Genomic DNA, 72089 nt, shown 5'->3' on the forward strand with positions numbered 1-72089 from the left:
TGAAAGAAGGGGCAGCTCAAGAGCACAAGGCACAGTACACGGGGACCATCTGAGGAGACATGGGGCACAGCATTGGGGACCACCTGCAGAGACACTCTGAACAACTGGAGGCCCATGAAGAAGCAAAGCCTTTCTTCATGCAAGGTGAGCAAGCAGACATAGGATTGGATCCTTTATGTGGGAATTAGTTGTTAAGGTATGGTGCTATTCTTTATTGTCAAGACTTACTCGGTTCTAGCATTCTGATGATGACCATGTTTGGATGCAGGATGTGAATTTGTCAGTGAGGTTGACAGATGCACTCAGAACAAGAACTATTTCTAGGCCCTGGCGGGGCGGTCCCTCCTCAGTCAGCAAAGGCCCAGGCATCAAAACCCAGAAAAGTAAAAGAAACGGCTATTAGAGAAACAGCAATTAATTCCACAGTTTACCACTATAATATACACCAAGCGACAAAAGGATGGGAGAATGTACAAAGATGTCTCCCAACCTTGGGTAGACATTACCCGGGGATTCCAAGGGTCTCGGATTCTGAGTTCATTTGTGTAGGGTTGAAGAGTCTTCAGCTCTTCCTGGGTGATTCTGAACTGTATCCCAGGTTACTATCCACTGACACGGTGTGAGGATAAATGGGATGGGTCTGAGCAGGCAGTTTTGAAAGCTGGATACCCTAATGCTGGCCCATTTGTATTAATAGCAGTTCATTTGCAGGAAGACGGAAGGAAGAGCGGAGAGAGAAGAGAGTGGGGAGTGATGGCCCTGAGGTTTATTGCGCCCGTTACATGTCAGACCCCTTCACACGCTTCCAAGAGACAAATCTTCTTCCTAGAACTCCAAAATTAATGCAGTATCATTCGTGTTTTGCTAACAAAAAATTGAACCTCAGAAAAGGCAAATGACATGCTTATCATCCACAGCTAATATGTCAGTAAATCCGCGTCTTCCAAACTAGAATCTGCAGACTTTGAAAAGAAATCAAAACCACAGTGTCTCCTCCAAATAAACAACATTTTCTCTGATAAACCAAACATAACATTTTCCTTCTGCATGCAAATTTAACTTTGGTTGACTAAACACTGGTCGAATATATTTGCAGAGAAATCTGTGATGCCTAACATAGCTGACATTTATTCTCTTTTTCCCATCCAACACCAGAGTTTCTGTCGGGGTTTGTGCCCAGTCCCCAGTCCGTGCACTTAGGGCTAGTCTAGAAACAATGGGAGTGGCTGCAGGACTCGAGGTTGGTCTTCGTTTGTTTTTGTTGCTGTGATAAACCCCATGACTGTAAGCAATTCGAGGAGGAAAGGGCTTTTTTTGGCTTACAGCTGTAGTCCGGCGAGAAGGGAAGTCAGGGCTGCAACCTTGGAGGCAGAAGCAGAAGGCACCGAAGCAGAGGCCATGGAGGAACATTGCTGACTGGCTTGCTCCCCTGGCTCATTCAGTCTGCCTTCTTATCCCACCCAGGATCACCTGACTGGAGGTGGCACCTTCTCCCAGAGGCCTGGGCCTTCCCACATCAGTCATTAATCAAGAAAATGTACCACCAACTTTCCCATGGGCCAAATGATACAGGCAGTTTCTCAATTGAGGTTCCCTGTTCCCATATAGCTCTAGTCAAGCAGACAAAAACCAACCAGGATAGGGACTCTCTGGCTATTGAGATTCACGCGTTTTCTTTTTTTAATGGTTAGTATGAAAGAGAATTGCCTGACGTAAGCTGTGCCAATCAGAATGCCTCCATGGACGTTTCAAATGTTAATCCTGAAAGCACATAGTATCTCTGTCTTGTAGATTGTAATTTTTTTTTTTTGGGGGGGGGGTTCTGTCTAAGGCATGAGAGAGTGGGGCCAACAGGAAGAGGGATATAAATATGAAACCAAGAGATGAACAAGCTGATATCATTGTTTAAATGTCTGGATTTAGTCAAGCTTAAATGCAAACATTTCCATCCACGGATTCTGCAATTGTATGAGCCAATAAATTTTGCTTTTACTTAAGCTGTTTTGAATTGAATTTCTTTCTCTTTCGACTATCCCTTATGTATTCAGATGTTTCCAAAAAGTACACATCATTTAGGGGCCCATCCTCTTCAGTTTGGTTTATTCTTGGACCTACTCTGAATAAGTAGGATGTGAATTTTGCTTTATCTTATTTTTTGCATAGATTGATTACACTAAATAATGTGTTTAATTATGCCTTTTTTTCTACATGTATATAGTGTTTTGATCACACTCACTCCCCATTACTCTCTTGTCCCAACCCATCCTTCTACTTTCCTGTCTTTTATTATTAATCAATGAGTTTGAGTAGGATACATACATGTACATATATGTGTAAGAGGTCATCTATAGGAGGATGGGCAGGTAACCTCTTCAATGGCTACACCTCTAAGGAAAATGTTTCTTCTGTTCTGAACAACAATTAACTGCCTGTAGATCTTCAGGGATGGATGGACCTCATGAATCCATCACTTTCCATGAAGGGACATTGGGAGGCCCAAATCTCATGCAGGTAATTGTAGTAGAATATTATTTTAAGGTGTACTACTTTTGTTTATGTTGCATTTGTTTGTGAAGCTGTGTTACTGTGTCTGTGTGAAACACCATTGGTTTAACAAAACAAAACAAAACAAAAACCACTGGGCAATAGCAAGGTGGGAGAAAGGATAGGTGGGGCTGGCAGGCAGAGAGAATTAACAGGAGAAAACTCAGAGGAGGGATAGAGATGGAGCCAGAGAACGGGAGGACATCAGGGGCCAGCCACCCAGCTACACAACCAGCAATGGAGTAAGATTTATAGAAGTAAGAGAACAGGAAAATTCCAGAGGCAAAAGATAGATGGGATAAAATAAGTTAAGGAAAGCTGGCTAGAAACTAAGCCAAGCTAAGGCCGGGCATTCATGATTAAAAATAAGCCTCTGTGCCAGGCGGCTATGGCACACAACTTTAATCCCAGCACTTGGGAGGCAGAGCCAGCCGGATCTCTGTGAGTTCAAAGCCAGCCTGGTCTACAGAGCAAGATCCAGGACAGGGGCAAAACTACACATAGAAACCCTGTCTCGAAAAAAATTTTAAATAATAATAAAACAAAAACAAACAAACAAAAACATTAAGTCTCTGTGTGTGCTTTATTTGGGAGCTGGGTGGTGGACCCCCAAAAGAACAAAAACCCACAGCAAAAGGTAACCGCAGCTGCTCAGTGTTCAAGGGTATGAATGCTGTGCCCGGAAGACAGTTCCACAGTGTCCCACCTCCTCCTCTGGCCCCCTTCCACTTCTGCCATGTTCCCTAAACCTTGGAGACAGTCATACAGATGCTCCATTCAGGGCCGAGTGTTCAACAGTTACTTATTCTCAACTCTGAGTCTCTTCTAAAACTGTAGTCCACTGAAAGGAGAAGCTTTTCTGAGCGAAACTGGAGGCATCGTGGAAGCATAGTGATCTGACAAGCATGTCATGTCCATTCATAATAACAAGAGCAAGAGCTTCCCCACTGTTGCTTACAATCTGCCCTGCCACAGCATTTTTACAACCCATTAATTGTGTCCCATAGAACAGGCTTGAGATCCAATCATAAAGCAGTTGCCCACTAGATAACAGCCAAGCTGCTATTGCACCAGCAAGAACATCTTGACGGGTAGGTATGGTAGTTTACAAAGTCTACAGATGAACTGGAAAGTTGATGACCATTTTTCCCTCAGAAGCCACCTTAGTGTGTTCCAGCACAAGCTAGCCAGCGGGATGGGAGCTTCCAGCTTTTTTTTTTTAATTATTTATTTTTATTTTATGTGCATGGGTGTTTTGCCTACATGTATATCTGTGTGAGGGTGTCAGATCTTGGAGTTACAGAAAGTTGTGAGCTGCCATGTAGGTGCTGGGAATTGAACCTGGGGTCCTCTGGAAGAGCAGGCAGTGCTTTTAACCACTGAGCCATCTCTCCAGCCCCCTCTGTTTTCAATGTGTAGCCCAAGCTGGCCTTGAACTCGTGTTCCTCCTGCCTCTGCCTCCTTCAGCAAATCCTACTAGCGTGTGCCACAACCAGCTCAGCTTTATTTCTCTATGTCTAAGTATGTGATGTTTTCAGCAATTCACCTATTTCATTTTTCATTTGAGCAAATTCTCCCGATTGAAATTTAAAAGGTTTATGTCATTTGACACTTCTTCAGTGAAGATGGAGATTCCAGTGAAAACGAGACCAGTTAAAATTGGGTTCTCATGTATAAGGAAGACTAGAGAGGTAGGAAGGATACATTGCTACTCTCAAAAGCTCAGGGCCCATGAAGAAAATATGGGACAGCCTGGGCCAGAAGACAACTGTATTGGTAACTTTTGTTTTGTTTTGTTTTTTCAAGATAGGGTTTCTCTGTGTAGTTTTGGTGCCTGTTCTGGATCTCACTCTGTAGACCAGGATGGCTTCAAACTCACAGAGATCCACCTGCCTCTGCTTCCTGAGTGCTGGGATTAAAGGTGTGCTCCACCACTGCCCGGCCAGTATTGGTAACTTTTACTGTTGGTTTTAACTTACAGTTCTAGGGACTACAGTCCTCCGTGACAATGACAATTTAGCAGCATGTGATCATGTTGCATCTGCAGCCTAGAAGCAGGATGGGATAAATGCCTAGGCTCAGCTTCCAGTCTCCTTTTACTTATTTGTTCTGTCCAACTATCCAGTCCATGAAATTGTAACGTTCATATTTATGGTAGGTCTTTCAACCTCCATTATCCTCATCTAGATAAGCCCTGACAAACATGTCTAGAGATTTGTTTCCATGGTGATTCTAAAACTTGTCCAACTGACAGCTCAGCTCAACTGTCAAGCCCTAAACCCCTTGCCACCTTCTACTCCTTGTCCCCATTTATACCTGGCCAACTCAACTAAACGTAGCATCCATGTGGTCCAAATTCACAAGTCCACAGAGCTGTTGTTGCTGCTGGTTTTTAGACAATTCTAAAACCTTACAATCCAGTTCTTGCCTGGGACTCAAGGCCACCCCTGAGTTGACTGTAAAATGCACAGGTCACACAGTTCCAGTGCACAATGGCATAGAGTAAATACTCCACTTGCAAGAGGAAAGAATGACGACACAGCAAGGAAAGATCATACCACAGGAAGACCAAAGCCCAGCAAGGAAGACACCAAATCCTATAGCTCAGTGTCTGGTATCTGGGGCTCATAATGAAACCAGCTGGGTTCCAAAGGGCTTGAGTAGCAGATCCTTCTAGCTCTGCAGCTTTCAACACATACAGCCTCTCTCTTGAGTTGAATCCAACCCATGCCTGCAGCCTTCTTTGTTGAAAATCCCGTGGTTCGGGCATCTCAACATCCTGTAGTCACCATTCAACCTGGGTTTCACCACGGCCTCATGCAATGGCCTCTCTTGGTGCCTCTTTATGGGGACTCTCACCCACATCTTCATCAAGCTCTCCATGATTCAAGACACTCATGAATGCTTCGTTGTTGCTTCTTTAATACCTGGAGAAGTGGTACCACCTGACAATACTTCTCATTTCTGCTGCTAGCTTAGATGGAGCCTGGTGCCTTGAACCACAGTTGTTACTGAGGAAGAATTTCCCTAAATGGTTGGTCTCCTTGACCATGGAACACCTTCAATGGCATTCTCAATTTAGAGTCCCTCCTTTAAGATGAATTACAAGTTGGACTCTTTCGGGAGTTGGTTCTCTCCTTTAACCAACCTTCATCCTGTTGTTCCAGTGTAGAAACATGATATTTCTTTTTTAGAATTATAGCCTGAGAAGCAAATTTAAATTTCTCAAGTTCTTTTCTTCAACAAATTACATACTTTCCATATCTTTTTTGCCCTGCTGGTTCCAGTGTAGACCTGGATTAGAGTGATGGTCAATAATCATGCCACAACTGCAATGCAAGCCTGCTTTTAAATTTCTGGCCTCTATGTCTAACCTAGTGGCTGGCTCTGTCCTCTGATCACCAGGCAAGTTTATTAGGGTACACAATATATCTCTATATGAAATAATGTAGTCCATCCCAGTGGGGAACACACTGCAGAGTTTAAGACACTGGAAGCACGTGTCTGAGATGTCTCACACCTCAGGAAACAAGGAAACTGCTGCTGGGTCAGAAGCAGAACTACAAGGTAACCACACAGATTCACAGCATACAGAAAGAACATCCCACAGCAGCCTACCTCCAGCGACCCACTTCCTTCACTGAGACCCTAACTTCTAAACATCCCACAGCCACCAGAAAAGGTATTACCAGCTAAGGATTGAGTACTGAAACACGTGAGTCTGGTGTGTGTGTGAGGGGGGGACTCACATCTAAACAATGATAATGGTCAGTGTAACTGACTATAAAATGTTCACAACAGTGAGTTCAAGGCCAGCCTGGTCTACAAAATGAGTTCTGGAGCTGCCAGTACTGTTACAGAGAAACCCTGTCTCGAAAAAAAATAATAATAATTAATTAAGTAAATTAAAATATTCACAAATATAGTTTTAGATTTTTGTATTACAAGTAATCTTTAAGAAACTATTACTATTTTTCCCCTGAATTTCATTTATAAAGTCATACAAAACATTTCAGATCAATGCATTGGAATCCTTACTTTCCTCCTCTCTTAGACTCTGGTTAATCAGGGAGTCATGTGATTCATAACTCTCTTGGCTGTTCACGGCGGCACATAACCAATGATGTGGATTATTCTTCACATATTGTTTGGAGATATTTCAAACGTTTTTTAGGAAAAGAGACCCTGGAACCTAAACTGATCTCACTCCTCCTTTTAGTTTTGGTTGAGAGGCTACCCTTACATGGCTGAGCCATCTCTTCAGTCTTCTCTTCCACCTTTTAATGCCTACAGTCTTCCCCACCCCCACCAAGGTCCCACCTCTTCCATTCATGTTGATTCTCTCCTGGAGGAATTGCTGGAAATTGGCAGTGTCCATGATTTCATCTTCTCTAGGGTGGGAACAGAGTCAAGGACAAAATTCAAAACCTGTTCTTATTTTTTTCATCCTTCACCACCACAAGTTTTTCCATGGGCACGATGCTGAAAGCAGAAGCAGAAAGGCCTATTGCTTATTTTTTATTCACTCTAAACTCAATAGTTATTACAATATCCACTCCCTTTTCTAATTGTATGTATGTGTGTATAAACATGAAAGAGAGTCTATAGTTTGTTCATGTTTCAAAAGAAGAAATCACAAAAGACTGAGTCAAGAATCAGATACGCTGTACCTTAAAACAGATTTTCGAAAGTTCGAAGCAATTCCATTCTTATGAGAAATTGGGAGATGCAAATATTTTTAAAAGAAAATGTTGATTATCATTTTAAAATAAGCCAGGTAATATTTTACTGTTCAGTTTTAACTCTTAGTATAATGAACTTAGATTGATACAACCCATCTGAGTTCTCTGGAGTTTTTAATTTTCAACAGTGTAAAGGGCTCTAAGACAAAAAGAGTCAGGGTGCATGCTACAATGTGCCACCGGGCTCCTGCTTTCTAATCTCTGAAGGCTTCCCTTTCCTTGATGACAGGATTGGTGGACTTGGTGCTCACCATTAATGTGGAGCTGCCTCTCCACTTCCATTTCCTCCACTTGCTCCAACTGCCACTTGTAATGAACCCAAATGACACGTTGCCTGTCCCTTTATGCTACTTATCAATCATAAGACTAGTTTTATTCTATACTGAATCCTCATTTCCCATTGATAAAGTATTTGGAGTAACAGCTGTAATCACAACTCATGAGAACCTTGTAAGAATCAATAAGTAACAGGCTCCAACTCACAAATCTATCTGTTTGCCACGTCCTCAATAGGAACAGATCGGCTGGGCTGGCTTCTACTCAGCACACGATACCCTGGGATTTGTGTGCTCCACATTGTGAGAAATGAAGTTTCGAGGAATTTAACGTGTACAAAGTTATGTTGCATCCCTTATCTCTGAACTAAATACTTGTGGGAAATTAGAATGAACAATTCCTTTTCTTTAGAAATGGGGAAAGGTCTGGTTTCTCCCTTTGTTGTGAAATCTCTGGTTATTTCTGGCTGTGTGGTTGACATACTGGTCTTTGATAAGTGCCATCTCCAGACTCTACCCCCTCTGAGGTCCATAAGGAGACCATTCTGGATCTTTCAGTGGGATTTTGTTTTTAACAAATGCCCGCTGGGGGCGGGAGGGGGGGGGAGGAAGCAGAAGTAAGTGTCCATTTGACTGCAAAGCTCTAGGATCCTCTTCAAGAGAGTGACAGGCTCGTGCAATCCAGTGGCCCTGGGCACAAAGGACACAGCAGAAGTAAGCATTTGGCCCTTAGGGACCCCAGCATCAGTTACTCACAAGCAGACCATCAGGGGCCACTGGGCTGTGTTTTAGAATGATAAAAACCCTCCTTGGAGCCAAGGAGAGCCCATCCCATTGTTTTCTACTTTAAGTTGAGTAATTTTGATCCCATGTTATAGATCAGAGGAGAGCCTTCTTTTCAAGTCAAAACCCCAGCTTCTGTGAAATTATGAATTTAAGAAAGCTTTTCTCATTCCTAAGCTGTATTATTTTTAGTGGTTCTTATTTCAGGTTGAATTAAGTCAGGCTTAGTAGAAAAGGATTTTTATGTCTGCTCTTATTTGCATTCGCTTGTCAAAATCCCTTTAAAGACACTTATATGGTAATCTTCCAAAAACTCTTTTATGTTTGACTTATTTGTAAAAAGCGATATGTTTGTATCAACATTTTATATTAATTTTACATTTTTCAGCCCATTTTTAAAAAAATCCTTTTTCTCTAGTCAATCCTTTAACAGCTGGAAAAAAACCCGTTCTCAATTCCACACGAAGAACATGAGTGCCCTCTCTCGACTGACTCAGAGTAAAACAACCTAGTAGTCAAATGTTCTATTTAATGACCAGAAACAAATAGGGCCATGTCTAAGGATAGAAGGTAAAATAATTGTCTTCCCTTTTTGAAAATACACCGTATATTTTATTAAGAGAAAGGGGCTTTACTGCAAGAAAATCTCAATGTGAAGAGAACTTCTTTTATTAAGTAGGTGGGTAGGTACACTGAATTCAAACAGACCTAGAGGTTAGAATGAGTTTCCTTTTCCTTTTCAAAATACCTGAAATATTTGCCCTGTACTGAAGATACCAATTTCTCTGATATAAATCTATAAATAGTAACATTCTGACTTTCACTTTTAAAATAACTGAAATAAAAGCAACACCAACATGTCTGGTGTCACTATCTGTCGTTGATGTCTCATGTGATTGTCAATACAGAACCGCACAAACTGTGCCACACGGTCTAAAGAGAATTTATTCCTCATTTCTGTGGCCCTAACTATCACCCTCGGGAAGCCATTGGAAGAAAGAAAATGTAAGCAGGTCTTTGTGCTTGGTATGAAAGACCAACTTGGTGCAGATCTTTCTGGATCGGGTCAGAAAGAATGCGCTCACAGAGACTAGCATCCTTGCCATGTTCCAAGAGAGGCATGGGGAATACTGTGCTGTGGCTTTGGTTGCCTTCCCCAAAAGTTTAATGGGAAAAGGCAGTCACACTTTGTGTCGATGTTTCTGGAATCTCAGATGAGGCGGTTGTTCCATAAATCCTTCACATTCTATCAAAGATGTCTCCTTAAGGCATGAAGGGAAGGGTATTCATTAGAGGGATGTGGGTGAAGGACAGCACAGCTTTCTAAATCTAAGGATACTTCTTGCTCAGCTCCCCACCCCCACACCCCACCAATGCCCAATGCTCTTGTCAAGTGCTGTTCACAGACAAATCCTAGCACTACATCCATGACCCATGGTTTGAGTTCCATCATGGGACAGAAGTAACTTCTGAGGATCAGAGTCACCTACACAGGACACAGTAAGCTCCTCCATAGGTGGCTGGAGTTGTTTGCAGAGTCTAAGGTCACGTGCACACAGACCATCTGGTGTTCATTTCCTTCTGAGATGGACTGCTGCTGCTGCTGTTGCTATCTGGATAAGAGTCCACGGAAGCTCTGCCTAGCTGCGTAAGAAGTGGATCACTCACTACCAGAAGGACCTCCCCCTTGCTACTGTGTGTAAGAGTAATTCTCACCACCCTCCAGTGTGATAGAAGTTATTATCACCTCCCCTTTACCCAGATTGGTTAGCTTCACCTGTATTGCATATTCAGATTTACTAGATGGAAGCCGAGTTTGAGTATAGTCTGGTCATTTGAATGTCAGACTTACCCTGCCCTAACCCTTCTCACTGCATAAACTCATATCTACTTTTCAAAGCTCTATTCCTTAATAATATCATTACATAAATTTCCCCCCGTGTGTGTGTTTGCTTGTGTGTGTGTGTGTGTGTGTTTATGTACATTCCAAACATAACACCATCTACTTTTTTCTTATACTAATTTTCTAGTGATTGTTTTATTATTTATCTATTTATTTTTTCTCTCCAAAAGCAGGTCACCAGCTAGTACCTGTATGTTTTTTGCAGGAAAGGACGCCTACCAATGTAGTGCCAAGGCATAAAACAGCATTTTAAGTGGATTGGCTTATGAGCTATAGCCAATGTATCCATTCATTCTGCTAGTACTATTGACTGATCCTGGGTGCTAGGCTTACAATGGTAGACAAATAAGGCAACTACATGCATCATTTTAGAACTAATGGATTGAATATGATGAGACTTCTAGGTATAATTTTAATTAATGCTCAACTCTGTTGCTAATTATCAGCTTTTAGTAGAAAGGTAGCTTGCCAATCCATTTCTCATCATTATTGGTGGAATAATTGAGAGCATAATTACAGCCTGCTAAGAGGCTTCTGTAGAGCATCAAGGTACAAACAGAAGCACCAGAGAAGCGGGAAACTGCAAAGGGCCAGTAGGAGAAAAACAAATTTCTCTGATTACTGAATTTGGGTAACCAATGGAATGAGTCACAAATTGAAAGTCTTTGGCAGATGCAGACTTATTAACAACTAAAAATGAACCAGAGTCCAGCTCTGTTTCATTCATATAGTAGGTGAAATATCTTCCAGAGACTGCTGTTGACTGGAAAGGTCTGATTTAGCATCACTGCTTTCTGGATTAAGGTATTTTTCTTTTGTTTTTGTTTTCCTCGAGAACTCTCATCAAGGTACTGTCCAGACCTGACACTTAATCGGATGAAATTAAAGCAACTTCTGTTGTTTTGCTTACTGAGAATGACGGTTGGGGGCGGGGGACCAATGGGTGACTGTTTACTAAGATATGGGCTTTGCTTTTATGAGCTAGCCCATCTCTGTGGATAATTTCAAGACAATTCAAATTGCAAAACATAAAATTAAATAATAAAATAGTCTGATAGCATGTAAGGGTGGGAAAGAACATTGGTGTATTTCCCTAAAGACTTATTTTACGGGAAAGACATATGTCATACCATAAAGAACTATAATTCAACTTTTCTTGGCCAGAGCAAGCAGCCAAATATTTTTTTATAATGTTCCTGGAAGAAAATGACCAATCTGAAATCTCCATTTACTCCTTCCTGACCAAACCTGGGACTTCATGCTTTGGCAAAGGATGTAGTAACATCGCCACAGTGTCATGAAGTGAGGCTTCAGGTGAAGAGCAATGCTCCAAGCTCCCTTCCCTCAGAGAAGATGCCTTGTTGTCTTTCACTGCGTCACTCTGGGTTTCCTGGTTACCCACATGTTTTGTTTGTCTGTCTTGTCTGACCCTCCCCACAGACTGTGGTACCCATCGTAATAACATGGGGACCAAATAAGCTCACACTGATTAACACAGAGTATGCAATTCCATAGGAATTTTATGATAATTGAGCAATGATTCTTGTAAAGCTATTTTAAAATTGTATCTAGAAAGCAAATTATAGCATAATACTCCCCAAGGCTCTTAATAATATTGCCTATTTTTAGGAATTCTCCCATGTGCGCTTACACTTTATAACTCAGCGGTCTTGACAAGCAAAATGACAAAAGAGGCAGAGATGCTTAAAACCTATTTTTAGTCTAAATTCGGGTTTATTACAAGCAATATGTCCCAGTCGTGCACACCAGAACATCCATCATAATCAGAGTGAAGTAGGCAGATAACACAATTGGACATAGATAATTTTACAAATATACATTTCTCTGTGATTTGACCCTACTCAACCTTCTTCGACTAATCCAGTAAGTACTTCACCCTCTTGTGGGTAGGTCAGCACACTTTGATTTGTGTGGGAACAGATTGCAGAAGGGAACTGCTAGTCAGGTATGTGTCAGGATAGTGAAATGCAATCAATATGCATTTGCTTCTATATAGATAATGAAGGACACCCTGCATACATGCATACCCCTCGTGACACTGGGAACCATGTGTTGTATTTGATGACCTGTCCAAGGAGCCTTAATAACACATCGATTAGAGAGGCTGAATGGCCTGGGAGGTGGCTTTGGTAACTCATTGCTTTCAGCTGGTGATAGAACAAAGCATTTGCTTTATTTTCATGGTTCATCTTGTAATTTTTCTGCAATCCACCAATCGCTTTCTTTCCTAATTAGTGTTCTGCTCAGCAACTTATTAAGTTTGTGTCTTCCAACTAAAGAGGTCCAACAACTCTAGATGGCTGTCAAGAGGCAAGGCTAAATTACTGTGAAAAGAATGAAAACAAAATAAGTCTAACCGAATTGACTGGGCTTTGGGGAGAACTGAAATATGCTCGGTTTTCTTTCAAACTGGCTTCCAGCTCCATTCTTCCCCTTCTAGCGTGACAGTAAACTGCATTTTTTTCATCAACCATGTGGCAGTGTTTAGATAAGGCAAGGGCAATCCTATTTTCTTCTCTTGAATAAAGACAAGCAAACCAGTATGTTTTGTCAGGACAGATATTTCTCTACCAAGATAGTTCCCAGCACGTTTCTCCATAAATGTTATTAAACTCCACGCTAAACAGCCTGTGTGTGTGGGTACTGAGCCCAGAAGTGCCTGACAGCTAATGAATAAACATACACTGTATTTCCACCAGTGCTTTCCCCCCCGAAGGGTGGTATGCTGCTCAAGTACTTCTGGCAAAAAGAACCATTTGTTTTGTTTAAAAAACACATATGCTCAGATGGAAACACACATACACCGGACAGAGTGTTTATTGAGTTTATAAATAGGTGCGCCTCTGATGGTTTTGCCTGAAGCATGTTAAAAGACTCAGTTCCATTCACTTCAGGGGGAAAAAAAGGAAATGAAAAAGAAATGCCGTTTTCTCCTCCAACTCCACCCACACTTAAGTGTGGGTGTCAGTTACCCATTCCAGGCCCTTCTCCCAAGTTCTTATCACCTTTTCAAAACACATGGGCTTGTGAACAGAAAAGTTCAAAGGGCTCTTCCTTAAGCACAGGCAGTTTCACCCTTATTTGGAAAGGAGAACATGACAGTAGGTATACCCAATATGGAATTTGTAGCCCAAATGCCCATTGTGTGTGTGTGTGTGTGTGTGTGTGTGTGTGTGTGTGTGTGTGTGCACACTTTTTTTCATATTTGTAAGCTTACTGTACTGAATTATAAAACATTTCCATTCCTAAACTGAGGACTTATTTCCTGTTAACAACATGGTAAAATGAAGGATAAGTTATGACTTTTTTGTTTGACTACTACTGAGTTTATTCCATACCCTGCTAAATTTAACCCTGAGATTTCAGGCCTTATAGCACAGAAAGCTGCCTGCACTAAATGAGGAACACAATTTGTAATACCAATAGTGTATATTGAACTAATAAAACTAGAAAGCCTAGAAACTATGTATATTTCTATTATATACATAATATTATAGAAAATATAATAAAAACAGAAAACTATATATTTTTATATATGAAATATATAGCATATATTTATGCATATAAATTTATAAATTTAATTATATAGAAATAACTTTATTTATACATATATATTAAAATTTATATAAATATATATTACACACACACACAGGAAAATTTTCAAGGCTGCAGGCTACTTATAACCACACACTACAATGTCTCTGGTTTACCAGCGTAAGATGAACTATTATGAATGGCTGAAACTTACATTGCCTACCAGGAACAATGAGGCATTTGGAGGATGGACAGCCATGATGCTGTGGTCACTGTGGTCATGCTAAGAAGGAAGTCCAGGGCAGCCGGGTCTAGTGAATGCTCTGTGGACAGTGTCCACATCTTTGCATTGCCGCCTTGGCACTGGGACAGTGATTAACAACCCGTTAGCCCGAGACTTCAAGCCCTGACATGAACTCTTTCAGACAAAGCCATCATTCTCAGAAGTTTAGTGTGCTGTCATGACCTGAAACAAGGCAGAGTGCAAAGGCAGGGAGATGCAGGCACTCTTCTGGGAAGGGAGGTCATTAAAAATAATGAGCAACCTTTCACTTCCTCCTGTTTATTAATTTGAGCAAAGGTTGATCTGACGCTTATGTTTTTGACACAGTTGCCATTTTTACTAATATCCATCCCCAGATGCCTAAGGATGCTTCCCCCAACATGATCTGTGATGTTTGGAATCATGCTCAAAAACACTCAATATCTCTTCTTTTTCTATGTTTGTTTTGGACATCTTAGAATAGGTCTTTTAATTAGTTGGCTCTAAGCTAAACAAAAATTTCTCATCCTCCTCATCTCTAAAACTTGCAAAGGCAGACTGCAAACGTCCATCCCAAAGCCTCATTCATTTCAAATGCCTCCCTGGAACTGGTCCCACAGTCCTAACTCATGTCTAAGAACCTCTAGAAATGGTCTCAACACTTAATTGTTGGCAGAGTTTTGCATTCAGAGTTCTGATAGCAGAAGAGGCGGCTGAATGAGCCAGATGGTTGGTAAAAGGCCAGACTTTTAGTCTTGAAGAGATTTCTAGCATGAATTATGAAGCTGACTCTGAGTTAGTACTTTGTTTCCCTGGAGAATGGCTGCCTGAGTGCCAAATCACAGAGCTCAACTCTTAACTGTTTTTGCCTTGTAGTTAACAACTTACGCCAAGCTTTGATCAAAGGGAGGGAGGCATAAGTGCTAAGACCTTGGGAAATTGTCAGCGTGACAGGAGTCTCTGTGACCTGTGGGTCCAAGCACCCCAGGCTTCTAGTGAGCCTAGGATGGGCAGGAAGGAGTGTTGGAGCACCTCTCAGGAGTGTTGGAGCATCTCACAGGCACCTTTTAGGTTCTTCATTTGCATTATTAAATTGTGTCTTGACGTGAGCTTCAGGGAGTTTGCACTTTTATCTGGGAATGATGCCTACAATGTTAAAATGTATGAATTCACTTAACAGGAGTTTATTATCCAATAACCAGGCATGGTGACATATGCTGAGGCTGCAGTTGATAAAGGGAAAGGTGCACTGATTTCCTTCATAGGTCTCACAACTTAATCATAGGCCTTGTTGATTCATAAGCCTGTGCACATCATCAGAGAGGAAGTGTGAGTTGCTAAGTAGGCGAGGAGTAGAGAGACTGGTCATTGATTCAACAGTTCCGCAGTCTTATCCCTTGGATCCATGCTTGCTTATCACATTACTTATTCATGAGAAGTATGAGTAGAAGATGATACTGTTAGTAATGCCGCAAACAAGTGTGTGCACATTGGTAGAATTAAGCTAGAAATCAGTGGGAAAATGGGTATCTTTGATTACAGACTAGAACTATCTAGTAGAACTTCCCATGCTAGTGGGAATGTTCTGTGTCTACGCTAGTCACAGACATGGGGTCAGGAGCACATGAAAAGTCTCTCTATGGGGTTGGCAAACACAGATTTTAATTTAATTCAATTTTAATGAACTCAGAATTTAACAGCCGTATGTGGTTAGTAGCCATGATAGCTGATAGCATTTTAGAAGACAATTTTCATGGACAATGGGGTACTGTGAAGTTTACTACCTCCATGGCACCTTCATGGACCCCAAACCCACAGGCTAGGAAGCCTGTCAGAATGTTTCTGACAGAGCCACAGATTGAGGCTCCCCCAGTGGGCAGGAGTCTTGCAAATGGGAGCTGGCTCCAGGGTCCACTCTAGACTCGAATTATATTTAACCACAAAGACCTGGGGGCATTTTTAAAGCAAATTCTCCAACTGGTACATGTGTTAATGAATCTGGAGAGAATCAGCATCAAGCCTTTTCAGACATAGACTCTGCTCCAACTCCTCAAAGACGGTGGCTCCTATCCTGCAAGAAATGAAAGGGCCAATGAATAATTACTGCAGTGTTCTGTGTGAAAGATGGAGAGTAGTAATTATAGAAACATTGCACTCACACACACAGGCACATGCACACCTGTGTGTTTAAGTGTTGTGTGTCTCAGACCCAGTGACCACACATGCCTGATAGTTGCTTTGTTAGGAGCCTTAACCAAAGAATTAAGTAAACTGACTAGTTTAAACCTACAGGAAATGAAGCTGACAAATGGACACTGTTTCGGATCCCTTATCACAGTATCAAATTCATTATCTAAGCTTGTTTGAAATAAGGAAATGCTGTCAGGCGATAAATTAAACTACTCTCTCCAGATACTAAATTATTCCATGATAATGTACCAAATTGTCACTGCCTTGAGCTAGTGTTTTTGGTGAGTCGGTTGGCCTTAGAGATACCCTTTCCAGCTCTAGAAGGTTATTTTTCAAGTAAATGGGTGTAGTTCAAATTTCCTACCAGAAGAACACAAAAGCCAATTAAAATGTAAGGGTTTTATAAAGTTGGTTCTAGGGACAACAATACTACAGTTACATTAGTATGGGGAGAGATAACTATAAAACTGTAAGGGAGAGGGAGAGAATTATCAGCTAAGACTAGGAGAAAAGGCTGCCCCAAGAATGCTAAGGCTACAACTAGAGAAGGGCGCTCTGCGTTGCTCCTCTTCAGGTCTGCTGGTGGCTGCCTTCCTGGCCAGCTACTGGGCCTCCCCCATGGCTGTGAGCTGACGCATGGCACTGCTGACGCAGACCTGCACTTATTACTCAGGCATTATTGACAGACTTCTGCCTCCAGGCCCGTGGACAGACCTGACTGCCTCATCAGGAAGCCACAGGAAATGGCATCATGAATATTTTGCTTTACCCTTAAGGAAAGGAAGTAGACCTCTAACGATATAAGACAGGTCATATTTTGGAATGCTCACTAGGTGCCAATGGATTTCTTTATTGAAAATAGGTCTTATGAAAACACTATTCAAAGAAAATTGGCTTGTGATACGACCAACATCAGATCATCTCATGGTAGAGCTGTAATAAAGTTTCCATTATCAGATGCCAATAATCTGGTGAGTAGATTATTCACTGGACACAGTCTTTGCCATAATCAGTTTTCACAACAACCAATAAAAATCATTAAAAACATTTCCTGTGTTCAGGCAAAAAAAAAGCAACATCTTTAGGGTATAACAACTTGCCTAAGTTCCCATTGTCAGCTCCGAACCTGTTGGCGGGGCAGTCTTCCTGTGAGTAAGGTCCCTAGAAGGAGAGGAGTAGAAATGAAGACAGGAGAAGCCCAAGAGTACCAACTTCATTGAGTTAGGAGAAATTAAAAAAATGTCTTTTTCTAAATTCATCCCTACTTTACCAATCACCATTCTAGGCACAGCTGGGATATTTGCTGAGTGAAAGGATGTTTTCATCTCTTCTCAAAATATTCATTTGAGACACATTTATTTTATGCAGTTATCATGTGGGAATATTGTAGTGGGCCTTTAAACATCAAACAGAAAAAAAAAATCCTCTGGTCTCTCCCTCTGTAGGATGATATTCACTTGGGGAAGGCAGTGAAATAAACAGAAGAATGGAGAAAATAATTCCCGCTGGCACTAAGGACTATGCAAAAGGCAGGGCCTTGTGAGTGACCCCATGTTCTTATAAGACCGAGAAGGGACAGTAGCACTGATTTAGACAAAAGGGTCAGGTGTTGCGTGACAAGACGTTTCCTGGGGAGACACAGCACACACATGCCTACTCATCACAGATATGGAGCCTACAGCAGACCAAAGTATGGATACCAACAAAGTCCAACTTGGTGAACCAACAAGTTTTATTGAGGTTGCTTACAGAAACATAAATGGCTCAAATACAGCCAGAATTGTTAACAGCTCCTAACAGCCAGGATGCTAGAGCCCAGTGCACAGCCTGCAGGCGTCTCAACTAGATGACAGTGTTGTCTTGGTAACTGTTCTATTGTTGTGAAGAGACAGCATGAGCAAGGCAACTCTTAAAAAGCATTTAATTGGGGCTTGCTTACTGTTTTAGAGGGTTAATCCATGATCATGGTGGCAAGAATCAGACAGGGGTGCTAGGGTAGTACCTGAGAGCTTTACATCATGATGTGCAGGCAGGAGAGACAGAGACAAAGAGACAGAGAGAGAAAGACAGGGAGAGAAAGAGCAAGAGACTTCTGGGCCTAGTATGGGCTTTTGACACCTCATAGCCCGATCCCAATGACACATACCTTCCAATCATCCAACAAGCCCACAACTCCTAATCCTTCCTAAACAGTCCACCCAAACTGGGAGCCAAATACTCAAATACATGAACCCATGGAGGCCATTCTTATTCAAAGCACCACAAAGCATTCTTTCCAGGATGCTTAGCAGTTTTCTGTTCCTTCCAGGCAGCTTGTCTTGATTTGGTGTTGGCAATTTGGCTTATTTGGACTTGACTTGCCCATCTTTGTTCTATACTCTTGGGAGAGAAGGACCTAGTTAATCTGGTCAGTTTTAGGGACTTCCTGGAGCTATTTTGAGTTTTTTACTTTCTGTCTTAAGAAGCTTACGTGAAGCACGCAATGTTCCAATCTCAGAGAAACCTGCCACACAGCACACCATCCCTTCTGTAGTTCTTACATTCTTTCCAGTCCCTCTTCTTCCATGATCCCTGAGTCTTGGAAGAGGGTGATGACAGCTGTCTATCTGTGATGAAGAGTCAGCCACTGGGCCACAGGAACACTCAACAGCATGACCAGTGGTCGTGATTTGAGGCTGACAACAGCGGCAATCTACAGGCATAAGCAGAAATGTTTAAAAGACAGTTTGAAATGCATCACATCCGTCTAGCGAAAAGACAGAAGTTGCTTTTCCACCTCTGTTGTGTGATGTTTTGTTTGTGTTCTGACAAATAAAGCTTGCCTGGAGATCAGAGGGTAGAGCTGGCCACTAGTTAACCATAGAGGTCTGGTGGTCTGTACAGTCAGGAGACAGAAAGTGATAAGGCGGGGCAGAGACAGGATCTTGACTTTTTTGGTTGGAGGATTGAGGGAGGTCTCCATGTATGTATTTAGCTGGGTGTTGGGCCCCCAATGAGTAAAATCCCAGCTACATAGAAGATTAGCTAAATGCCACACACTCAAGGATCCACTGTGATTTGTCAGAAGAGTGGACACTGAGAGAGCCTCTCACTAAGTGAACAGCATCCTAGCCATAGGTGGACACCACACAAGCCTCTCCCACCTGTGTAGGGCATCAACAGTGCATGGAAACTGGAGGCTTTGGGGGAAGCAAACCTGCAGAGAAAATATTGAGAAGACATTTCTGGGTTATTTACCATGTAGTCTCCAATATTCAGTGTTTTAACTCCAGTAATTTTATATGAAAATTTAATGCATTTAATGAATCTATCAAATGTTTCCATTTTAAATTTTTAAGTGCAAGAAATGTGTGTGTGTGTGTGTGTGTGTGTGTGTGTGTGTGTGTGTGTGTGTGTTTAAAATTGGTTTTATCCTACCAATCGTAAAAGAAATGGTCATTTCTACTTTTCCAGATTCTATAGAAGCTGAACTACTAAGTTACAGTTTTGAATTATTTTGACTTTCTACTTTGGGGGTAGATCTTGCTAAATTTCCCAGAAAAGCCTTGATTTTTCAGTCCTCAGTTCTCATCTCAGTAACCAAGGTTACAGGCCTGTGCCACCAGACTACCTTGAACATGATTTTTTTTTTTGGGGGGGGGGTGGATCATATGCAGTCTAATTCATGCTTCTGTTGAATCTATTTAAAATGCTGCAATAAAAGCTTACAGAAAAAGCCTCAGTTTTTTCTTCTTCCTATAATAGTCCTGGGACACAAAGAACATTGCAAGTTAAGAAAAGATTTCACTTAAAAATACAATGATTCAAGGGTTAGGGATTTAGCTCAGTGGTAGAGTGCTTGCCTAGCAAGCACAAGGCCCTGGGTTCGATCCTCAACTCAAAAAAAGCAATGATTCTTAAGAAAATTCAGTCAGTCTTAGAAAGACAAATATCACAAGTTTTCCCTTATTTGTGATTCCTAGATTTTATATAGATACATATGACAAGAAAGTCAAAGACAAATCGTCTAGGGAAAAAAGAAGATTAACAGGCAGGAGGAGGCAAGAAAAGGGGTGGGGGTGTTGAGGGTTTGGGACTGAATACACTCAGTATATAACATATACTTGTAGAAGGACATTTGAAAAATTCAAAGTTAAGTAAGTATGACTTAGGTGGGAAAGGTACTCGATGTGCAAGCTTGGTGAGCTCAAGTTGATCCCTAGAGCCCAAAGAAATGTGGAAGGAAGAGCAGGAACTCCACAAAGTCATCATCTCACACCCACAGGTACGCCACGGCATGGTGCACCTTCACCCATCAGGCACACGCAGACACACTCAATAATTACAATAGCACACACACAATGAAGACTCATGCAATGGCTTTACCCAGCTTGTTCTGGGAGAACAGTGTCTTGTAACCGACAACAATGGCCAAGAAAAGTGCAAGAGGTGGAGGAGAGTCAAAGATCTTCAGCCAGACTTGCAAGAAAAAGCTCCTCTGTAGGAAGGACATTCTGGTTACCATGGCTGCAAACACATAAATTGTTTAGAAATGCAACCTCCTACCTGTCTACAAAATGTCACCTTCACCAGGAATATATGCATCCTAAAGCAAAAAATAAACATTCATCTTTGGGCCTTAAGATCCCTTCTATTTTTATATCCCCCTCCTGCTTTTTCTCCCTAGCTCTGTAGCTCTGACACTTTTTTCTAACTCTATTTGCTTTTCTTACCTCACAGAATACCAGTCTCTGCAATGACCTTTACACAAAGAGTTTACACATGGAGCACCAGTAATAAGTGGAGCCTCAGATCCTCAACCCCATTCCTAAGAGGGTAGGTTTAGGGTTATTCATGGAGTGAAGGAAACAGGGCAATCTGAGCTATGGGAAAAGGTGATTGGAGGTGAGCAAAAGAAAAGTAGTGGGGGCGGGGACGGGGGCCACAAACATCATTAAATCACTGCAGGAACATGTTTCAGAAGTGGTGGTGGTAGAGAGGCCTGAGAGTGTTTTCAGCTTTCTGATGTCCAGAGGTCTCCTGCTGGATACCTGTGCAGACCAGCAGAGAGTTGGTAGTTTCAAATGATCCAATATAGACAGGTGTAGCTTCCAAATGCCTAATGCCTGAAAAGCCACTTCTCTGTTAGCGATCCTATGTTAGAAGTGTTAGGGGGCAGCCAAGTCAATGCAAAATACTACTGAGATGCTCCAGACAGGGTACGACATGACACGGTTCAAATGTGAATGTATCCCATAGTCCCGTGTGTTTGAACACCTGAGCCGGGCTGATAGCACTGCTCCAGGAGGTTCCAGAACCTTTAAGAGACAAGTCCTAGATGATAGAAGTAAAGTTCTGGAAGCTTGCCTTTCAGGCTACACCCTAGTTCGGCTTCCCACCCTCCTTTGGTCAGCCAGACCATCAGAACCTAGTGTCTTGAGTTGCATGCTGGCCAGCAAGCCTTCCTTCCCATGAGGCTGCAACCATGAAACCAGGAGCCAAGCAAACCCTTCCCCTCTCAGCTCGCTTCCGTCTGGCATTGAGTCACAGTGTGGAGAACAGTGACAGACACATTGGGCAACAGACTGAGGTTATAATCCTTCAATTGGATGCTCTTGTGTTTGAAGCCATAGTCCATTCAAATGTATTATTTCAGCATGTTGGTTGTATCCTTTCATGTTCTTTAATTGGAACATAAGTATATCATAAGGTACTCCTGGATGTATTCCCTACAAGTTCCTGGGGCTACTGATTTTTTTTTATTTAAAGATATTTATAGAATCTGAATATTTGCAAGACCAAGTCTGATTAGCTTGCAAATTTTCTGCTGACTACTGATTTTAGTACTTGTGTTGTTGTTAATGATATTTAGATAAATTCTAATGTTCCCCCTACATTTGGTTACAGGTAGACATGGCTTACAGTGTTTGATTATCTCCTTTTTATGTTCATTGTGAAATCAGTCAAGCAGGCAGACATCAAGAAAGACCTGGTAAGAAAAACTACACAAAGGGCACTCCAAACAAGTGATAGACTCTCTGTCCCCACAAAGAGTTGACAGCTCTCTGAACAGGCAGGCAGCATGACTGACCTCACATTTCCAGCCTCCAAAGTATCAGTTCTCTTGTCAATCACGTAGGCAAGATGGCAAATGCCCACGCTCTGCATTTAGCTTTAGAAAATCTGTAGGTTTTTAGCCATGCTTGTTTGCAGCAGTCCAGATCACAGCCCATCCATATTCTATCTGTATCATCTAGGCAACACCATTAGGATCCCAACAAAACCCTGAGCAGGGGTGAGTTGGTCTGCTCAGTGTGCTGAATAAGAATGAATGTGTTCTCCAGACAACAGCTCTGAGAAAGAACACAAGTTGGAAAACAGGGAAGGAATTCAAGTACTGTTTGTTTCCTTTTTCAACTTGGCTGTTCTACACTCTCTTCCCTGGGATGCTATTTGTATGTATGAATTGGTTTATTTTTTTAAAACAAGTCCACAGAGGGACATTGTTTTATTGTGGTTACAGCCTAGTCTGTGGAGGCCCCGAGCCTCCCATGGTGAGAGGAAATGAAGGCTGCCTGCATCTTTCAGAGGCTTCTAATACAAGTATCTCCTTTCATCTTACACAAGGAATACCTTACCTACCTTGCCTATCCCCAGGAGAAGCCTACTGAGATGGCTTCAGTGCTAACCCATGGCACTTAAAGCAGGCTGATTCTACCAATGGAGCAAAATTTGCATTTTTATCAACAAATGACAAGATAAAGTAATTTTCCTGCCTCTCACAGAGAAGTACTTCCTTCATCCTAGGCTCATTGCCTACAGGGTAAAGCTCCTCATCAAAGCTTACAAATAAAAATTCTAAGGTCCTTCATCCAGAGAAGGCTAGAGTTTCCTGTCATTTGACAGACTGTGTTCTCAAACATTTCTTGCTTTTCTGACTAAATGCCTTTCTGTGGCCCTAACATTTGCTTGCTAAGGAAAGCACTATCTAGAGCTACCTAGGTAAGCGTCTTCTCAGCCTTGATCCCTCCTCACAATAGATGGAGACATGGCCTCCCTTCCTCACCTTGCTTGCTGCTACTTCCCTAGCATGCTCTTTCTTGGAAGCCTCGACTCCAGAGAGCCCTCTTGAAGATCGCACTTGGCCCTGGTGAATGCTCATGAGTCCAGACTGAGCTGGGAAAGGTACATGACTTGGAGACTGGTGGACTGAAATAAACAGAGCTCTGGTTTAGAACCCGATTTTATTACCTTGAAACTTCAGCAAAATTATGTTAGCAATAGAATCGTTGATTTCCTCATCTTCAAGTGACAGAGAGTCAATTTTTCCCTGATTTAGTTATGAGAATTAATTGCTATAATAAACACAAATGGTTACTATGGTACCTGAAACACAACCATCACTTGAATATCAATTCTGCCCTGGAAACTTGACCCTATAGGGACAGGGGCCATCTTGGGTTGATCCACATTATTACAATGATGATCTTATTAGCCAATGCCTAGTACTCCATACTCATCACATACTCACTGGTCCCTACATTATATTAATTAATTCATGTGGCATTCTCAGAACAAATGGGAAGTCAGAATGTGCCCATTGCGATATTAGAAGTGTTCCTAAGTGGAAAGTCAGAGATCATTTAGAAAAAAAAATCGACTATTCCTATCAATAAAGGATTTCTATAAAGAGTCAATGAAGTAACATGTAGTGCTTAACAGTTTAACAGAAGGAAATATCTTCAAATCATGTAGTTCCAGCTTTTTGACATTCAGCCATTCACTTGCCTCGCTGGTTCCTAATGCGAATTCTTGGGTAAAAACTGGTGATGTAAATTTCAAAGGATTGTTGTGATTGCTAGGAAGCCCATGTGAAAATCTGCTGTTTAGAAGATTCATAATAAATGGCTTGTGATTAATATTACCTCTGGATCCTGCGACATGTGTTAAACTAAACATCCTGAAACTGTCTCAGAACCTTGAGTCCCTGTAAAATGAACCACAGACCAAACAAACTGAATCCTAATTTAGGGGTTCATGTTTTAACAGCCAGTCACAGCAACAGAGCTTTAGCCAACACAAGCTGCCAACTGGTCAACCCATGCCCAAATTATGCAAATACAAAACTGTAACCAGTTAAGCTTCATCTGACCCCCACTTTCATTTGCTGTGCATAAATGCTACCTGCTCAACAGGAAGAGCCCCCTCATATACAAATTATTCTTAGATAAAATAGTTCTGATAATTTGTTGCATTTTTCATTAATGACACATGGGAGATGAGTATAGCATCTTGTATTTAAACTTTATTTTGCAATTTTAGACTAGTTGTTGATAAAGCTAAAATATATCAGGGATATGCTCACTTATGCTGCTGAGATGTTGGAATATTGAATGAAGAGTTAAGTAACACATTATTATAGCTTAACCTATAAGATGCAATCAAGCCAGACTCTCAACATAACAGTTGTGTTTTAAGTCTACAATCTCACTGATGTAAGTGTATTGTCAAAAGTTACAAAAGATATAAAGTCCGCTTTGGGGGCCCTATGACTGTCAGTCAGAGCCCTTTATGATTTGGACAGCAGTTTCCATTTTCTTAAGTTCTAGATGTTCCCTTTGACCCTTTTGAATTCTTCTGCTGTCCTTGTCCCTTTGAAGAAAGGTCAGTATTACAATGCCCATTTCCATCCCTGCAATGAGATATTTCTTGAAGCACTTCGTGTCTTTTGTTGTTTTTACTTCTGTTCAACACGACACCATCTGGCAATGAGCACCATCTGAGTGTAAGAAAGGATTTTTCAAAGCTTGCTTTTATGTTGAAAACTAAAGGAAAAATATTTTTAAATTGATTTATAAAAAGAAAGGTTTATATGCAAACAGCAAGCTGTTGTGTTTCCTTTTCAGGCTCTGTGAACCCATGGTGGCAACCATAGATCCCAATCTACCACAAGAAAGTGTTTCCAAGGCAAAAGGTCTAGTCAAGTTGGGATGTCATTGTCTGATTTGAGCAATAGGCTTGTCCTTGAATCTTCTCCATAGGGGTGGACTGTACTCATTGATTTGGGCATAGGTTACAACTTCCTTTCTTAGCTGCACCAGTGAGGACCATCAAAGCACCTGATTGGAAAGTGCGGAAGAGTTAGATCCCTTAGCCCAAAGCCAAGAGGATGTGAGATGAAGAGTTAAAAGCAGAGGATAGCTAAGGGACTGTCTGCCATTGGATGGCATACTACTCCACAGAGTCAATTCTGTTTCTCTGCGTGTTCAGCTGTTTGGTCCTTTGTAGGCTATTACCAATGTAGCCCCTGGTGTATGGTAGGCACTCAAGCAGCATGTTGTCAGGATTTCCCTCCCTCAGTTGTTTTTCAAGACTTTCAGGCAGGGTGACCTTGTAAGGACAGATCATCCCAGTGCCTTCCTAGTTCAAGCCAAGTAAAAATCCTATCCGTTATGACCAAAGGGTCCATCACAACTGGCCTCCTCATCCCTCTCTGTCCTCATCTCCTGATATTTCTTCATCTCAGTTGCTGCTCCAGCCTCACCAACCTCCTTACTCTTACTTTAAACATTGGGATCTTTAATGTGCTCCCTCTTCCTGGAGCCCTCTTCCATCCAAAAGGCATGAGTTCACATCTTTCTCTTTGACCCTTCCCGGGCCACACCCACCTTAGTTATATCCTACTTAAGGAGCCTCAGATTCTGTTCCCCCGTTCTCTGTTGATCTTTTTCCCATTGCATTTTCATCGTGCAAAATCCTAAGGCTAATTATTAATTATTATTGTATGTTGTATTCTTGTCATTAAAATACAACTTTTTAGGCGATCTAAGGTTTTAGAACTTTTTCCCTTCATATCCTCAGGACCATAAATATGGAGTGTATAAAGATATTGATAAGTATTGATTATAACAATAAATGGCATTCCACTTCTATCTATCTGTCATCACTAGATCTAACATGGGTGTTACTAACATCATCTTATCATTTCCCCAAAGCTCAACACATGTTCAGTAATAAGTAAACAAAAGTGAGTAGGGGCTGGTCTTGTGAGTATTCATGAAAAGTATATGCTAAGAAAAAGCAAGGAACTCTTCCATTACATTGAATTGCCAGTTATCTCAGAAAGAGAAATAAGTTCATATGAATTTCAATTTTGATATGACAAGTTTTTAGCTATTATATTATCCTGCACATGAGAACTTATGTGTAGAACAGTTTATCATTGAGCATATCACATCACAGCAAAAGATTCACACCAGCACCAATATACTAGAGAGAATTAGAAGATTTCTAAATCTCTGTTGTTTTCACCGAGTTTTCTGTGGTAAAGAATTAGAGGCAGATGTCTGAGCTAAGCCAAGCTTGAGTGGGAGGGGGGAAGGACTGGCCCAGAGTGATGCAGCTGCATGGGCTTCTGGGCCTCATTCTGGCTCTGGCACACCAGGTGGGCCAGCCAGCATGACTCAGTTTGAAGCCCCCTCACAAGACTTGGCTAGAGTGACTTCCTGCCCCAGTCACACTTGGCTCAATACCGAAACGGGCCAAAGCCTGCTGAAGAAACCATTAGCAGATGACAGAGTAAAGAGCTGGAAGGAGAGAGAGGAAATAAGGCAAGAACCAAAACCTGCTATTAAAACATTGATTCCTCATAAATGTCATCATTTTTTACATCATTTTATCAACAGAGCTCTCACTGAAGACGTAGGAAAGGCTAGAAATTCAATTAAGGTTTTCCTGTCCTGGACACACTTACAAACCCAGTGGACAGCCCAGAATACTATTACAATCCTAACAGCTATGAACTTGCTCATTTCTAAAACCGATCCAGAGAACCTGGTGCAATTGGTTTAGTCTACTACGATGATAAATGGGAGATTTGACTTTATCTTATTACTTGGATATTTGTCTTAACTTTTATGGGAAATGTAAATTTATAATGGGCATCATCGGTTGTGACAAAGACTAGATACAAGTGGAATCTCATTGAAAATGTGTTAGCCTCTAACTTCCTGTTTTAGATGATCTGGGTTAATACCGACTTTGAAATTTTCATTGCTATCATACATCAAGTATGGTGGCCCTTCCTAAGTCATAAGGTACTAGTCTTAAGTATTAGTTACTTTTCCATGGCTATGATAAAACACCATCACCAAGGCAACTTTACAGACAAAAGAGTTTGTTTGGTGAGGCTTTTTCCTCTCAAAGTCTTCTCCCACTCACACACTTCCAGCCTGGTTGCACCACCCAAAAACTAAACAAGCAGTGATGCTAACTGGGAACAAAGTGTCTAAATGCCTGAGACTACGGGGGACATTTCTCATTCAAACCATAGTGTTGCAACTCATATTGATACCTCCTACACATCAAACAAGCACGGTGTGCTCTTGCACAAAATTCATCTAATCCTTACAGCACCTCTATAGTTTAGACATCATTCTTATTCCCAGTTGTTACCAGCTAAGAGGAATGGAGACTGGGAGGTTGAATGGACTGCCTTCAGGCACTAGCTTGCAGTCTGCAGAGTCAGGACTGAAACCCACACTGCCTGGATTCTCAGACATTAGCCATCTCACTGAGCATAGGCATTTTTGAAAGGTTTATTTATTTTTCTTTTATGTGCTAAGATTTTTTTGCATACGTGTACGCATGTGAACCACATGTAGGCAGTGCCCAGGGAGGCCAGCAGAGGGCACTGGCTCCTCTGGAACTGGGGTTACAAACAGCTGTTAGCTGTCATGTAGGAGCTGGGAACCAAACCTGGGTCCTCTGGAAGAGCATCAAGTGTTCATGACAACTGAGCCTTCTCTCTAGCTCCCATAGCCATTCTTAACAATTAGTGACTTTTTCGAGGCTTCAGACTCACAACTCGAAAGTTGGAAATTGAGGATACTGCATAAACATTTCAGTACATCTCCAATCCTTTCAAAGCTCAATACCAATACAAGCTGCTGCAAAGAGGGAGTGCATTGGACTCAATACTCAACTACTACCCCAAATCTTTGTCCTCTATTGATGTTTTTCCAGCTGGTGGTTCTTGACATTGATTTTTATTGTCATTTCTGACCATAAATATTAGTTATTCTATTTGACTCTGGGAGCTCCTGTCACATCACAAAAGTGGCATTGTTGAATACTTTTAATATAACTTAGGTTTCAAAACTGGTTTAGGGCTTGCTTTTCTGATTAAAAACCTAAGACTAACCCTGGTGTTTTTTCCATCCATCTGCTCTATGGCTGGAATAAAACGTCTCAAGCCTATAACCCAATTGAATGTTAATAATTCCATTTAACAAGTACAACACATGCTCAAATGTATAATGTCACAGTGTTCCTCCAGGGTCTATGGCCAACATTTCTTATCCTTGTAAACATCCCAAGACCCTTGGGCATCTCAGGATGATGGAGTGTACACTTAGAATCCTCTGAAAATGTTAACAGCCCCACACCAGCACACCAAATGCTCATCTTCGGTTTTGTTTTTCACTTTGTTGGACTGTAGAGTGGCTAAGTTTCCAAATGTTGCTGCCTTCTAAACTGCTCTGTGCATCACCATAGGGACTGCTGACAGCTCTCCAGTCACTCCTGATCTCCTGCACAGCGGCACCTTGGGTTATTAAATGGGGAAGGTCTCTCTCCTGACTAAGCCAAAAAAAATAAAAATAAAATACAAAATAAGAATTTGCTTTGCATAAATGTCATCAGAGAATCTTTATCCAGCAACTGATGGAACTAGATGCAGAGACCCACAGCCAAACATTAGGCATAGCTTAGAGAATCCTGCAGAAGGGGAAGAAGGATTGTAGCAGTCAGAGGGATCAAGGACATCATAAGAAAACCACAGAATCAACTAATCTGGGCTCATAGGGGCCCACAGAGACTGAAGCAACAACCAGGGAACTTGCATGGGGCTGATCTAGGCCCTCTGCATATATGTTATGTTTCTGTAGTTTGGTCTTCTTGTGGGGCTCCTAACAGTGAGAGCAGGGGCCATCTCTAACTCTTGTGCCTGCTCTGGGGACCCTTTTCCACACACTGGGTCCAACCTTAATATGAGGGAAGGTTTCTACACTTATTACAACTTATATGTCATGTTTGGTTGATATCCATGGGAGGTCTGCCCTTTTCTGAAGAGAAATGGAGGAGGAGTGGGTCAGGTTGGGGGTGGAAAGGAGAAATGGGAAGAGTTGAGTTAAGAGAAACTGCAGTTGAGATGTAATATAAGAGAAGAATAAATAAAAAAAATTAAAAAGAATTTGCTTTTGGAGTGAAATAATTAGAACTCGTTGAGTATAAATTGTGTACTGTGTATTGGGATGTAAGGATTAAGAAATAATAATAGCAGCTTCTCATGCTATTAAAATTTAGCTCCTTTAATTGTTACAGCATTGAGATTAGCCTTATTTTTATTCCTATTATATACAAAAGGAGATGGAGGCATGGAAAATTCCCGTGTCCAAAGTCACACAGCTCATCTGGAAGAGCTGCATTCTAATTCTGACGTCAGCTCGAGCCTGGAGTTCTGGCTTTCCACCACTCCCCTCCTGTGCTGTGCAAATAAAAAACTACAATGCTGTTCACACTTATTCCTCCTCCGGAGTTTCAGAGAGCCGTCGCTGGCGGATGCCCTTGAGTTCCTTCACTGGTTGGGACTCCAGATTGGGCCATGCTGTGACTCTGTTTACTGAGCAGTGTGGAGGCATATTTACAAACACCCAGAACTGACAGAAACATCTTGTCTGTGACCAAGGCAGGAACCTGGAACTGTCCATGAAAACTTCTGGTGACTACAACCACTAAGTAAAAAGACAACCAGTTCCTTCCTCATTCCTGCAGAGGCAGGAAGCATCGCTCTCCTCCTATCAGTGTTCAAGAGGAATTCTATCGATTCAGGTTAGCAGTAATTCCTCTAACATGGATGCTTTCTGTTTAGCAGTTTTCCACCTTCTGAACTCAATTCTGTTCCTTGCACATTTCCCCACCTGTGCTTATATTATTTAGGATGGAACTGGAGGTCTCTACCCTCATGCAAAATTCTATGTTTTGATGGTCCTTTGCAGATGGACTCCTCCTTGTCCTCGTCAACGAGTTCCTTGGGCTCTTTCTTTAGCATTTTTCAGTGTTCTTCTGTTTCACCAGGAGTGTGTTTCTGAATCAGTTGCTCTTCCAGAATCCAATCATCACAGATGTGCCCTTTTGTGACTATATACATGTAAACTTTAAATCATGATGTTTTCTGGTCTTCATGACAGCAAAAAATGACCAGTGTTTTGAAAACACTCCTATTAGCCCTAAAACTGTTTAGAAATGTTGTACATAGTTTTTGAGACCCTGAGAGGGCTTTGAGCAAAACTGTCAGGTAAACTCATAAGTGACTTTTGGTTTCCTTTAGAAGTGAAGGAATAAAACTTTGTTTTTATGTGTTGTGAAGAACATGTACAGTGTAGACAGTGGGATGCTAAATTTGAAGTGGAGTGAAGGAATTGAGCAGTTTTAACTACAAAAAAAAAAAAAAAAAAGACAGATAAATAGACAACATGATTAGGTCAACCTGTAAGCTTGTTCCATTTCCCAAAACAGAGGACATGCTGAAGGAAATCAGGCTTTGTTCTCCAACGTTTTAAAAAAGACATATAAAAGATATTTTTTAAAGCTATATTTCATTCCAGAAATTATAGGATTATAATTGTCCAAAAATGGCATTTTTTTTCTATCATTAAAATGGCTTTTTGTGGTTTTTCTAACTTCTGAAATATATGTATTTATAGGATCTAATGAGTGGGATTCTGACATTCAGGTCCTAAACTGTGTCTAAAGTTCTTCCCAGATAGGAGTGTCTCTCACTGCTGAGCATCTTTACTCACTGAATCATCTAGTTAGCCCAAATTTTTACTTATTAAAATCTGTAAATGTCTGTATGCTTTCATCTTAAGCCAGCAATATGCTGGAATTGAAAATTATGATGATTTAATACCTATGTGAATTTTTCATCATGCATGAACAATATGTTGCAATTTGTGTGTTTTTATTTATTTATATTGTATTTGTGTATGTGTTAGGCAGCACAAAAATATGTGTACCACTGTGTGCTCTTACTTGATGAGGCCAGAAGTAGGTGTTCAGCCCCATAGAACTAGAGTTACAGACCATTATGGGCTGATATGTAGGTTCTGGGAACTGAACCTGGGTCCTCTGCAAAAGCAGCAAGTGCTCTTAACCATGGAGCCATAACTCTAGCTCCTGTTTTTAAATTGTATATAATTTTTACATATTTTAAAGATATATGTTCTCTCTCTCTCTCTCTCTCTCTCTCTCTCTCTCTCTCTCGTGTGTGTGTGTGTGTGTGTGTGTGTGTGTGTGTGTGTGTGTGTGTCTCTATGTGCGCGCGCGCATGTAAGCTCTGGTTGGTATTTTATTTCAAGTTCTTTCTTATTTTATATCCATGTTCTTGCTGATGGGCATTTGCATTCTTCCTGTCTTTGTCATATTAGGCCTTTGGTGTTCTTGAATTGAATGTCAACATTTCCACACAGCATCAACATCACACAAAGTCATCTGTGACTGTGACAGTATAGGATAAAAAGCAGTACTGTATGATCATGTGTAGTATAGAGAAAAACCATGAGCACTGTTTAAATGACTAAATCATGTCTATCCTGACAAAAACAAGTGCTGGTTCATCTCCAGTCACAGCTTCAGACATCTCCAGACTCTCCTCCTAGATAATATTGAATAAAACACTGACTTATACTCAGCTCAGCACTAAGCTTTTTAAAGCCTTTTCCAAGTCACTTAGCGTGGGTTCTAGTTGATCCCTGACAACTGTTTTCTCTGGCCTCTGTCTTGAACTGCCCTACAACACAGCATAAGAAGTACAAGAAGCATAAGAAGCATCCTCCCTCAGCACAATAAATGCACATTAGCCTTAGCTGTGTTCCTAGTGGCCTTGGCTGCAGAGTCCTGACGCTAAGGCAGGGTAACATCTCTTCTCACACACACTGGTCAGAATAAGCATCAGGAGTATAAACTAATTTCAGGGAAAGCCTGTGTTTTCTATCATTTCCATGTTTTCCTGAATGATTTTTCTCATACTCATTGCTTGTTTTTCTATTGCACATCTTCATCTTTTGACACGTGCTCGTATTTTTTTTTTATATTTTCAGTATGTCCAACTTTTTCAACTAATACAAACCAATTGGAAACTGTTCTTCAAAAAATAAAAAAGTAATTTTTATTCATTATTTAAAAAAACTAGGAACATATTCAAGTACATTAAATCAAAGAAAAGTAAAAATTATTTCCTCATCCTGTCCTTACAAAAAAGGAACTTGAATTTCTGCATGACTTATGAGTTTTTGAAGTGTTAATTTGGGGGCTAGAGAGATTGTTGAATGGGTTAAACACTTGCCTCCCCAGTGTGGGGAACTGAGATCTGCTTCACAGAACCCAGTAAGGGAATCATGGTTAAGCATCTCCTACTGTGAAAGCAGAGATAGGCCAAGCCTGGACTCTCATAGACCAGCTAACCCTACCTGCATTAGAGCAGAAAATTGCTGAGGTTCTCCCTCAAACATGGTGAAAACGGAAGACTAGCACACAAAGTTGTCCTCTGACCTCCACAAGCACACTGTGGCATATGTTAATGTGCATGCTTGTGCAACACACACACACACACACACACACCACTGCAGTGCTAATTATGGAATCAAAAAATTATCAAATATCAGTTATTTTGCTTATCTAATCTCACCAGTGATCAGTCACTAAATTGCTCCCCCAAAGTCACAAAGAACACTTCTTTAAACACATTAGTAGTCATTTTTCTTGTCCCAGGCATGACTTGGACTCTAAAAATTTGTCAGATTGCAATTTTTCCACACATATTCTATGTACTCTTCTTGGTTGAAAACGAGATGATCAGTCACTCTGTGCCGACTGTTCAAGTGAGTCCCAAGCCTGGTTCATCTGTGTTTTTTCTCTTTTTGTTTGCACAAGTAGGATTTGAAAAATGCATGTGGGATTCACAATTCCTACTGCATCAGTCATGATTTCCCATAAATGCAGGAACAGTTATATGAGGTTCTGGACAGCCGTGCGTGGTCAGACGTGAGACAGATGTGTGTGCACAGCTGCTTGTGTTTAAGGATGGAATACAGATGTAACCAGGGGGAGATCGACTTGGTTTGGTGTTGCAGTATTTTCATGGACTATATTCAAAGGAATATCTGTCATAACTGAAAACAAGGAGAAATTTATCAGAAACAGAGCACAATCCCTTCCCTTGAGCCAGGGTAAACAAAACCAATATGGGCCTATCAACTATAGCCTTGTAAAATAAACTTCTCTGTTTAAAAGGAAACCACCTTATTTATTCATTAAGACACTGGATAATATTCCCCCAAGTGGGACAGTACTGTCTTCCATTAAGTTAGAGAATGAAGATGGGTTTTTCTTATTTGTCACTGTCAGAATTGCTATTGTGTTTAAGGCAAAATACTAGAGAAGAACATTCTGTGGACATGCCCTCACTGTCTTCACAACGTGGCCCCCTTCCCAGCTAAGACAGATCAGCAACCTCCTTATGTAAAATTATATCTGAATGACTCTACTAATTTCCTGGTATGTTTCTTATATAGTTTTCTAGTATATTCCAGTGGAAACCAATTTCCAGCAAGATGTTTTTCTCTGCAAGACATAAAATCACAAGAGTAAAACATTTACACATCTGAGACTTGAGGTGCCAAGATGTCTAGAGGAAACCTTAGAATTTGTTTTATGGATATGAAGATCCAGAACTCTAACGAGCCCCCAGGAAAAGGGCTGAGAGGGGACTTTGTTAAATTCTCTACTTTTTAATCTATTAAGCTCAGGCTAATAAGAAAAATCTATTCTGTAATTCTTAGGTAAAATTATTTATAAATCAGAATTCATTCTACAAATTCATTCTACATTAGTCTACGAATAAGTACATATATGTATATATTATACATGATTGTAGAAGATAAAATGAGCACTCATTTTCACACCTTATCTGCTGAGATTTTCATCATCTCTACCCTTCCTTTACTCTCCCCTGGGCTTTTTCTTTGAGAACATTCCTTTAAAAGTTCAGAGCAGCTCTTCAAAGTAACTGCACACTTTGTGTAGAGGGTACTGTTGTTTTGATGAGAACCCTAGACCAAGTTCTTTACAGAGTGTGTTTAAACAAATCCAAGACGTGGAGGTACCCTTAAGAGTGAAACACTACACTTTATTTACATAAGTGTGGACTTTAAAGAAGTGTTTGGTTTGGTTTTGTTGTCAACCCGATAAATCATATTGAGAATCGTAGGTGACTAACGACGTTGAAGACCCAAAGTCAAAGCCTTCTCTTTCAGCCTCATCTCTGGTTATATTATTAAAATCATGTGACAGAAACAAAAGCTTGCAAAACAGAATGGCCCACAAATCCAGAATTCCAATCTACTGTACAAACAGAGAGTCCAGCTAAGTTTTATAGGCTTTCAACAATTAGGGAAGACCTTTGATACACACAGGCAGCATTTTGTTAATAATTTCAGAATATTTGTGCTATGTGCATACAGAGAAATTAATGTGAAAATAAAACAAAAAAAGAACATCACAAGGTAAATTTGAAATTAGCACATGAAACCACTTACACGGAAGTGTGTGCGGTCTAATGATTATTGCGGTTGTCCCTGATACCTGGCAGTATTATGATCCAGAGGAGACAAGGCTTTCTGTGTGCTTTCTTAGACCTGCTTATTCCCTGCTCTCCTTATTTATTTCACTCTGAAATATGTCAAGAATAAAGACAGAGAAAATTAGCAAATTCATGAACCAGATGCTACAGCAACTCCCAAGGAACCTCAGACAGTGTTTGATGATGTCGGTTTTAGGGTCTTCCCCTTTCTGACTAATGTTTTGCACTATGTTGTCAGACAGCAACATGAATCCCACATGGAAAGCCATGAAACCTCTAAAGCAGTGGTTCACAAATCGTGGGTCAAGATCCCTTTGGCAAACTTCTATCTCCTAAAATACTTACATTACAATTCACAACAACAACAAAATTATAGTTATAAAGTAGCAATGAAATTTATTTTATGTTGGGGGTCACCACAATAGGAGGAACTGTATTAAAGGGTCACAGCATTAGGAAGGTTGAGGACCACTCCACTAAAGGCGCAAGGCTCCTGTGTGACACCCACATGGGCAATGCTTACTGTTCCCAGGTGCTGTCAATCTCTAGTCACGTGGACAACCAGAACAACACATCCTAGTCCATCCACTGACGTCGTTTTTGAATCTTTCTCTGTGGAAACAGTCATTTGCTAGTGTACACTTGTTTCACATATGTATTTAAATCTGTAATTTTATCTCAATATCACATTGTTGAAATTTAGAGATATTGATTTTTCAGTTACGGCTGTTTTTAGACAGAAATAACTAATTTGGAGGCTCATGTGCCCTCTTTATGAGGCTTATGCTCTTTAGGAAGTATGCATACAGTGTAAATGATCAAACATTTTCCACAAGTATTGCATAGAACTTCAAAATATATAAAAGCATATTATGCTAAATAAGGAAAAGCTTAATAATGTATACAGAGACACTGCTAATATTTGGAATTATGATTGTCAATAATATTGATTTTAATAGTTGAAATGTTGCCCAAATATTCAAAGAAAGTCGTAATGAACTTACATAACGCTTTGTGAAAAAATTGTATCTAGTATTATTTTTTATTTTCAACTAACAGGTAAAATTGTAAATTGTACAAACACAAATGCAAAAGGAAGCACTAAGTAAAATCCATTCACAGGCTCACACACTTTGTCCCTAAATTAGTGACATTGTGTTAAAAAAGAATCAAACACAAAAAGGAGACAGACGGACGGACAGACAGACAAATGGACAAATGTGCAGATTCTTCATTTCCATCTCAGTGACAAAGTGTGCAAGCAAAGCTACCTGAGGAAGAAAAGCTTCATATAGCTTCCTGGCTTTGGGGGTTTGGGCATAGGGTCACTGACCCCATTGCTGTGGCACAGTGCTGAGGCTGACCAGCATGGAGGGAAGGATGTGCTGGAGCAAAGCCATTCACTATGTGGCAGCCAGGAAGAAGAAAGCCAGGTGCAGAGGAACCCAGGACAAGATTCAGCCCCTGGATGCACCTCTAGTGTCCCTGCCTTATCACTAACAATTCCAGTGACAAAAGCTGTGTCATACCCCGTGTGTAGAAAGATTACACCATAGAATAAACACGGTGTAATGTTCCTAATTGTTTCATAAAGGTAGGTTTGTGGGGATCTATTGGTGTGTGGTTACGTGTTGTTGCTGTTGTTATTGTTATTGTTGCTGCTGCCACCACTGCTGTTTTGGGGTATGGGGAAATGAAATTTTGGAGAAGGAATGAAAATTTTCAAAAGTCATCCAACTGATACGTGGCAGGCTGAAGCCAAGACTGGTATCCTACTGTATGTCACTCAGTACAGCAATAAAGAAATAGCACGCCATTACACCAGTCACATTCCTGTTACTATGATAAAATGCCATGACCAAAGCAACTTATGGAAAGAAGTTGGCTATTTGGTTGATGATTCCAGAGGGCTAAAAGTCCACTGTGGCTGGGAAGCATCACAGCAAGCAGCAGGCATAGTATCATGAAAAGAAGCTGAAGGTTCACGTCTTGAACCACAAGCACAAAGCGGATAGAGCAAAGGAGAAATGGTGTGGGTCTTTTCAACTCTCAAAGTCCACTCCCAGTGATATTCTCCAGCAAGGCCATACCCCTCAAATCCCACCCAAACAGTGTTACCAACTGGAGATCAATTACTGACACCCTGGAGTCTATGGGAGACATTTATCATTCAAACCACCACACCAGCTACTTTAAATTTCAGATTAAACACCAAATAATTGTTGAGTGTATGTCCTATGGAATTCCAGGAATACACACATACTAAGCGCATATTTGTTTATGCATAAACATCTGGACAGGTTGTCTTTTCCTTGCTAACCCTACTCAAAAGCAGTCTGGAGTCTTAATTCTCTGCAACTTTGATTTTCAAAACCAGGAAGGTCTACCTGGATCGAAACCAGAAAATGAAGAACGGGTTAATTGTGGTGTTGCCCTCGGAGCTGTTTAATAGTTCAGAGGTTCTTAAGCATGAATGAATACAGGGTCTACAGGGGTGATTATTGGGAATGCAGGTTTCCTGTGAGAGTCTTGGTGAGACTTAGAACCGTGCATCTGCCACAAGCACTCCAAGTGTTTGTGATATTGGTGGTCTGGGGCTTTAGCCCTGAGAAAGAATGAAATTGAAAGGTCAGTGGAGTTACTGAGCGTGGGTCATTTTAGGGACTATATAGTGTGTCTAAAATGATGACAAATGGAACTGGATAAAGAAGCTGGGAGGATTCAAGGAAACTTAATGTCATGACCAGTATTTTTTTTTCCTAAGGTATGGCAAATAGTTAAAGTCATTATACATATGGTAGTTAGCTACCAGGCTTCTGGGCAATGGTCATTGTCATCAAGTCTTAGCCCTGATTTCCTTCCCTCGCAAAGCCAATCGTTTCTAATTGCAAAGCTAATGTGTAACTCTTCAGGTTGTATTCAAGGCGCAGACACCCAATCATCCTGATTTTCCAAACACTGTATGGCCATCCTGTAGTCTGAGAAATTAGAACGAGAATCAAATTTAGTAAATCAGGACAGCAATGTTTTTTTTTTTTTTTTTTTTACTAAATGCTTGGGAAGTGCCTAAATCCCAAGAAATCTTAGAATCCCGTAAGTAGGTCATTTTGTGATTTTTGTCCTCCAGTCTTTTCAACATTATCCAAACCACTTTAGAATCCAGTCGTAACTGTCACACTACCTCCTTTCTCTAAAGGTGTACGCCATTTTAAAATCTTTTGGTAATAAGATGGCCAATTGAAAGTATCCACTCCTAGCTGCAGTCCCACTGTCCTAAACGGGCTGTATGGTTGGTTTTGTTGTCTGTTTTGCTTCAAAGAAAGAACGGGAGACTGGAACTAGTCAATAACTGACTGTGACTTTAAACCGTCTTAATTTTGTATATCGCTCAAATAATTTCCCTAATTTGTTTTTTATAAGAGGAAAGACAGTGTTAAGCAGGTCTGTAACTGCAATAAGTCTCAGAGCCCTGCCTCGTGTAAACAGGCACAGCCAAACCCCTGAGAGATGATTAGGATGAATTATTTCCCAGCCTGGATATACTCTGAGACCTCCTCTTTAAAAAGCCTCTTGGAGATGGCCCTGCTGTTCAATCACACACACACACACACACTCCTGTACATGTGGAGGGTAGGGGAAGAGGCACCCTACTCTCTGACCTGATGGTGGGAGGTGGTTCCTGATCTTGCCATTACACATTTCAGTGGAACATTGTGCCCCCATCTCCTTCCTCTGCAGGGATATCCTCTTCCATGTCTAGACAGCTGAGCTCCTGTGTAAATGGGCTGCTTCTATGTTGCCCATGCTATGAATTACAGACTAGATGGCATGAGGACAAGAATATCTTTTTTTTCCCCCTTTCTAACATGTGATATGTGGTTTGTTTTAAACTTGTCCTCAGTGGAATTTCAGTTTGCTTAAGAATATTTTTTTCTTTTCATATTTGAGGTAATAGATATTAGAAGTTTTTTCCATTTTTCTTTATTAAGAAATTTTCTACTCACTCCACATACCATCCACAGATCCACCCTCCTTCCTCCTCTTAACCCCCAGCCCTCTTTTCTAAGACACCCTGCATCCCACATTCACCATGGGGAGTCAGCAGAGCCCAGCACACCGATCCTCCTGCCTGGGTGCACCCAAAACAAGGACAGAGTAGGAAGGCAGGGAGGAAGATACCATAATAGATAAGGACATCATGGGAATAGGAAGAGGCAGGGTGCTGGGGAGGCTCTCAGGAATCCACAAGGATGACTGCACCATGGTCTGCTGGCAGTGGTCCAGAGGGTGCCTGGACTGGTCTACTCTGGTGACGGGTCTAGTGAATAACCTAGCTGTCATCATAGAGCCTTTGTCCAGTGACTGATGGAGGTAGATACAGAGATCCACAGCCAGGCACCAGGCTGAGCTCTGGGAATCCAATTGATGAGAGAGAGGAGAGATACTGCAGGCGGGGGATGTTGAGATCATGATGGGAGAATGTGCAGAGATGACTGGCCACACTAGTGGAAGCCCATAAACTGTGGACTGGTGGCTGTGGAGCCCCCATAGGACTGGACTAGGTCCTCTGAATACAGAAGACGATATTAGAAGTTTTAAGCTATAGAAATTCTGAAATCTTCATTTTCTGCTCTGGATATTGTGTCTTCTTTTCTTTCTTATTTTCTTTCCTTCTCTCTTTCTTATTTTCTTTCTTTCTTAAAGCTGGATTTGAGGTTCAAATGTGTCTCTAGTTTTTCATAAGGTTTCAATCTTCTGGTCTTTTGCTGGTTGAAAAACATGGACAGATAGAATTTGAAAATCATCTTTCTGCCTCTTACCCTTCGAGCCTTTCTTCAGTGGCTAGAGTTCCCGGCTACGTGCTTCTGATTTCCTTCTGTAGAAAGACTGTTTTGTTGATGCTTTTTCACTTTCTTTTTAAACATTTACTTATTTCACTCAGATACATAGGAATAGAACTATGTATGCTGTAGGAACCCTGCAAGTCCCCTCCCCCGAGTGAGCCTGGAGTGCCCTCCAGTGCTGTTCTGGAAGTGATTGCATACACTGTCACCTCCAGATTTCATAGTGGTTTTCTGCATAACACCACTGCCTCAGAAGGCCTTAGCCTATCATGCCTAGAAATGCAACCCCTACTGGACACACCATCTTCTAGACTATAAGCTGTCATTTAGTAAATGGATTGTCCTAATTTCTCACTTCTCCATGTTTAGACAATTCTCCTGTTACTACCTCCTCAGCTATTCAGCAGTATCCACTCTTGAGAGCTTAGTTTCCAGAATTTTTTTTAAATCTATGACACCAGAGATTTATCAGCGTATTAAAGTATAACATCAAATGATGAAGTTAAAAAATGGCAGGCTCCATATCACTGGTTTCAAAAAGATTTTTAAAGATAAATAGAAAAGAAACCAGGGAATTTTATTAAAACTTAAGGTAGGATGGTCTTCAGAATCTGTCTTCCATGCCACCTACACCCTGTCCTTAGCTAATAGAACTGATAACCACATGGCTCTTTCGAGTTTCCTCTTGAAACATTTTAATCTTTCTCCTTTTATTATGTGATTCACCAACTTACTCACTGCGTGTTTATTTTCCAAACTCCGCCCTCCCCACCCACACACACACTGGAACTTCTATCTCTGGTACTTTCTTTTAATGGACCACCCACCATGAGTCTAGGTTACTCACTATTCCCATCATAACTCCTTATCTAAGAAGTCTTTAAATTCCATGTGTATCATCAAATTTCTACAGATTCGTGGGAAAGACGAATTATAAAAGCTTAACTTTCTGTCCTTCGTGGACATTATCAGTTTTCTTCTAACAGCTAACTTAGAGTTCTACTTAAAATAGTGTAAATGTTTGCTTAGGATTTTGTCCCAACATCCACTCAGCGAAACTTCAGTGGCCATGAAACAGCAGGGAAGTGTCACAGAGATTTTTCCACTTTCTTACAGCTTAATGACTAAACAAGATCTTTATTTAATTAAAATTTTATAACTGTCTCATTTCCATTCTTAAACAACATTGAATTTCTCTGGGCTCTTATTTGAATTTTCCATTTCCTTTAAGTTAATTATATCTTGAATTCTTGGCTACATCTCAGCAGAAAAGTCATTTTTTTTTGTATTAGTCACAAATGGAATTTACTTCTTAGGCATACTCTAGATTTCCTACAATCAAGGGAATCAACATGCCTGCTCAGCCACCATAAAACTGTCTCTAAATCCTTATGTGGTCTAGACTCCTCTCATTGACTTCAGACAAGAAGAAAGTTAATTATCATTATTGGCTGCTTTTATCATTTTGTGTGTGATATGTGCATATGTGTACTATATGTGCACTTGTGAGTACGTGTGCTGTGCTCATGTGTGTGAGTGGGCATACACTGCAGGGATTAGAGGGTATCTTCAGGAGTTTGTCCTCACCTTCCACCTTGTTTGAGATGGGTCTCATTGTCAGCCATTCCATACAACAAGCTAGCTGGCTCTCAAGTTTCCAGGGATTCTTCTGTTTAGGTCTTCTGTCTATCCATTGATTACAGCTCCTGAGCCCTGCTTTACATGGGTTCTCAGGATGTGAAAGGCGCCTTGAATGAAGATTAGCCCACTCATGTTCTGTTCATTTTTCCATTCTTGTAAGGGAAACTGTGGAAAGTGACATCCACTCAGATTTTGTTTAGCTAGGACTTAAAGCCTGAGGTCTGATCCTAGCGACTGTTCTTTGAGTTAACACACAACCCTTTGCCTTTACCATACATCATTCATGTCCTAACAGAGGTGAGCACTCCAAGAAAAAAAAAACCCTCAAATTCAACAATAAATGATGTAGAACAGAGACACTGGAATTTTTTTTTAACTGTACAAAACCTCCCCAGTCTATATGAAGTTAAATAAAATGTTAAAAGAGTAAATGGGATCAAAACACATGTTAGATTGAACCATATAAAATTATCATTTTGTTATCAAAAATTAGTAAATATTAACATCTTCCAATGGTTGAATATAATAGTAAGTCAAGATACTTGAAATAGATTCTCAAAGAGAAAACTTGATCACAGGTTGGAATCTGAGACATTAGCTGATTTATCAAAGTTTAGTCATTTATGAGAGGTGGCTGGATGAGATTTGGGGAGTAAAATATTCTTAAAGCTCTCCTTCGCCAGCAAGAGAGCATGAACTAAGAATGTTCTGGAGGGTTTATCTAAGAGAGAAGAGACAGCTGGAAGCCACGTGGTATGATGTGCTGCACAGTGGGTCGGCATCTTGTTTTTGTAGAATCGTAGAGAAACACATGTTTGATTACAAGCATCAGGAGAAAGAGGGGTGTTTCTGGGAAACTGACCTTCACTGTGGGCAGATGTCCAAAATCTGCAGGATAGGAAGGCCAGAAAGGGCGGTGGACTTTCAGGGTGTGTGAATCTCTTGGGAATGGCTAGGGGAATTTTTCCCACCTGGTCAAAGGCTCCCTCTCTGTGGGTGGGACCATCCACAGCTGTACAGAATCTGAACCTGCTGGTCTCCTTTATGAGCCGCCTCTGGTAGAATACCACAAGGCAAAAACACGCTGACCTGAAACAGTCACCCCGCTTTGAACTCTTCGGGAAAAGTTGTAAACATGGCTGGCATTTCTTGATGTCACTCTTGCCTTATTGGTTTAGACTGGTCTGACACATTTTTCTCAATACAGTGTTGTTAATAATTATATCTACAATTGTCAAAAATTCCTTCAGAGTGGACTACGTAACAGAGACTCCCTGAGAAGAAGTTAATGGTGAAGCTAATGCTCTCACGAGTGATAACCTAGAAGAGAATTAAAGCTGAAATCTTCAGAACTGGATTTGTGCTTCCTTTGCATACAGCTCTAAAGATGGTGTCTTCACCTAAACTATAGTCTTGACTTTATAGCTCAGTTAATGGCAACATCTTGCCCTAAATTAGCTCTTCTTTTAGGATTTGTATTGCTGATGCTTTAGCAGACAGAACTACTTTGTGTTGCTTTAGCACACCCCACAGTGCTCTTGTCTGCCCTGCCCTGGTACACCCCACAGTGCTCCTGTCTGCCCTGCCCTGGTACACCCCACAGTGCTCCTGTCTGCCCTGCCCTGGTACACCCCACAGTGCTCCTGTCTGCCCTGCCCTGGCACGCCCAACAGGCTCCTGTCTGCCCTTTGTCCACACGGTCACCTCTCCTACTGCCTCCCTCTATGTATCTGCTTACACAAATCCTCCTTGTAACTCACATCACCATCTCATGCCTCTTTCATAGAAGCATTGCTTGTACTCCAGCACAGCCTCAGAGATTTGCTTATTTCTAAATCTTCCTAGCGTAGAGTTTTTATTTATCATTTAGCACCTACTAAATTCTATCCTACTTTGTACTAATTTGGGTACCTCAACTATTAGGATGGAAGACTTTGAAGTCAGGGGGTCTGTTTGTATTAAAGTAAACTGCTCATTTATATCTGGGTATTATGAAGTATACTTGTAATTATAGCCCCAGGGAGCTAGATGCAGGGGATAATTTATTCAGGGCAAACCTGAGGTATATAGTGAGTTTAAGGCCAGTTGGGCTACATTGTATGACCTTGTAAGAAAGAAAGAAAGAAAGAAAGAAAGAAAGAAAGAAAGAAAGAAAGAGAGAGAGAGAGAGGAGGGAGGGAGGGAGGGAGGAAGAAACAAGGAAAAAAGATAGAGAAAGTGATATTAAAGTAGACAAAATTAATAAAAAGAAAATTAAACTCTTATTTATTAACCTTTTGGCAAAGAGCGGAATACTTGGAAATGAGCAAAGGAAGGACGTAAGTAATTGGACAATAAGCAGATGTCTAAATGCTGTGAGAGTTTTCCACGACCTCTTCTCCTTCCCACTTTCAGTGTGATCTGTCTCTGGTAATCTGCATTATGCATGTCTGGGAGGCACTCACAACCCTCTAATGAACATGCAGATGAAAGCAAACCCCTACATGGCCTTCTAGTTTTGTGCTTTATCTCCTTCAAAGACATGAGTTGGAAGAAGTGCAACATAACATATTTATCTTAATTTATCAATTTATGATTGGTCTGCACTGTGTCCACAGAGTGCTTCTAGCGCTGCAGAAGCTTAGCATGCTGAAAACAAACAGTGATGCTATGCTGTTATCCTCAGCTTCTCGGTTCATGAAGGAAGAGTAATCTCGTGCAGCTGGATATTTTACATTTCTACAAATCCTTCCCAGAAAGGGTCCCACCCTAAATAAAACTGTCCAAAGTGAAGATCCTTAGCTTTAAAGTAAAAGTAAATAAATGGCAATGCTGGGTAAAGTGATCTGTTATACAGCACTTGAAACAAAATACCGTCAAGGAAAAACTTCATAAGAGAAGCCTCAAAACATTTATTTGTATATCAGCTAAATTCCTTTCTGTCTTGCCTGAAAAATGTCAACCATCATGCTCTAGAACTCTCTGAGTCCTGTGAGTCTATGTGTGTTCATGACTGCTTGGCATCTGTCTACATAAACCACAGAGTGAGTAAACAAGTCCATGCTGCAAAGCTTGAAATGAGTACCATAGTTGGAAAAGATTTTAAATTTATTATTATTATTATTATTATTATTATTATTATTATTATTATATGTATATAGGTGTTTTGTCTGTGTTGTAGGATTCCTGGCTTTCCCTGGGTAATCTAGTCTAAGCTATGTTTATTGTATCTACATAAAAACTAAAACTCTAATTCAGGAAATAGCACCATTTCCAAACCGGCAAGTTCCTACATAGAAGTCCTGAAAAAGAAGGCATGGTGACTTCACAGTGTGACTTGCATAATTTTAAGGCAAGCATTCCCTGGCTCTAGATGGAAGGAGGTTGGCAAGCTGCAGAAGAGCAAGGCCAAGGATGTTGACCTTGAGACCAGATGGCCTAGCTGCACCTTGACCTAGTAACAGATGCTTCTTCAATTACAAGGTCAAATCCTAATTAAACCCACCAGAAACCGAGCACAGCGAAGGTCAAAAACTCACTTAGTATCCCCCAGGCATTATATCTTTAGCCCAGCCTACCTCAGACAGGTGCACAGAATAGCACTAGCCTATACTATAGTGCAGAACTGTTTCAAGGCCCTTTTATTGTACATATGATTATCTCAAGGTGTGCCTGGGAGCTGCAGTTTGTGCTACAGACAAGCTTCTTGGGAGAGTATCACACTGCCATGTCCAACCTCGGAAAGGATTCGAATTCTACGTTCAAAGGATGTTTTCCACTGAATGCATGTTACTGTCATCAGTGTAAATGAGATGGCTGTCAGCGAAATGTCACCTGTAATTAGAGTCAAGGTCACTGTGTATTGTTCACTTTGGGTCATGCTAAGTATACATATTTTCAATACCCATCGAACAGAACACTTACAATCGGTGCATCCTAAGTTTTATGTGTCAATAACAGAAAAGAATTTCTTCAACATCATCATTCTCTTCTGAAGGGGAAGGTCCTAGCATCACTTGTGTGTATTATATGGATTAAATAAGATAACTGAGCAGGTCAACATCACATGTATGTAAAGCAGATAGCAACAGACCAATGGCTACCAGGAATAAACTTCTCATCTTCCATAATAATTTTATTCCAATCACAAAATTCTCAACTGCAACCTTTCAAATTCAAAATTGTCTGTGTTCATAGTACATTTACTAAATACATTTGGAGCATTTCAGCTCTTTTTTTTTTTTTTTCATGGTAACCTCACTGTGGGGATCTATGTCCAAGAGTTCCTTCAGTTCGATAATCCTTCTAACAAGGCCACACTCATTTTCTACACGAAAGTGTAGACATCTTTGACATTCAACAGGCCAGGATCTAAATCAGGTCCAACTCTATGGCAAGGCAGTATACATTTTGGAACTCACTAATTTGAATGAGGACCTTGAGAATTAAAAAACACTTAAAAATTCATCGTCTTTGATTTTATACCAGTATAATGGATTTATCTATATTGAATGCATTGTCTCTGATTTTTGAAATTCTGACACTTCAAAAGAAATTACTATTATCTTGGAAGCCCCATTAACAATATAGTTGTAACTAGGAGAGACAGCTCAGACCAATAATCCCTTCAGGGAGAGGAACAAGAGCTCAAGGCAATCAATCCTAATGTATAGAGTGAGTCTGAAGCCAACCCAGCCCTGTGTCAAAGCCAATAAATAAATAGATAATATGATAACAGCATCAGGATTAAAAATCAGTACATCTCTTAGTGATTGTATTCAGAAAGAAATAAACCTTCATGTAATGAGTTTGAGACACACATTTCTACTTAGTAAAGGAAATGACATCATAGAAATCAATGCTTAAGGCTGTCATTATCCAAGAGAAATGGGAACAAAGTATGAAACAGATTTCTGCAGAGACAACGTATTCTGGTAACAGTATGCACAAATTTGAAAGTTTCTAATTAAAAATTCTATATTTGCTTCAGTATGGAGATAGAACATTTGACAGATGGTGAGCTGGTAAGAGGACCTAAAATTTAAAGAGATGAAAACTACAGAGTGGAGATGTAAGGACGGGGAAATAAGCAGATTAGTAATAAGTGGCAAGGCTGTTACTGTAGTCTGGGTCCTAAGTGTTCATTCTCCCAAATAGCCATCCCCAGCATGGTGCCATTGAGAGGCGGAAAACAAGAGGAAAGGGCTAGCTGAGGATCTTCGGAGACTGAAGGTGTGCTCCCCAAGGTACTCTGGAACCTTGGTCTCCCCTCCCAACCTGTCCCTACTCCTCCCCCTCCCCTTGCCCTCCCCCCACTTCTATACCCTGCCCTTGAGGTGAGGCATACCAGAAAGCTGACACGATCACACACCTCAGAGAGCAGAGAAAGGGACGGTGAGATGTCAGAAGACAACCGGAGACAGAGTTGGAAGGTCTGAAAAAGCCAAAATTTGAATTGTATTCCCCAGACTGTAATGAATAAAGATAAATCCGGCTTTATCTTTACCTCAAGTGGTAAATTCCAAGATGTGGCCCAAGGAGCACTGTGAGCCACCATGTGACCCTTCAAGGGGCCCATAAAGTTGCGGTCACACCTCATAATAACACTAAGAAGCAGCTACATGTTTATTGTCTTGAAACTTTGGGGAGGGGTTTTCTGATATGCCTCGTTCTGACCGCCTGAACACAGAGCAGATGCGAGGTTCCAAGTGTCTCTTTCTTTTTCTTTTTTCTTTCTTTCTTTTTTCTTTTTTTTTTTTTTTTTTTTTTTTTTTTTTTTTTTTTTTTTTTTTTTTTTTGAGACAGGGATTCTCTGTGTCGTTTTGGTGCCTGTTCTGAATCTTGCTCTGTAGACCAGGCTGGCCTTGAACTCACAGAGATTCCGCCTGGCTTTGCCTCCTGAGTGCTGGGATTAAAGGCGTGTGCCACCACTGCCTGGCTCCAAGTGTCTTTTCTTAAGCCAGAGATTTGTAAAGCCACAAACATTAGTCATCCCTCTCAGTAGCTATGCTTTTGCTATGGAAAAGAGTTATAAACCCTTATAAGGGTTTTGTGTGTGTGTGTGTGTGTGTGTGTGTGTGTGTGTGTGTGTGTGTAAAACGCCTTACATTAAAATTGATAAGCATCTTTTGAAATGCTCAGCTTTTATTTCTAATCACTATGTATCAATAGATATAATTCTGTTAAGCAAAAGCCCTACTTAGTCTTCACAAGTTTTTAAGAATGGAAAGAGGCCTTGACACCCCGGTGTGTGAGGACCAGCCCTCTGATAGTAGTCTGGTCTTGATACAGTCGATCATGACCTCTAGTGGAGACATCCAGGCAATTTGCATGCGGATGGAACTGATTCAGTTGCCAACATAGGAGGACATCCTTTGAGAGTTCTTGACCCTTCCTTCCACCTCTTTTATCACCTACCCCAGTGCCAAGTCTGATTCCCCCTGCACCGGTTAGCAACTGCCCTTTCTGAGACAGGCTGGATGGAGCACCAGCAGCAGAGTCCCCAGGAGGCATCTGTGCAAGAATAGTTCCAGGGTCTTACTCAGAATGTCCAAGCAAAGTCTCCTGGGTAGAGCCTGATACTGTCTATGGAGACTCACACTGTTCTCCTGAATACTCATAGGCGGTTGTGGGGAGGGATTTGTGGTGCCTTTCAGAATTTACAGTCATTGTGAAATAGTGATTCTTGCTTCTTCCTTTGGCTCAATTTCAGCTCCCATGGAGCCGTTCTACTAGAGTATCTTATTGTTAAGCGGGAATTGAGAACCTTCCTTGAAGTGTCTGGCATTTGTTTAAGGAAAAAGCGGGTAACCACCCATCCTGAGTGAGACTTTAGCTCATCACAGATGCTGCCTCTTCATAGCAAAGAACAGAAGTATGAATTGAAGCCATGCTTCTAAGGTTTTAAAACGCAAAGAAATCGCTGCAGAATTCAAAGCCTAAAATATTTGCTCTCCAGTCACTTATAAAGAATTGTTGTAGCCCTTATTCTGCAAGCACTCTGTAAACTGTCACAAACAAATCTGTTTTAAGAGGTCCTGTTTACATGTAAATTCTACTTCAGGGGATCTGGGGCTATGATGCTTATTTTTAATTAGCTCTCAGGAGACAATGCTGCCCCAAGGGTCACCTGCACACAAGCTTGAAAGGCAAACCTCTGGCCCTAGGCAGTGTGCCAAATTGGCAGCTGTGCATCACTAGCTTGTCCAATAATCCCATGCCCATAGTGAATCTTCTAGTAGTCCAGTGCAGACTACAGACAATCATGATTATGGCTGCTGGCTTCAGACAAAGCTGGAGGAATCCTCGTGTTGTTTCTGAGGCAGGCTTTAAAATGGAGATGCAATTAAACTCCTGTATACATCTTCTTTATCTCTAACGTGAGGACAAAGATACGGTCCAATCCACATCATAATGTTGTTGTGGAAATTAAAGGAGACAATGGGAATGGTTTGTGAGTACTAGCCAACAAGAGTTGAGGGCTTGCCATCTGTGAGTCCCCGCTAGTTTAACAGGGATTGGGGTCCACATGCTGACACTGGTTTGGCTTCCCCCAGCTAACTAGAGAAGGATAGGTCTGGTAATTAGCCTCAGCCACCATTTCCAGCTCTATGACCATCCAGCTGCACCCTCCTAAGTGCCTTCCAGTCCTATTTGAATGTCTGTGCTGATGATTTCTGTCTTGGTTTTGTTTTCTTGTTAACAAGTTCCAGGACACATCTCTATACACAAAATGGAAAGAACTTGTGACCTCTGCCAATGGGGAAAAATGCCATAGACCTTAATACAAGTGCTTGGCCTTGCTAGGATGTCAGAGATCAAAGCTTTCTTGGCTCACACACATCCTTGGTCAAAGCACGGATCTGCTTCATGCTGATCTTCCAGAAGTCCAGCCATAGTGGGTTCTTACGATGATGTAATCACACAGTAGATAGGGTGTGCAAAGCACGGATCTGCTTCATGCTGCTCTTCCAGAAGTCCAGCCATAGTGGACTCTTATGATGATGTAATCACACAGTAGATAGGGTACCTCAGTTCCGTCGTTCCCAGTCCTCAACATCATCTTTGCTCTGAGGAGACTTTGCCAGTAAAGCTTGCATCTGTTTGTAATCCTCTCTGTTTCTAGGCCTTTCAGCTCTGAGTTTGCCCAGCAGGAAGTCCACGCCCTTGCTACTCACTTTCATTTTCTTTCCGTGTCCTTCCTGGAGGTCACAGTCCTGGCAAGCTTCCTGTGGAAGAACACAGAAGAATATGAGATGCAACAGCATCCTCTGCTGACCAGGCCTCATACTACTAAGAGGCCCCAGCTCACTCCTCTTGGGGTCACGCCAACTTAATAGTGCATCTTCAGTCGATTTCCTTGTTTATTTTGTGCTGATCTTAGTATTCAGATACAATGTTGCAGTTTAAAGCCATTTTAAATAGTAAAGCAAAATGTTTTTCAGCCTAATATTTATTTCAAGATTATATCTCACATAACGTATTTCCCCAACATTGGTACTACTGTGTCTATCAGAGAACATGGCCCAAGGCCTGAACTTGCCCTTGACCTAATAATGCACAAAGCCCCCAGACTGTCACTTGCCCTCCTATAAAGGCAGAGTGCTGTTAAGTTGTGGAATGTGCTGTATCCCGAACCTGAAAGAAGGTAGACAGGAGTTTAGCCTCCTTCTTGTGGTAGGAAGCGCAAGACGCAATGTTCTGAATTCTGTCAGAATGGGTTGTTTGTGCACATGGTTAGGTCATTCTCCTGAAGCATTACAGGGTTTACCTCCCCGCCAATGGATTCACCTTAACAAGCTTACCTGGGCTACTCTTTGCTTATCTGCTTCTCTCTACATCCATCATATACATCTACATAGATTATTGTGATGTGTGAAGTAACTAAGTATTTCTTCAGATTACGTCACAGAAGGTAAGAAGGTCAATACAATGTCTGGGCAAAACTATAAGTGTAATGTTGTCCAAGCTGTGTGGCCTCCAACTATTTAAGGTCATATTAATCAGCTCTAGCAAAGACAGTTACAGTACGTCGGATGTCCAAGTGCTATGTTGGGAGCTGTGGTCCAGTTGAGATGTTGACAGTCCATAGTCATCTGCTAGTATCCATCCAGCTTCTTCAGGGGATAATCTAGTAAACTACATGTAGATAAAATGGGGGATACCACTCCTGCATCCATGATAGCCTTAAGGCAGTCACGTCATTACCTTAATGTGATGATGCATCTGAGAAAGGTGGAGGTTTTGAAAGTCACCACCTTCCCTACAATGACAGATACTGCCAAGTTCTATCAGCCAAATACTGCCAAATGCTTCAATCCCAGTTCAGACCTGGGAAAACATCTCTAACTAGACCTGTGGGTCTGTGGACATAGCAGATCCACTGTAAGTCAGAATGAAGTTAAAATAAATTTCAATGATTATATCTATCTCACCCTAACAGCAATGGTGACAGGGCAGGGCTCTGAATATTACTATTGGTTGGATTCTGTGTCTAGCAGTCATTGTATTTCTCGGGCACATTGTTTTTTATTTTAAGATGCATTTTATTCTCATTAAAATGAGGAAGCCAGGAGAAAGCTTAGGATTCCCAGAGCTGGAGATATAGCCAATTGTGAGCTGCCACATGCTGTGACTTATACCCAAGCCTCTGCAAGATCATCAAGCCCTTGGAACCTCAGAGTCATCTTTTCAGTGTCCGTGTGCATTCAAATAAATGGACCTCATGTTGTTAAGGGTGTGACTAGGAAGTCCTTAACCAATAAACTCACCAGGGCTGAACCCTGCCATGCCTTCAAGGAGCCCTGGGTTTAAAAACTGGCTCAAGTCTAAAATCTTGACAATAGCTAACTCCTTGGCCTTATATATTAAGCATAATATTCTATTCTATTTCATTGGAACAAAACCACTAGAAGTACTAATATTAAGCCAGTTTTGTTTTTTGTTTTTTGTTTGAAATAGTAACTGAATGAAAATGAGGATATAATCACTGTTAGTTATTTGGCGCTAGAAACACGTCCCAAACACGACAAGACCACTGGAGAGTTTTATTAAAGTGGATAGAGGTGACAGGCCTGGGTGAAACACACGTGGGTGGGGAGAGAAAGGGGGGGGGAAAGGGGGGAGGAGGAGAGAGACTGAGAGCCTGAGAGAGAGTCATGCAAGGTGGCGCCGGCTTTTTAAAGGTTGGGCCGCGCATGCGTACAGGTACTCCTGTGTGTACTCCACGCATGCGCGTAGATTACATGCAATTATCTATCATTCCCGACTCTCATGTTTTAAAAAAGAAAAAAAATGTGGATAGATGGGTATGGGACGCCGTTTCTCTCAAAGACTGCTTCAGGCTGAATGATGGATGTTGATTGGTTTTGTGGGGGAGATAGGGAAGCCGTCTCCTGAAGTTCTGGGATGAAATCCTGTAGCTGTGTCCATCCTCTATGGTGTGGCTGATCCTAGGATGAGATCCTGCAGCTGTCCGTCCTCCATGGTGTGGCTGGGAACCTTCTATCTGACAAAACACTGGTGACATAAAAAGCTTAGAGAAAAGACTCATTATTATTTTGTTTTTGGAGTTGACATTTATCTGAGGTAGATCTGTCTGGTCTGTCTGGTTGGAGACATGTTAAAGGTGGCTGTGATGTTTAAGTACTCTGGTTGGTTTTTTACCTGAGACAAGCCTCATTTGAGGTGGTTTATTTAAGGCACCTGTTTGTTTTGCTAGTTTAGCGTTTGGGAAACACAGGTGATCAGTTACTGAGTATTGAACAGTGACAAACTGTTATAACCTTACCGCCTGGATATTTCGACGGTCTCTTTTGCCTCCAGCTCTATGTGGCCCTAGTTGGGAAATTCCTCTGGAATTGGTGACAAGGCAGTGGATCCTGGTGTCCTCTGGAGCTTGAGAGTGGAAGAGAACTTATTTTTTAATTAGGGACAAGGCAAAGATCGTGGCCCTGTCTGTATGCACATGAGAAACACAGGCGGTAACTTTGAAATGAGACAATGAGCTCTTATCTTAGTTGGAAATCTTTTTCATTAAGTAACTCTGAAAGTGCAATTAAATCTGGTGAGGTAAGTAAGGCTGTCCTCTGTTCCCGACAATAGAAAGGAGTGACATCCTAAAGCTCCCAGGACTGAGTCAATGGCTCTGGTGTCCAGAAGGAAAGAAACTGATCGCTTCCCTGTTGAGTTCTGGGTTCCCTGCTGTGTCTGTAGCCAAGCCTAGGCTTGCTGGAAGTCTTAGCTTGCTGTACCCATGCGTCTTGGCGCCTGGGGGCAGTCATCTGACTGGTTGTCTTTCTAGGCAGCACAAGGACAAGGCTGTTGATGGGCAGGGCATTTGCTAGCCCATGGCCTTTTTCATTTAAAACAGGGACCCAACAGTTTTCAGGAGTCAGCGAGTGCCAGCATTTGGCAATTTCGTTTTCGGGCTTTTCTTTTCTGACACACCTTAAATGCCACAGATGACTCTTTTGCCCGTGGGGTTAGGAGCCTTGTTCTCCAGATACTTAACTTTTAGCTGGGAACAAGAGATGGATTTTACTCTATGTCCTGAATTTTTCCTGATGATTGGTGGCTTAAGGATAGCTTTCGGAAGGTCTGCCAGTAGGCAGACTGTAAACCGATCCTTTGGAAGACTTGCTTGAGGCTATAAGCTGATTTCTTTTGGCTTAGGAGCCATCCCGATTATTGTAAACTTAATTGTTTAGATCTCAGCTGCTTTTAGACCCGTCTGTGGTTCTCAAGGCAGTTTGAGAATGAGTGGGTGGAGTTAGGGTGGGGGTGGAGTTAAGTGAGTTAGGGCAATTCTTAGGAACCACCCAAGCCTGCGCATTTGAGCCCGCCCACCAATGGCGCGAAAGTCAGACAGAGGTTACACGTGGCAGACGCCTTAGTGGGAAAGGAAAGGGTTTAGAGCTTTAGCAGAAAGTTTGGAGATGAAGCAACTCTTATTTTCCCGTTTGTTGGCTGAAGTACCTGCCACACGGTTATGTGGTCAGGTTTATCCGTACCGCAAAGCTGTTAAGCAGCCAGATTTACCGGTACCGCCCCATCCGCCAAAGTAAGTGGGTGGTATCTGCCCTCTGTCCCATGGCTGTAACTGAGTGGAAAATAAAAAATTAAAATAACAAACCGGGATCAGACTCCAACTCAGGCGTCCTGAGAATGAAGTAAGATCTAAGCTCAGCTAAAGTCCCGTCCCCTCCCCTCCCCCCCCTTTCGTCAAGGGATGGGAGGAGCTGCGACTGTGCTGCCGTGGATCCACCCGGTAGACCCAGATGCCATTTTTGCTCCGAGCAAAAATGTGCCTGCCAATGCCAGCACAGCCTGGACAACCCCCGGGATTGTCCATTGCAAACATATAGCTCAGATTTCAGCCATTAGAACAGCAGACTCACTGTGAAAAAATCGTGGCGGTATCAATAATGGAAAGCCGCACTTCTCGTGGCTGGCCACCACCTGCGGCGGCCAGCAGGCGGTGCGTGCTGGTTGGTGGAAGAATCACAAGCCATGGTTACCTTTTTAGAGCTTTTAGAGAGAGAGAAAGCTAAGATAAAGAGCAACTCTTTCCATTTGTCTGTTCGCTGGTCAGAATTAGATAACTCCCGTAAAAGATTGGGATTTTTTGTTATTTTTTAAAGCATACTTGGGCCATCTCTCAGTACAGAGACGGATAAGCTTAGGAATCTGTAAGTAGGGCTGATTGAGTTGGAAAACTTATTTCCCATGTCCGCAGCGGAGAGGCAAAAAATAAAAAATTAAAAAAACAAAACATGATCTAGAGGTCCGATTTTGGGCATCCCCAAATATCGAACGTAGATCTGTTCGGGCACAAGCCGCCTTATCAGCTCGTCAGCCGATAAGCGGGGGCCCGGCCGAGTGAAGGAAGGCCTCCCCAGGAGCCTCTCTTACGGTCAGCCACCCCGTCGGGTGCAAAGACCGTGCCGGCTTCACACGTCCCCCGGAACGCACCTGACGGTGGTGGTCCCTTCGCGAAATATCTCAAGCTACAGATGTGGGAAGTGGCTGGAAATCCGGCCCGCGATGGGGGCCAGCTGTGGCCAGTAAAGGCCGTGGCTGGGGGTTCCCCCGGTCTCAAGCATAACCAGTGAGGCGCCAGATGCTCAACGGTCGGTCGATCTCACAGATTCAGGAAACCGTTTACGCTGGCCAAAAAAGGGGAAAACTCACCAATCAGTAGCGGTGTTGCATGCGGATTTGTGCGACCAGGCAAATGGAGTGATCTGTCGCGAAAGGAGCAGAGTTCCTGGCGTGTGTAGCGCAGTTTATGTCCCGGTTCCCGGGTTTCCAGGCACAGAGTGCCCGGAAGCGCCCGTTTTCGCACGGCACCAAAATGTTAGTTATTTGGCGCTAGAAACACGTCCCAAACACGACAAGACCACTGGAGAGTTTTATTAAAGTGGATAGAGGTGACAGGCCTGGGTGAAACACACGTGGGTGGGGAGAGAAAGGGGGGGGAAGGGAGGGGAGGAGGAGGAGGAGGAGAGAGACTGAGAGCCTGAGAGAGAGTCATGCAAGGTGGCGCCGGCTTTTTAAAGGTTGGGCCGCGCATGCGTACAGGTACTCCTGTGTGTACTCCACGCATGCGCGTAGATTACATGTAATTATCTATCAATCACTTCTAGGAGAAAGAAGTTTCTATTGTAGATATGAGGGAGAACACAGCCAGAGACATCTGGAAGAGTCCAGACTTAACACGGCCAGCAGAACAGACCTGGCCATGAGAGGAGAGAGAGGAGGAGAGGAAGAGAAGAAGATAGAGGGGAGAGGAGAGGGGGCAAGGGATGAAAGGTCCAGGGGTGGAGCCAAGAACGGAACCAAGAGAGTGCATAGCCAAAATGGCTGAGTTATATAGGAATCAGAGAAGCTGGGGAAAGGGAAGTGAAGCTTGGGGCCTGAAGAAGTTCAGGGTAGGGGGTAGCATATGCCAGCCAAGATGACTCTAATGGGCACTGGCAGTAAGGACTAAGGGAGCCTAGAGGTTAGCATAGATGTTGATATGCTGATAGACACCACAGGCATAGGTTAATGGAGGAACTACAGTTCCTTTCACCAGAGATAGGATAATGACTCCTTTTAGCAAGTAGGTACTATCTTAAGTCCAGGAGGAGGGAATGCTGGCTTTTGTCTAAATGCCAGACTTTGGGAAAGGGAATTTCTTGGAACCTAACAGGAACAATAGTTGTCACATACCTCAAAGATGGAGAATTTAGTACCCAGTAGTTTGCTCAGGCTTTGAAACTGGGTGCCTCAGCACTCTGCAGTAATCCCACAGTGGCATGTCACACTAGAGTTCCAGGGAACCTGGTTGTTAGTCCATGATGCCTCAACAGTCCACAACCTGGTTCGAAAGACCCAGAGGGTTCCTGGAGTATTGCCATATTGCCGGTCCTCAGTCCGAATTGGAAGCCTGGAAAGACGTGGTTCTATTAATGGCAAAGGGATGAATCAGTGGCTGCAGGAACAGGGAAAATCAGCTCAGCGGTAAGAGGAAAGAACAATCCAACCAAAGGGGAGTAATCTTCCTTCCTCCATGTCTCCTTTCTTATCAGGGTTGCTCCCAGAAGATGCTGCCCACCTTGGGGGTAGGTCTTTCCACATCAATTAAGGCAATCAGGAAAATTTACCTAGGTGAGGTCTCTTCCTCAGGTAAGTTGTAGCAACTTGACATTAAAATCACACCCTGCTTGAAGTCTTCAGCTGCTTCAAACTGGGTGTTCCCTTGTTGATACCTTGTGAATTTTGCACCTGAGATAACATATTAGCAATCTCCATCTCTCTCAATCTCCATCTCTACTCGCCTTGGAGGCTACTTCCCATCTTCTGCTACAATGGCCTATTTCTGCTTCTTTGCCATGTAAGTTCTTTTTCTTTGCTACTAGGCTTAGAAAGTCCCTTATCCAAGTACTTACTCTTAGTTATATATTCACCAGCCTAGTGTCTTGGAGAAAAAAAGGTAGATTCAGAGATGGTACCTAAAGCCTTCTGGAGGAGAAGTCTCTGCTTCATCATCTGAAATGCTAGGATATCAGTTCTCACTAGAGAAGGAGGTGCCTTTCTGTCAACCAGGAAGGAGCAGGGATCTTTAGAACCACACTGTGCAGAAGCATCAGGACTAGCTGTTTTATCACATCTCATGGTCCTAGGTTTTCCAGGCAGGCTCTTTGCCTTACTGCATCACTGCTTCGTAATGCAGACAGCATGATGAGTTCCAGTGGTGGTTTAGTTTGATGCAATTCTAAGCAGTCTATTATTCTATTTATAAACTTAAACAAATCATGTCTTGAGTACACTGCAAGAGGGTAGCAGGCCAGACAATTAACTAGAATATGGCCTGTGGTGATCTGTGAGCTTCAGCTACAAAGCCTCCAAGTCGTGCAGAAATTGTTTAAAATTTATTTTTCTTCTGTTCTTTTTACTCTGCCCATGCTGCAGACAGAGCCTTGTACATGAAAAACGCATGCTCCTCCAGTGATCCCAAACACCAGCACATTGCAAGTTTTGTTCATAAGACTCAAATCTTGGAGCTTTTATTCATTTTTTAAAAATAATTAACTTTAATTTATTATCTTCAGAGAGCATGATTTTCAAATATAGACCTTTCACTTTTTGTGCTACAGGATACTATTGTTCAATAGCGTTTCTATGTTTCAAAGGAATTGGTGGCAGGGCATCTTAGATTATACATGCTAATGTGTGGGTCAAGATCTCTGATACAACTTTAGTTTCTGAAGAAAGTATGCTAAGAGTCCCTGTCACTCTGCTTCTACATTCCTTCTTGCAGGTCTGTGAATCTTGCTCCTTTTGTTTTGAAACATGAGGATTCCAGAGTTTGGTGTCTTCCCCATAAACACTTCATTCAGTCATTTGCAAGGCCTCTCTTTTCCAGTTTTCTAACTTAAAGAGTGATTGACCTGCTTTTCATATTTCTCATATCATACATTATATGCTAGTGGTGAGGGAGATATAAGAGAAACTGAAGTATAGGGAACAGAGGTAATTTTGACCAAAATATATTATCTGCTTCTATGAAATTTTCAACAACAATGTAAAAAGTACCATTTATTTACACCTACGAAGCATACTGTTTAGAATGTCTGATGCCACCCATCAGCTGTATAATCCTAAATATGTCTTTATTTACTTAAGACATGAAATTAAATACATTTGCAATATTCTTCCAAAATAGCAAAAAGAAAGTTGATCTGCTTAGATTCAAGAAAAAGAGACCCAAATCACTCTAGTATTTCATACAACGGACTTGCTGCCATATCAGCTGTGCTTTGGAAACCTGCTTGTTCGATGGATGTGTTATGCTGCCACTGAAATTCCTGCTGCTTCCTCTGGGCCCAGGATGGAGCCCTCACCCATGCACCATCTGTCACTAGTGTGGACTCCACTGCCTCCCTGTCATCATTTGCTAGCTTCTGGCTAAAGTCAGGCACTGCTTCCAACTGATGGAGCTGAGGTGACTGCCTGTATCCATGCACAAGAGACATACAGAAAGAATCAGATATTTTCAGGTTTGCTACTGGACAACACCATTCGCCAGTTACAAAATGTAAGAAGAGTCCCAAGCTGAGCACCAAGATAAATGAGGCCATCCCTTCAGGAATGAATCTAGTAAGGCATTAAATTATCTTTGCTGCATATTTTGTGCAAATATCTTTCTGTTGTGACTTTTTGTCATGCTCCTCCTCCAATCCCAGTGTGCAGAGGGTTTTGAAAATCTGCACAGTGAGCAGTAGAGTCTGTATGATAGGATAATGTCCACTTATTCCACCATTCTTAGGTTACAGTTGGTTTTTAATAATTCCATGCTGTGTGATTTGGCAATTCCTCTTTCTATATTCAGTTGGGTTATAAGTCTAGGCACTTGGAGATTTCAATTCAATTTCTCTAGCTACCTAGCCCTCGTTTGGAAGACACATACAAATACCCCACAGTCTGTCACCCTTGACAGATTAGAAGTGGCTATCAGGGGACCCATGCTAAGAGTTTTGAGGAAGCTTACCTACAGGTAAGTAGGAAATGTCAGGGATGATCAATGCCCACCCTCGGTGTCAAGACCAAGCACCTTGGCATGTTTCCTTAACTGCCATCTTTGGCATAGGTATAGAAAACCCATTATTACGTTTATTTAATTTGGTCAAAGCAAAATAGAGTCTCTTTCAAGATTCCATCTTATGAAATGATGGCAAGAAGAGCAAAGATTACGAGGCAACACTCAACAGTGAAATTTTGAAAAATGTCTGCTTCCAAGGCTGTCTTTGTACTGCAGGAACTTTGAAAGTTGGCTGCCTTCTTGGTTTGGCTGAAATCTTAATTGACACGTCACACTGAGACCATCTTTTCCGCCATCTGGGTTAGACATTTGACGGAGCTTCTGAGAAAGTGCCTAACATGCCGCCCAAAGAGGTGATGACAGATCATCTCGTGACACCTATTGTGTGGTGGGTGAAAACAAGAAGAATTGAGCAAAGAAAATGAGCAGACATTTGAGAGGAAAACTAGAAGGTAAAGTCAGAAGAGGCAGAAATGGCATGTGGTAAACAAGACTAAATACTAGGATCTGATGAATAAGCTGGCTAGTACTTTCTGAGGTGAGGGCTGATTCCTAATTCAGAACAGGTCAGGGGCACAGCAATGGTGTGTGCAGAGATAAGAGCCACCAGACAGCTCAAGGTGACCTGTCATACCACATCAGAGCAGAAAGCCTCTCCACTATGGCTGGGGCCTGAGTTCCATCTGCCTCACAAAGTCAATGATTTTCAGCTTTGAGATCAGTTCATAACATGTCACTTGACGCTCTAGGTTATGATGCCTATGGCGATGATAGGTTGGTAACATTTATGAAAACTTGTTAGGTTCTGACACCGCACCAAGATTTTACATATTAATACTTGAGGTCACAGAATGAAACAGGTGCTATTAACATCTCAAAAAGATAAAGCGATGTCTGCAAGGTGACATCATCTGTAAGTAGGAGAGCTGGCTCCTGGAGCCCCTCCTCACTCAAATGCTTTCCCAAACCGTTTTCTACACTGTTAAAAAGGAGACATAGCTCATTTGGCAACTTCAAATAACAAAACCCATGCACATAAAAATAACTTGCTTAATTCTGTCCCCTTTATGTTAGGAAAGTAAGCAAGGTTACTTTTCTTCTATTCATTTTGCAGTTCAGAACATGGAGGTTCAGACAAAATATTGCCTTGAGGCCAGACAGCGGGCAGGCAACAAGTCACATGAGAAATGAGTCTTCCTTGCTTGAGAAACAATGGGTATAAGACTGGGAAAGGAGGCTGCTTTGCCTTAACATCTGTACATTGAACAGCTTTTCTGTACAACAAGGTAAAGGGAGTGAGCTGATTGGCTGAGTCACTCCCAGAGTCATTTTCTTCTTCTTCTATGCATAACAATGCTAACCGCATCACCAGCTCAGCCAACTCACACAGCAGACAGGAAGGACCCACTTTCACAGGCGAAAGGCACCTTAGAGCTTACTTCTTCAAAACTGTTTCACCAGTTGAGGAAAACCCCAAATTGTTAACTTGTTTAACGTAAGCTTCTTCATTACGATTGCATTCTGTTCTAAAACACCCCTCTCCTTGTTCCAACCTGGCTTTATTTATGGAACAAAGGCATCAGAAAAATAAATATCACACCCAAAACAAACTCTGTATTTGCTTCTGGTCAGGCAATATTTGATATTACTAAGACCATTCTCTGTTGTTGGGCTTTTACTATTCTGCCTGCCAGGTCACAGATTATGACATGGAGACTTCTTATTAATTATGGGAGCTCGGCCAATAGCTTAGGCTTGTTTCTAACTAGTTCTTATGACTTAAGTTAACCCATATCCTTTAATGTACTTTTAATGTTCTGTTTCATGGCTAGGTTACCTTTACTTTGTAGAGCCCATGCTGCTTGCTCTGCACCCCTGGCATCTCCCCGTGACCCCACTCTTCTTCTCAGTGTCCTCTCTGCCCCCCAAATCCTGCCTAGCTATTGGCCATTCGGTTGTTTATTAAACCAATCCAAGTGACACATCTTCACAGTGTACAAAAAGTTTTATTCCACAATAGTTCTCACATCCAAGCTTTATATAATATGCACATGCATGTGACACAGATAAGGATTTTGTTTGGACATAGAGATCATCCGGAAACTGGGTCAATGATGCCTGAAAAAGAACTGCGTGAAATACTCTATGAAGTTGTAACGCAAGCTCTCCAGCAAGGGTGGAGATTAGCGTGGCCGTGTTCCAAGTCCTCCAGCAGCATTGTCACAAGTGGCCAGTAGAGGCTGCTGTTGTCAATTGTATTTCTCACATTTAAACTATTTTTTTTTAAAGTAAGTTATTGCAGAAATGAGTGAAATGAATGTAGCAAAAAATATTCATATCATCTTCAAAATATTAAATGGCAAAAAAGAAGGCACAGTTGGATCTATACTGTGTAATAAAGTCTCTGATGGTACTTTAAAGACAACAAAAAGTTGTCCTTAAACCAAGGATAGAGCAGAATGACAGAAAAAAAAAAAAAGACTTTTTATCTGGGCAGATGATGCTTTGCAAGGTTGCTGTGAGGATTACATAGGATAAGAGTATGAAGTTCACTTTTTAAAAAACAACTCTTCTTTTTCTCCTTTTGATCAGAGAGTGGGGGAGAGAAAAGGCAAAAAAAAATATGATGGAGGAAGTTGAAGAGATTGATTTCAAATGTCTTTCCTTGTGAAAACAGAAAAGAATGTTGTCTGTTGAGAATCTGGGACAGAAGGAAAACAAAGCATTCGAGCAAATCAGCAATGCTTGGAAATATACAGTCAAGGGCATAACCAGAACAGAACACAAACCAAGCCAGGAAACTGACAGTACCATCCTCCAACTGCACGCTTCTGTTTCTTTGTTCGGATTCTGGTCAGAGCCACCAAGCCCGCCAATGAAAAGTTTCTAATACGCCACAGTGCGTGGTCCATACATGTAACCCTAGCACTGGAGATACTGAGGCACTCCACTGTGAGGACTGCCTAGACCCTGTTTCAAATACCAAAACAACACAGCAAAATGCATGTGTGTGTATTCAAACTTGGCATGGTTTCAAACACATCAGGAGCACCCGCGCTAGCAGAGCTGAGGCAGGGGATGGTCATGGTCGGAACATGGCCCAAGGATGAAGCTATGTGAGGAGAATGCTGAGACAGCCCCAAGGAAACAAGACGAGAGTCTTGTGGCCTCTGTTCCTCCGTAATATGGGTTGTTCTTAGAATGTGCTTTTATGCCCCTCCCAGGTACAGTAAATAGAAGTAGGTTTACTTCCGATTACCCATCATCTACCATTAATTACTCAGATGATGTTTCCAAGTACAGGGTGCCCTTGTGACTGTATACAGCCTAAATTCATGTGACCTTTACTCATGTGACCTTGCTTAACCATCAGAATATAAACTGTCCGATGCTCTAAATAAAGTTGGCTACTACGTGAGACTTTATTTGCCCTCATCTTAGGCTCCATCATCCCAGGTTTGCGCTACTAACTAGAAGAGTAACAATTATGAATTGCAGGCCAGCCTGAGCTACATAGTGAGACCCTGATATACTTATACATATACACATAAACTTACCTTTGGAGCAATTTTCAGGGGAAAAAAAGAGACCTTATATCTACATACACACACACACACACACACACACACACACACACACACACACACACACATAGACGCATGCATACGAGTCCCCATATACTCTAGTAATGAGATAAATATAAACTTACAGGGAGAATTGTATCTGACTGCACAGGAGAACAGAGTAACATTTTAATGCCCTGTCAGTTGTAATATTTTTCCCCCTTGACCTCACACATGGTAGGAAAGGGTTCTACCACTGAGCCATACCCCTGCCCTTGACAGTTATAACTGATTTAACTACTCTAGTTATAACTTTGGTAACTCCTAGGGAAGTTGAGGATGGATGGCTCTGTCTTATATATCTGCGCCCTCTGCCTTGGGAGATTATTGTACACCCCACCTACTTCCCTCTGCCCTTAGGAAGAACACATTATTTCCCTGTCCATGGCTGGGGACTTTGTCATGTGATGTGGTTGGGTCATTTGAACTCTAGTACCAACAGTATCCTGTGTACATAACCTGCAGAGACACAGCAAGCTCTCCTGAACATTTTTTCCACATTGCCTTTGTCATGAGAAGCATGTGTGGCCACATAGGAGCTGTTGTTTTCTTACCAGTACAGCAGTGTGAACAGAACAATGTCATGGAGTCCTGAAGAGATTCCAGTGTGGGTCCTTTTCAATATGTGAGGGACATGAAAACCAGGTTACTAATGCCACACAAATACATTTTTATTTAGATGTTTATAAATTACAATGCTTTAATAACAAATGAAATATTTATTGGAAAATGTCTATTTTGTCTTAATGTCTGTTCATTTCAGAGTTCTGCAAGTGTTTGACTACATTGGCAACTGACTTACTCCAGTGTCTTATACAGCACTTTATACATCTCTAGCAAATATTTGGGAGAAAAACATTTTGAGGGTAAAACTAACACACTGATATTTACTGGTAGATTCATTAGTAAATCCCATTTTTTTTGTTTATAGGGTAGGCCAACATGAGAAGATATTTGCTAATTTGCTTTTTAAAATCCCACCATCATATAACACACCAATTAATTATCCACATGAAAAGTAATCTCTTAATACCTGAGAATCCACCTATAGTGGTGGATTTTTATATTCATTCATGAACACCCCAGTAGAAGGTAAATAAGGTTCCCTATGATGGGAATTATTGACCTTCAGTGTGACAGAATCTGAACTTGCCCAGAAGGCAGGCTGACTGTGCACACCAGTGAGAGACCATCCCATTAGGTTTACTGTGAAGAAGAGCCATCTATCTTTGGAAGGGAAAGCTTTTGATTTTCCCAGCTTCTCTTTGTGTCTTGCTGGTGCACTCACAACTGGGTTGTTGTTTTCCTCTGATGTCAGCTTTTCAGCTTTCCCACATGTACTGAAGACCAGCATCCCTGCTCCAGGATCATTCTGGTATTGCTCCTATATCACTCCAACAAGCATCCAGGCCATTAGCACTAGATTGAGACAGCTGGGGGAATCTCCAGACAACTATTGTTAGAATATACAGACTGTGTAGTGTAAACCAACCTAATAACGCCCTTAAAAATTCATTCTATCTATCCCATTCTTCTAGAGAGCCCTGACCACACAATCTCTAATAAAATTTTTTTTGGTCAGGAAAACAGAATTGTATGTTTAACCAAAATTTCGGATCATCTGAATTTTAAGAATCTCCATCTTTCTATTTGGTTAACAAAATAAAGTATATAACCTTGAGAAAACAGATTTTTAAGGGTAGTTACATATATGAGTTATAAAAGTACAATGGTACATAAATATTATAAAAACAGCATATCACTCATAATTAGAGGTAGGCTTTAAAAATCAAATCCCAATATATCATATCCTCTCTATTTTGTCACAACACTTTCTATTTAATACTTAACACAAGCACATTTCTAATAAAAAGTTGTATTACACTTTTAGAACCATTTTTATTGAAGCACCAAAGTCCATACATAAAATTAAAGAAAAAATAAAATAGTAAATCAAAATCATATCAGGAGGAAGTATGGTGTCAACATGCTTATTTGACATAGTTATTAATTTGATATTCACTGAGAGATTTAATAATGCTTATAGCAATTTAAAATAGTTTCTCCTAATTCTTGTTTGCTCCATTTTAACATCACTATGACACTTCATTGTACCATAGTAAGCCAATCAGGGGTTTATTTACACATGTGTTTAACAGTAGAACATAATTATGGTCCAGTCCAAGCTGTTAACAGCAACATTTTCTTGATAGAATATTCAAACATGCTTGTATTCCCCACAATAAATTATGACATTAAAAATAGATCCCAATTAGAGTGATATGTCTGTTAAGTTTCTCTTGGAAAACCTATAAACATTAAGTGGGCTGAAACCCTGATGAGCACCCAGACAAAAGGTTTGAATATGGAAGTCTCAGGAAGCCAAGAATGAGAAAGGAGCACCAGACACCTGTGTTTCAAAGAGCACCTTTGCAGTACTTCTGAGTTCTGAATGTTCAGAGTACTTGAATTGGGAGCCCTGTTGCCATGTGGGGAATGCATTTTCCACAGAATCCTCCACATCTGCCATAGACTTTAGTTCCATCCTGAAAGTATAAAGAAGTAGAAAACACAAGAGACTTTTATACAAGCTGATAATTGGGCACAACACAGAAAAATCACCAGCTTTGAATCCTACTGTTGGAGTCTTAGCCAAGGATTCCTGTAATAGTTGATGTCCAATGCAGGTCACGTGTGGGTTCAAAGAAAATGGACAGTCTAAGATTCATACCCACTGTTGCTCATGTCAAATAAAGCAAAGTATGATTTACATACTTTATCTCAGCACACATATTTTTCATCAGTATGTTGACTTGTATTGGTGAGTATGTGGGTCTGTGTATGTAGGTGAGCGTGCATGTGTGTGTGAGTACATGTGGAGGCCAGAAGTTGACATCTGCTGTCTTCTTCCACAGCTTCCCACTTTATTTAATGAGGCAGGGTCTCTCACTCAAAGTGGAGCTCATTGATTTGGCTAATGACTTCTAGGAAGTCTTTCTCCACTCCTACTGTAGCACCAGGGTTATAGATGCAGGGCCAGGTCCTCATGTTTGTGAGGAAGGGACTTTACCAACTGAGCCATTTCATTTTCCCATATAGCTATTTACATAGATAAAATAGCAGTGTTATCTAGATAGAGATGGGCAGGAAAATATGAGTACCACATAAATGGATACTCTTAATTCCTGAAATTGCTTTGAGGATATTTGCTAACTGGCTCAGTTCAATAATCCCTTCACTACACCAAAGTCAGGAGATAAGTAAATCTTATTGAACCATCAAACCCAAATTGAACTGCTGTGGGATGTCCTGTATGCTGTAAATATATGTTGCTATGGTTGGCTGATAAATAAAACCCTGGTTGACCAGTAGCCAGGCAGGAAGGATAGTATAGGTGGGACAAGGAGGAGGAGAATTCTAGGAGGTGGAAGGCAGAGGCAGGGAGACACTGCCAGCCACTGCGAGGAGAAGCATGATGTAAGATACCAGTAAGTCATGAGCCACATGGAAAGGTATAGATTTATAGAAATGGGTTAATTTAAGATATAAGAACAGATAGCAAGCAGCCTGCCATGGCCATACAGTTTATAAGTAATATGAATCTCTGTGTGTTTACTTGCGAGTGGGAGAGATTTGTCCTGACTGTGGGCCAGGCAGAACCAGGAAAACTTCAGCTACATTGAACCATCACTTTGAAATATTAGACCCTAAATCTCTATTGGGAGTTTTGTTCATTTTGAGTTTTGTCACACTGGGGGGTTGAACCTTGGAACTGGCGGTCCTTGGTAGGTGGATGCTTTCTCATCCATCTACAGCTTCAGCCATCTTTCCACTTCCTTTTGAGTGAAACTCTCACTAAATTACCCAGGCTTACCTTGAATTTACTTCATAACCTGGCCTTAAACTTACAGGTATTCTGCCTCAGCCTACCAAGTAGCTGGGATTATAAGTCTATGCTACTAGGCTTAGTACAGTTAAATCACTACCTTTAAAAAAATACAAGCATGTCCTGTAATAAGTTTTAAATCTGAGATCTATGTTCATGTGTGTGGAGCCCATAATTGAGTTTGTGTGTCTCTATGCACATCAATAAATCGACTTGTTCCCCATTATATATGGCGTATTCATGACACTGTAAGTGTCTGGTCTTTGGTCTTATATGGGCTTACACTTGAGTTTGGGGCCTTTACTGCTAACTCACAGCACAGAAGTAATTCCCAGACTCTTTGGTCTTGCAGGACTTACTTGGGATCTGTGGATGATGACAGAGGCGTACCTCCCCTGAGCGAGCCACTTTGCTGTGTTGGATATCTTCATCCCAGTTCCTGCTAAGTTAATGCTGAACTGCCCCTACATTGTGAGAGAAAAAAAAATGAATACATAAAATATTTAAGAATATTCTTGCCCGGGAGCATCAAATGACTCAAATTATTTTCCAAGGGTCTTAAAACAAGCAAAGAAAGCTGATCCAACTTTACTGAAAAAAAATGAGTCAGTTAAGGAGGTTAAAATGTGATGACAAATAAGTCTTCTCAATTAAAAGTGCGCTAACACTATGTAATGTTAAAGGAATTCTGACAGGCCTCAGACTCTGTGACATCTAGAGCCAAGGTGCCTGTGAGAACTGGTGAGTCCTTGATGAAGGAGTATGCATAGCGATTAAGATGTGTTCAACTTGAAGGTTCCTTTTGATTCAAGTTTTGACTACATATTGAAAGTCTTTGTGGCACTACATCTGTTCGCTATATTTTCTAGAATCTTTCCTTATCATGACTCCTCCCTTCTGTAATAAAAGCAACACTCCTTTGCTGACAACACAAAACTGCCAAATGTGGCACTTTCCCTTACAAGATCAACCATTTTAAGGCCCCAGAAGGATGTATGGACTGTAACAACACACCACTTACACATTAAGGCCTAAAGGCTCATGTTGTGTGAGAAGTGTTTTTAATGTCAAAATATTTTAAGTTACCTTTGTTAGTAATAAACTTCAAATATATACCGATTTAGAAATTAAGTGACCAAAGGTGATACCGTGTCCTATTTATATGATCATATGGTAAAGATTTATACACTGGAAATTAGAATACACACTGATTTGGTCTTCTGACGGTATTCAGCATGCACTGAAATTTCAAGCTAGATGAGGCACTCTAGGACCACACCTTAACAGTTCTGTGACCTAAGACGCTCACATCTTAGGCATGAATGATAATGGAACCTGGGAGAATGCATTGTGGGGGTTAAAACTCTATCTTATCATGAAAGCAAAATATAAATATAAAACAAACTCACTTAACTGTATTCATGAGCTAGTATTCTTGATAAGAATTAGAATATCAGCCAGGCATGGTGGCATACTCTTTTAATCCTAGTACTTGAGTGGTAGAGGCAGGTGGATCTCTGTGAGTATGCAGCCAGCCTGATCTATATAAAGAGTTCCAGGACAGCCAGGAATACACAGAGAAACCATCTTTAAAGATAAATAAATAAATAAATAAATAAATAAATAAATAAATAAATAAATAAGATATCAATTTTGTTTTCCTACTTTAATTTTTGGCCATTGTAAAGTTATTATTTTAAAGTAAATATTCATTCAAATACATATATAATGTAGTTACAGTAAACAGAGAATTCTTACTACAGAAAGTTTAGGTAAATTCCAGATATTTATTATAGAAGTCACTTGATTATAAAACATAGACTATGGGCTGTCTATGACATTGCTGTACTTCCAGAACAGGGTCTCAGTATTAGAAAGTGCCTTTGAATAGATGAATAATGAATCACACTATAAATATTAAATAATGAGAACACAAAGGTAAACACATGAACACGCATATAACACCCTTCAGAGTCCATGACAGCAACACTAGGCACAATAGTACTTTAATACTGATCCACATCTGAGCCAAAGAGTTAATTCCTGAGTATATCACACTGAAACTCCATCAATACGATGAAAGGACCTTGCACATCTTGTAACTTCCAACTTTCTCAGATGTTAGAACTTTGTTACTTCCTAAATCTGATAAGTGCTCCAGGATGGTATGTTTCAATTTAGAGGAAGATGTTAGAACAGGACATGGTGAGGGAGGCTAGAGTGGAGCTGCTCAGTGCAAACTTCTGTCATGTCAGTTCATAAAGACATCTTGTAATCCATCACATAGTGTATGCTGAAGAACAGTCTGTGGACATCAGAAAAATGCACATGGTATAATGTGTTTGCATGGAAAAGATCTGTGTGTTTTAGTTAGGTTATTCAGTCAAGGTAGTATTCAAATCCAGTATTTTCTTATTTTCTTCCAGTTGATCTGTCCTTCTTTGGAAGAGTATTGAAGTCCCCTTCATATAGAAGACTATTATGCCTTTTGGTCTTTATTTCTCTTTTCATGTCCATTGATACTTGTATGTATTTAAGTGCTATAGTGGTGCGTGTGTGTGTGGGGGTGGGGTGGGGTGTGTGTGTGTGTGTGTATGTGTAATGCCACAATTCTGCTTTGAAATGGCTCCAAACATAGTTCTGCCATTTTGTACTCTGTATACAAAACAGCACTCTCAGCATTTGCTGTCATTGGTCCAGTGGGATGGCTCAGTGGGAAGAGGTGATTCTGTCAAGCCAAGTGACCTAAACTCAGTCCCCTGGAGATCTTCTGACTCCCACACTCATGCTGTGGCACGTGTGTGTGTGCACACGCATGTACACACACACTAAAAATAAATAAATAAAAAATTTAAAATTGGACTATTATAAAATCAAAATATGGATCAATTCTGAGATGTGATGGTGCTGCTGTGATCTCGGCAGCACCATATGTCCAGCCCAGATTCAATTCTCTATGAAATGAGCTGAGCACAGCCATCTCATTAGTGCACATGTTTGTTTTCATCTTTAATAGCAAAATTATGCGCACATCAAATCATTGTCTTAAAGTGAATTTCTTTGTGATTTAGGATCACTAAATGTTTGGTGTGCATGCCTATTTGTGTACCTCCACACCAAAGGGTTATGTAAGAAAGGGCCAGCCACCAGTGGGGAAGCTTAAGGAGCACTGAGTAAGCCGGGCGGAGGTGGCACACGCCTTTAATCCCAGCACCTGGGAGACTGAGCCAGGCAGATCTCTGTGAGTTCGAGTCCAGCCTGGTCTACAGAGTGATCTCCAGGACAGGCACCAAAACTACACAGAGAAACCCTGTCTCAAGCAAACAAAGAAACAAACACCAAAGAAGCACTGAGTGGACTCCGAGGCTTTCCAACGGCAATGAACAACAGCAATGAGACCAGGTCTCGGGGTTTAAGGTCTTTGGCAATTTCAATGCTGCAGAGATTTTTCAGATAAGGGCTTTGGGGAACCGCCTCTTCCTGTCTTTGTACTATAGGAGGGGATTCCTCTGTCCGTGTGGGTCTCACTCTGCCCAGCAGCAGCTGGAACATCAGTGAGACTCAGGCCCGAGGCTCTCACTTCACTGCAGCTGTGGAACTGAACACTTGGGCAGGGAGGTGCGTGCATCTGTGCACTGGGGTGCAGGTGTAGGCTCACTTTCCATCATGTCAGTGTGTACGTGGCTATGTGACTATAATTCTCACACTAAACTGAGACTGTTTTCTTTGGGAAAATTCCAAGCATCCCATGCCTGGGCTCCAGGTGAAGCTATGTCTCTAGCCCTAACAAGACTTTGAGGAAGAATACATTTTCCTAAGGTTTGGGCCCAGGGAAGGAAGACTCAGTTCCAGTAAAGTACAGGGACAGCTCAACTTCCAAGGAATGAGGCACCATAAACTTGTGACTCTGGACTGCAGACCCTAGGAAAGTTAGATATGTTGATAGCTCATGTAAAGCAGGTGGGATTGTTATGACATGGCTCTGAGGGAGGCCAGCAGTTCAGCGAGGACTTCACACTACAGAGGTGCAGGTTCCTGGCTGCAAGGCTGGTCCACTTCCACAGGGGTTGGCACTGAGGATGTCTGGTCTGAAGGATGCGGTTGAGTCAGGTTCTCATGCTCTAGTACATGAGGCACCTGGGTGAGTTTCTAGATCTTTGGACCATGTCTAGCTTCACATCAGCTGTACTACTAGGGGTGTACTACTGTTTCAGTGCACAGGAAGTCTGAAGTGCTGGGGTCCAGAGTGTTGCCACAACTGTGGTGCTAGAGTGGTGTTTCTCAACTTGGGGAGGTCAGATGCCCATCTCAGAAAACAGATATTCCTATTACAATGTATAACCATAGCAAAATTGCAGTTTTTAAGTAACCATGAAAATAATTTTATGGTTGGGGGTCACCAGAACACGAAGAACTGTATTCAAGGGTCTCAGCATTAGAAAGGGTGAGAACCACTATGCTAGGTGGAGAAAACACTGGGAATCCACCACTGAGTGTGAGAACAATTAGATATCTGTATACCAAACCCTCCCACCCCAGGCTCGGTCAAAATTAATCCAAAATGAGCCATTGGGTAGATATAGAGCAGGACTGGCATGTAGAATAAAAACATTTTAAAATGGAGAAAAATCTGTGCAGTTTAGCATTTGATTTCTTAGCATAACAATCCATAAGAAATAACACATCTGATTTCATTGAAAATAAAAGAAAAACTTTTACTCTGAAAGATGCTTACGTGAAAGAAATGGTGGTTCAAAGAAAATGTGATATCTGCAAATGTCACTTCTGGTGAAAGACCTTTGTGTCTATCCAGAATACGCAAAGGACTCTCAGTGTCCACCAATTGGAAAACAAACTCTGTCAAACACAGCCAGAGACGTGGATATCTACCTCATTAAACAAAACACTCAAATTTGAAACAAGCCCAGGGAAGGTACTTAACATCGGCATGCACAGCTCATGAGAAAGCAAACAAGCAGATCAAAACCTACTTGACGATACCAAGTGTTGACGAGGGTGCAAGGCAATGCGGATGTTCATCTTTGCTGGTGGAAAAACAAAGCTTCCCTTCACAATGTACACCACAGAATCTACAACAAAAATCCTAGGGACTTCGCCTAAGGAACTGAAAACGTATTTAGACATCTGTATGTGTGTGTAAATCATAATTTCCAGCACCTGGAAATAACCAGCATGGATGGTTCTGGCAAGATCCACTGGCATTACTGCAATGTGATTATTCCACCACCACCCCAACTCTCTGGGAATCAAATATTAATTACAAGACAGAAAACAAGGTCTATACCAGGACTCTTTGAGAACATCTACATTCCATCTGATGCATGTATTCCTACGACACACAACACTCTCCGACTCCATCTCACGTTCAATGTGGTAAGGTTTATTTTCTCTAAAGAACGCCATGTGTGTTTGTGCTCTTTTTAGCATTCATATCCTGGGGTACCCTGTCACATACAAACAAAGAGGATGTGGTTTTGATGAATCCCCAACATCAGAACAAGTTCTCTCTGTGACATCGAGCATCTGGAAGGTATTCATGCAAATGTCACGTAACTTAACACAGAATCTGGTTTATACATTTCACAGAACATCTCTCCAAATCCTGGGCAGTTTGTATTTTTGGTAACAGTAACCTGGGGCAGACAAACACAGACTGAATATGGATGACACAGCTCCTTTCAAAGCATCTCTCTGAACCCAGCACCATCTAATTTTGGCACAAAACTCTGCATTCCGGAAATGTTCAGAACCAAATGAGGGGCCATTGCACCCTGATGGCAGAAAAACACTTGACTGCTGCTCCTCCAGTGACTATTCTAAGGCTCTGAGAGGTGGGTTGACATGGAGTATCTGTCCAACTATAAACTGAGATTATAAGCTTTATACCTATATAATTTCCTTAAAATATTTGTGAGGGAAAGATATTAGAATGAAAGAAATAGCTATCTTATCATTTTAAAGTGTAGAAACCTCTCACATTCCATGCTCATCAAAAAATGTCTTGTTTATGATGATTGTCTCTCTGTTGAGACACTTCCTACAGGGAGAGATTAGCCACGAGACAAGATGGATTTTG

General features: G+C 41.4%; 1 protein-coding gene and 1 long non-coding RNA gene across 2 annotated transcripts in view; both read right to left on the reverse strand.

Moving 5' to 3' along the window:
• Positions 1-17360: 17360 nt before the first annotated feature.
• On the reverse strand, positions 17361-22457 carry LOC118596798. Its single transcript, XR_004946749.1, has 3 exons — positions 22325-22457; positions 18795-18946; positions 17361-17415 (listed from the first exon to the last, which is right to left on the reverse strand). It is a non-coding gene; the product is annotated as an uncharacterized LOC118596798 (long non-coding RNA).
• Positions 22458-62756: 40299 nt separating this feature from the next.
• Adamts20 (ADAM metallopeptidase with thrombospondin type 1 motif 20) overlaps positions 62757-72089 on the reverse strand; it is a 139414-nt gene continuing 130081 nt past the window's right edge. Inside the window, exons 38-39 of the mRNA XM_036208198.1 lie at positions 66352-66456; positions 62757-64652 (exon numbers count right to left, since the gene is read on the reverse strand). Coding sequence (XP_036064091.1) covers positions 64563-64652; positions 66352-66456 — 195 coding nt within the window. The 3' untranslated portion in view covers positions 62757-64562. The remainder of the gene's footprint in view (positions 64653-66351; positions 66457-72089) is intronic.

The sequence above is a fragment of the Onychomys torridus genome, chromosome 16 (genome assembly GCF_903995425.1).
Source record: "Onychomys torridus chromosome 16, mOncTor1.1, whole genome shotgun sequence".
NCBI lineage: Eukaryota > Metazoa > Chordata > Mammalia > Rodentia > Cricetidae > Onychomys > Onychomys torridus.